The sequence below is a fragment of the Lissotriton helveticus genome, chromosome 5_1, assembly GCF_964261635.1.
Source record: "Lissotriton helveticus chromosome 5_1, aLisHel1.1, whole genome shotgun sequence".
NCBI lineage: Eukaryota > Metazoa > Chordata > Amphibia > Caudata > Salamandridae > Lissotriton > Lissotriton helveticus.
In genome coordinates this window covers 629939623-630011711 of record NC_136065.1, presented here as the reverse complement: position 1 = coordinate 630011711, position 72089 = coordinate 629939623, and positions in this window count along the sequence as shown.

Here is a 72089-nt window from a genome sequence, read left to right as displayed (position 1 = left end):
ATAAAAAGTACAGTAATAAACTGTAACAAAAACAGCTTTAAATCATTGTAAGACCAGCAAGTGGGTGGGATGGGAGGAATAATGTCAGCCTCCGTGTCTTTAATGAAATCCAGATTCTCTAGTCATGGTAATATGAGAATCGCAATTTCATTACAAGAACGGAGGCTATATTATGCATGTTGGTAGCTTTGTAAAACAACATCAAACATATGTTCAATAGGCTTGCAATAATTATGTGCAAAGGTGCTAGCATTTGACCAGTCAGCAGCTTTGAGAATGTCGTCTAACTTACCTCCAGACCTGAGAGATTTACTGGAAATAGAATCTCTAAGGGAGTGAGCTTGAAATTTCTTTAAGTCAATACCTGCTAAACTCATAACAGTCTTAACCCATCTAGCAATAGAGGTCGAGGTTATTCCTTTGTGGGGTTTAACAAAGGATATAAGCAATTGGTTAACATCCGGAGGGCGAAGGGCAAACATTCTGTTATCATACTCTCTGATGCAGTGCAGAACACAAAGTTTTGGACCTAAATCAAAACGTTGTTAATAGATTGAATCAGACATAGTCTTTGTTCTTCTATAAATCTCAAATTTGACTCTGAACATGTTATAAGATCTATTCTTAATCTCCGGGGCTTTGCCATAAGAGACCCTTCTGCATGAAATTAGGCATAGTAGAGTAGCCAGCTTAATGGAAAGTTTTTTTTTTATTGAGGAGAGTATTGACTGGCCAGTTACTGAAAAGATCAAGGATTAGTTTGACATCCCAAAGACTTTCATATTTAGGTTTAGGAGGTCTTCTTAAACAAATGCTTTTCATCTTTCTACAAACAATGACATTTTTACCTTCCGTTTTATCATTGACAAGGACATGACCAGCAGAAATAGCCGATCTATAGCAATTGATAGTTTTATAGCTGAGGCCTTTATCAAATTGTTCAACAAAGAAGTTAACTATGTCAACAATAGGTGCTTCCAAGGAATCCAGGTTCCTGTCCAGGCACCAACGTTCCCAGATTCTCCATATGTTATAGCTGTAGTGAGTGCCTGGGGCCCAAGACTCTCTGAGGAGAGTTGCAGCTGTCACCGAAAATCCTGAGATTTCATTGGATCTCCTGACACTCTCCAGTGAAGAAGGGTTAAACTCCCGTTCTGAATTAGAGGCTGAACTCCTCCGCCTATGTCTGCAAGAAGATTCTCTAGGGTAGGAATTAAGAAGGGGGGGTTGCAAGCTAGTTCTAGAGTGGTGGGGAACCATGCTTGGGATGGCCAAAAGGGAGTTATTAGGACAAGGAAGCACTGATCCTGACTCACTATCTGAAGAACTCTCTGAACCATGGCAAAGGGAGGGAATGCATACACCTTGGCTCCATTCCAAGATTGTAGTAAGGCGTTGACTGCTAGAGCACCCGGGTCGTGCATCCAGCTGAAGTTGTTGTCCAGTTGAAAGGTTAGTCTGCTCAAAAATAGGTCTATCTCTAGAGGGCCCCAGATCTTGTTTAGGGTACTGAACACGGAAACATTCAGTTTCCAGTTGCTGTGATCTAACAGGAATCTTGAGTTCCTGTCTGCAGAGATGTTCGATTTCCCCAAAAGGTATTCAGCTTTGAGAGCGATCTTGTATTCCAGACAGAACATCCAAAGTGTCTTTTCTAGATTCGAGAGGTCTGCCGATTTGGTGCCTCCCAGACGATTTATATAGGCTACCGCAGACATATTGTCCATCTTTAGAATGACTGACCTTCCCTGGAGAGAGTGTTTGAAGCTCATGAGGGTGTAAAGTCCAGCTGTTAGTTCTAAATATTTTATGTGGTTAGATGATTCATCTTGTGACCAGATACCACCAGTGTACTGATTGAGAAGACAAGCTCCCTAGCCATGAAGGCTCTCATCTGATTCTAAAACAAACTCTGGTTTTGAACCAAAGATTGCTTTTTCGTTCCAAGCGTCTAGGTTCTCATGCCACCAGGCTAGTTCCAATTTGGCTTCATGATCCAGACAGATCCAATCTCCGTACCAAAAGCCAGATCTTAGGGCTTTCACCTTTTCCCTTTGGAGGGCCCGATAGTTGAGGGGACCGGGAAAGATGGCTTGGGTGGAGGAGGAGAGGAGACCCAGAAGTCTGGCTAGCTCTCTCAGATATAAGTCTTGCTGTTTCAGGAAGTGTTTTATTTCCTTCCTGATTTTGGTAATCTTTTTGGAAGGTAGTAAAAGGAGACATTAAAATGTGTCTACTGTGAAACTTAGGAACGCCAGAGATCTGGAAGGGGTTAGAATTTATTTTTCTTTGTTTATGATGAATAACTTTCTAGGAGATCCATCTCAGCCTTCAGGTCTTTGGCTAATTGTGAAGGATCATGAGACATTATAAGAATGTCGTCTAAGTAAATGATTACTCAAATGCCCCTTATTCTTAGAGATGAGGCAACAGCTCGTATGACCTTGGTGAAGCACCAAGGGGCAGAGGAGAGTCCAAAGGCGAGAGTCTGAAATTGGTAAAGGTTATTTTTCCAGACAAATTGAAGAAAGGGTTGATGGGATTCGGCCATAAGAATGGTGAAGTAAGCAGCCTTTAGGTCCAGTTTGACTAGCCAGTCTCCCTCTAGAAGTAAATCTCTCAAGAGATGGATGCCCTCCATCTTGAAGTGTCTGTAAACCAAATATTTGTTTAGTTCACTTAAGTTTAGACAGGTCTCTAACCTTTGTCTTTCTTTTTTACAAGAAAGAGTGTGCTTATAAATCTTAAAGTTTCTAATGGGACCTCTATTATGGATCCTTTCTGAAGCATAGAGGAGATCTCCTCCTCTATTATTTTTTGTTGCTCTGGAGAGAGAGGCATGTCTCTCTGGAGTTTGTAAAGGTATGTGAGTACAATCTATCATAAACCCATTGAAAGTGTTTAAGACCCAAGGATCTTGAGTGATCAATCTCCAATTGTGAAGGAAGTATTTGAGCCTGCCACCCACTTTTGGGGGGAAAGAAGGGGAAGGGAGAGGGTAGAGATTACTCACTTACAGGGTTGATTGAGATGAAGGTTTCACAGGATCTAAATCCTCTGATGCGTTGGGCTCTAATTCTCTGGGGGTAGAATTGAGGCACGTTCTACTGCTGAAACCCTCTTCTGGGATCTTGGAAATGGCCTTAGATTGAAAAAGCAGCCGGAAGAGAGGCCCAGTCTGGTGGCCCGCCCAAAAAGGTTAGGATTGAAAACTCTGCGCATATTTTGCTGTGCCTTGTCCAGGGCGGTGAAAGTAGAGACGTATTTCCCCAAGGATTTAATGAGGTCTTCTCCAAAGAGTAAACCTTTTGGGTTTTGTGAGGGTTCTTTATCCGCCATGTCAGTTAGTTTGGGATTTATTTTAGTCAAACTGACCCTTTGTCTTTCTGTATTAATGCTAGCTTTAGCATTACCCAGTAGAATTAATGCTCTCTGGCTCCATCCTTTGATGAGATTGGTGTTGAGAGGGGTGCCATTGATGTGGCTGTCTTCTGCAGAATCTAGGATTCTGGCTAATGGTCCCAGTCTTTTGAGAAGACGGTCTTGGCATCCTTTCAGGGATTTTTCCGTCCCTTTTCTTGGATCACGTCCAAGTTTGAATAAGAATTTAATGAGTTCAGGGTCCAGATTGGGGCTATAGAAGCTTTTATCCTCGATAGACGGTCAAGAGCATTCAGCTCTAAGGATGTTACGAGTGTCCCTTTCTCAGAGGTTTCTCATCCATTTTTTTTATGAATTTTGCGACATGGTCCTGAGAAAACCACTTGGAACTTCTTGGGTGTTTCAGATTTAATGGGGACAACATTTCTTCCCCTAAGGGGTCAAGGATAATGTCCTTAGAGGATGAAGGGAGTTCCTCTTCTGGATTGTAAAATTATTGATCAAGATCAAGGACATACTCATCAGGTGTGTCTGAGGATTTTAGATCACTAGATTTGTTATCTCCCATATTATAAAGAGCATTATGATATTTTATGCGACTAGGGACACCCAGATGTTCTCTGCCGCTAAGGACACCCAGATGTTTCGTGCTACTAAGGACACCCAAATGTTTCGTGCCACTAAGGACACCCAGATAAGTTGTGCCGCTAGGGACACCTTGGAAGTTCGAGGTGCAAGGACTTCCATTAGAAGTTGAGGTGCTAAGACCTCCCTGCATTGATGAGGTGCTTGGACCTCCTATATTGTTCTTATTAATGTTTTTACTTTTCTTAAGTCTTTTACCCCTTAATTCAGTGATCTTGTCAGAGTAGGGGTTTGGAATTTCTGAGATTTCATCCTCATCAGGGAATGGCCTTTTAGAGGACATGATCTGACTTAAGGTCTCAAACATGCAGGACCTCAATTCCTTATGAAAGATTTTTTGCAGGGCTTCGTTGTCTATGTTAGGAGTAGGGGCAGAAGCCTCGTCTGAGTCAGAGTCAGACATGGTATATAGGCAATGTTAACTTATAAAAAGTGGTAAAGCCCTTTAAGGACAGTTAATTAGGGAGGATTTCCCTTAATAATGGTGACAAGATTTATAGATGAAGGAATGTTAAGAGAATAATTCCTCTCCGATTTTAATTAATTAATTTTGTTATAGAATGTTGAAACGGCCAGTTAAATGAGGATTTCTTGCTAAAACCCCCTTTTTTATGAATAAGGTTGTAAAACAATAACTACTTGCGGAGTTAAACGAAGACATTAGGTAAGCTCTTATTGTCATGAAGAAGTAGAACAAGGATGAAATTGAAGAATAATCGTTTAACACAAAAAACAAAATATTAAGGTTTGATTAAACATCTAAAAATCTTTAAACATTCAAACAATAGAAATAGTATATAAGCTGAAAGAAAAGGCAGGTTAATCTGATCAGTCACGCAAGGATGGGACTAAGGAAGGGGGTGTAGGGAGAGCTCCGTAAATTGGAGATAGGTATAGAGGCAGTAGGAAGGAGGGTGGGGTTAAGCCACACACAAAGGAACTTCAAAATAGCGATAAAAATGAATAATGGTAATGAAGGAAAATGAACTTATCTGCTTGGGGCTGTATTTAAAAGAGGAAGATTGTTGATGGCTCGTGCCTTTCATGTGTTGCTATTGTTCTATTCTAGAACCTTTTAAAATTGTGATGTAAGCGGCTGCTTGGACTGCATTAAAGAAATAATGCATAATGTAGCCTCTGTTCTTGTAATGAAATCCACAGCCGCTCCTGCTGGATTCCGACCATGCTTCAACTACAAGCCTCATCCCTCAAACTGGTCCCTAATGAGATAAGCAAGGACTACTCAGTCCCTACTCCTAAGACTCCTTCACCCTCTGTCCTTACATAAATCATTCATCTGAACTATGGACATGGTGCTGAGGTCTATTCCAACTCTGTGTTTTCCATTGACTATATGTGTCACCTGGGAGTGTAAAAAAACTGAACTTATTGTACTACTGGCGCAAATTGGACCTGTCCAATGGCACTCCTATATCCAGGCTACTAAACGTAAGGCTCACCACTTGCTGCCAATTGTCAGAACCCCTTTCTTAGGACTGCAAAGCAAGCAGGGGCTACTGGGCCCAACTGTGGGGGTTGAGGCCTTTTACCCCTGATGTTCCAGGGCCCGACCTACTATGGATCCTGAGCAACTGGGCCAAATACCTTTTCAGCATTTGACTCTATGGAATAGCGTGGTCTGAGCATTCAAAGGCTCCTTTGGGAGAGGAGGATACAGTGAAGTGAACACAGGGTGAACACAGGTTCACAACTCAAAATGTGCTTGGCAGCAACAATAAATGATTGTCCAGCCAAATACTCATTTTTTTCTAAAAAGGAGAAGTATTTTATTTCTACCGTTATTAACACAAAGTAAAAATATGACATTCACAAAGACTCTGCACAGTTGCCCTGAGGCCAGATCTCTAGTGTTTCTTTAGGTGATCCTACAGAGCCCACTCCCTCCTCGGTCCTAGCGATAGTGGTTATTCCCCATTCACTAAAGGCAGCATCCATTCCAAGCCCCACTAGTAGTTCTAGTCTCAAAAGTCCACTCAGACTCTGTTTTAAAGTCAACAGTGTTCCAGCGCCGTAGCGCTAACTAGCAAGCAAGTTCCCCCAGGACTGGCTGGCCCGGAATCAGTCTTACCCGCACCAGCAGGATTGAAGCACCCGGAATTCCTGAGCAGCAGCAGCTGAATCTGGTGATTTCATCGCACATGGCCCAGACGGACTGCACTCAGGGGGCACAGAGTTCTTCACATACAGTTGCACCACCAAAGCAACCGGATGTTCTTTGCAGCTCCTCCTTGCAAGCTAAGTTTCTGATCTGTCGCATAGTGGGAGGTGGCGGGGTGGAGGGGATAATACGACTATCCGAAAGCGGGTCCCTCCCCTTGTTGATGGTGCGGTTACTCCCATTGTGGCCTCACTTCTCTGGCGGGGGATGTCAATGTCACATGTCTTGTTGCCCTTGGTGAGCTCCTCTGGCATATAGGGTCACTGTATCTTCTCTGTGCACAGGCTCTGGCCCATTCGTCACATCTATGTCCTCAGCGGCAGTCCTTCGTAGCATACAGATTCACAGCTCATCAGGGCACAAAGGCTACGGTCCTCAAAGCATGGTGATCTTCTAATGGTGGCCTCTCCTGGTATACAGGACGCCGGCTCCTCACTACGCACAGGATCTGGTCCCATCGCCACACCGATGCACCGGCTCAATTTACGGCAGCCGTCCTCTGGCATACGAAGATTGCTGACTTCGTCATGCACATGGGCAATGTCTCAATTGGTGCAGCAGCCATCTCCTCACACCTCACAAAGGGAGTACACTTGATAGTGCTCCCATTGGACCTTGCTTCCTTCAACTCTCTCCTCTTCCTCACTGGGCACACTGGTCTTTTCAAGCATCTCCTCACCCAGCAGGTAGACTATCAGGCCTTATTCCCCAGTCCTGGTCACAGGCAGAAGTTTAGCAGAGCTTCATCTCTTCACACAGCCCATCTAGCTGCTTGGCAGGATAACATTTCTGGGGTCTGAACCTCCCCTTCTTAAAGTTCATTTTCAAGCACCAAATGTATTTTAGACCCTGAGTCTTTGACGTTTATGTTGGGGGTTTGCTTCTTTTGAAGTGCCCACTCCTCTACCCTCTCTTCCTCTTGAACACAGTCTGTCACAAAAAGAGCTACTCAAAAGCTGATAGCCCCACAATACATTCCCTGGGAGTGACTAGAGTTTACACCTGGATGTCAGCCACAGAGATATATGTATCAAAAGGTTAGCTCAGGGCCTCAGCTCTAATCTTTATTATTCTCTTATCGACCCCCTTCTTCATCCTCAGATATGCCCAGTTCCCTTCCTTGTGACCTCTCGCTGAATCAAAGATCAGCCTTTGAAGTGTACAGGGGAGGCCTAGCTCTCTCTTCCTCTGTGTGTCACACCCAGATTACAGGAATGCAGCAATACACTGGGGGGGATCAATCTACGTCCTCTCCAGATTTCACCATGCAGGCCTAGGTCACCTAAAATGGAACCCAGGGCCCTCCATGCCTCATATCATGCACAGGCACACAAGCACCCTGTGCATGTGTACAACCTACACACACAGCACTACATAGCTTCCTGAACTGTGCCTCACATTGGAACACGTACATCCAGCGCATACATTTAGCATGCAGGTATGGCACAGCACTACATCCTTCATGTATTGTAACACTCACAGGCATACATGCATGCAGCACATGCATTTACCATGCATGCACTGCTCATTACTGCATTATCCCTCTAATGTACCATTCCCAGGCAGACATACACCCAGTGCAGATACTCCACTCACGCACTGATCCGTACTATACACCAAAACAATGTAGGCCAAGGGGGAGTTAAACACACAGAAGCAGAACTTTAACTGAGTGAGCCTGTAGACCTCACACCAGTGACACAGGTTAAAAAGGACCTGTTCACTTTGACTCATCACTACACAGTATGCTGCCACATCCACTGGCTTCACTTCTGGTGAAGGCAGTAACCTTCCACCACTATGAGGGCAGTGCTGTGGTCACTCCTCCTGGACTAACAAGACTGCAGCCCCTAATAGAGGCCTAGGTCATGGCTCAGATGCAAGACCCATATTTGTCTATGACAACAAAATTAAGCATTAGGGATCAAGATATTAGTACAGTTAGGACTATCAGGGGTGCACGTTTGTTACCATGCGGAGGACTTTTCTGTCCCAATCCTTGTTAATGCCTCTTACATATAATCAATGCTTACTTATATCCATGTAAAAATCTTATTTAGTTTAACCATAGTTAGTGAATTAACATTTATAAATATTAATAGTTAAGGTGTGTTCACTTTAAATTAGCCATAGTCACTGTAGGCATCATTTTGAAAGGCCCCATGTTAAATGAAATGTAGTATTTCTGCTTGCTTTGCATAATCTTTATCTCGTTTCAGAAGTCAAGTTTCAACAGTGTGCTCATTAAAACTGTACTGTTATTGTTAGATTTCATGTGAAGGCCATTGAATGTACCTTTTAACGAGCTTAACCAGACTGGTCAACATGTTCCCTTTTTTGCACGATAAGGCCATGAAGCTGAAATATTCCACTGTACGAGTCATGATAGGAGGGCCAACCCTGGGGGGGGGGTTGTGAATATTCAGATTTACTACACTTAACTCCACAGGGGAGAAGGGTCCTAGGGAACATGTTTACTGACCTACATCAGATTCAATCCCCAACACCTACTTACTGTAATAACAAAGGGAATCTGATGGTCAAAGGTGAATAACAGAACTAAGAAAGAGAGAAAGTACTGATCATGTGCCCTCCTACCAGATGTGTTGCATCCAAACAAATAGCCAAAGAACCAGAAAGTCACAGGCATGTAACAACATGCCTATAGACCTAAATACACAGGCCAAATACAGTGCAGTGCAAAACTAGTGAAAAGTTCAAAAGGATACGGAGGCATACCAGAAACTTTATTAGAGTATGCTTCCATGCCTATTAAAAATAATGCAGGAGCGGCTGTCAACAAATCCAAAATCAGCGGCATGTTGTTACATGAGTGTGACTTTCTGGTTCTTTGGCTCTCTGTTTCATACGCTTAGATCACAGAGTCACCTCCTCATTGAACGGGGTCCTGTCACAGGGAAGCTGGAATTCCAAATGATGACACTGGCCACGAAGGGCAGTTGATGGAAATCCAATAGTCCTCTCCCGAGTTTAGAAATTGCCTATTTGTTTGGATGCAACACATCTGGTAGGAGGGCACATGATCAGTACTTTCTCTCTTTCTTAGTTCTGTCATTCACCTTTGACCATCAGATTCCTTTTGTTATTATAATATTTAGATTTGACTAGTTCCTTTTCTGTGGGAACTGTAAGGAGTGTCTACCCTCTTGAATTTCATGTTTTATTTGTGCCTCGTTTGAAGCATCCTACCCCAACCTGGGTACTTGCAAATGATCATGTCACACATGGAGCTTGGTATTACACGTCTTTATTTATCAGCGTATGACCATGAACTGAACATTTTATACCATGAATTATGTGACCCACACCCACTCACCTATGTCACTGTTCTATGGAGTCCATCAGGAATCAAAAGGGTCCCTCATATCTAACTCACAAGACACTATACCTTTGTTAAATAAAAAAGTACCAATGATATATATATATATATATATATTTTTTTTGGTTTTTTTTTGAGGCAATGTGGTCTTGTAACAGGATCGCTCTTCAGCGGGTGCCGGCGTTGGGCCAGACCAATGGCCAGAAAACAATTTTTGATACAAAGGACGCCGCACACTGCAACTTCTGTTCACAGATTTATTTCAGTGCCGGGTCTAACACCAACGCGTTTCAGCCTGACGGCCTTGCTCACGGTAAGTGCAATTACTCTCCTGCAACTGTTTATACTTTTTTTGATTTCTACTACTCCCAAAGACTTCTGGGACATGTAGATCTAAATAACATACAAGAATCCACTTTTGTTAGACAGTGTTCTCATTAACTCGTGAGATACATTTGATAACGATATGTTTTCATTTTATGCATTTTAAGAATCCGCTGCATGTTCACAAAAATATGTATCACAGTGTGCTCATGATTTTACGATCATACCTAGTGTATCGAATCTATGAACTCAAAATAGCACATTTACAAAGTATAGTACTGGTTGGTGTTTATAGTCCTTATCTGACGTTTCTGTGTAAATGTTCTTTTACATGGTATAGTACCCATATAGTTTATACACTTAAAATTTATGCATATATACTTTAGTTTAATGCTGCGTTTTCTTATCTTCATCGAGAGTGCTTGTCATTGGGGCCCCATGACTCAAGTTTTTATTCTAAGTGCACATAAAGTTCTTCATCGAAGTTCATTCCTCTTGGAATTTTGGTCCTTAATCTTATAATGTATCTCGATTCCAGCTGTCGGAGTTTCTTTTTTTGATCTCCCATTCTCTCATGTTCTTCCACAGAGTCAATTGCAAAATAAGTCATTTTTCGCCAATCTCCATTTTGACAAGATAAAAGATGTTTTACTGATATATATTTTATATATATATATATATATATATATATATATATATATATATATATATATATATATATATATATATATATATATATATATATATCTCATTGGTACTTTTATATGTATTCCAAGCGTAAGACTGTTTGCACTAGCACTTTAGGAAAGTTGTGGGACTATCAATATGGAGGGGCTTTTACCGTCAAGGATAATTTTATATAAACTGAGTAACTGCCAATGAGATGTTTTCATATGCACTTGCACTTTTATAAAAATGTAAAGAATTACGAATGTACTCTTTGAAATGGCTACTTTAGCTTATGAAGATAATTGAATGTTGTTACAAGTAACACGTTTCAAAATGGCCTCCTCACCGGACAAAATGGAATGCAATACCTTGTCACCTATGTCCCTCATCGCTTTTCATCACCACTGTTTTGTGTATTTTAACCTGCTCAAAATGGTTGCTAAGCATCGTGAACAAGGGAGCTTGAACTCCCAAAACGCGTAGATGCTACACCTTGTCCTATAAAATAAAGTTAAGACTTTTTTCCTACCTCGGAGTGCCGGATGATTTCCTGCTTGCATGTATTTAGGTGATCTAATATCCAAGATATATATAGAGAGAGAGAGAGAGAGAGAGAGAGAGAGAGAGAGAGAGAGAGAGAGGGAGAGAGAGAGAGAAAATCACTGAAAAGAACATAGGTTTCAGGAGTTATATAGTTAGGAATTAGTTTTTAAAAAAACCTTTGAAATTCACTCAAAAAACTATACGTTTTAGTGGTGTTATAGTTAGCTGGACATTTTACTCATACAAAACCAACGAAATTGCTCCTATATAGTTAGTTGTACTAACTATATTTCGCGCACCCGCAATCCACTGCTGATGATGTCACATATTAGATCATTTATGACATGGTCAGTGACATCACTGATGACATCTCAAATGACATCACTGATGACATCACTGATGACATCATCCAGTGAATGTGGTTTGCTTCGTTATTTAAATATGCATTATATATATAGCAATTTACATTGAAGAATAAGTGGATATATATAAATAAATATTTGGATGGAGGATTTAGTAGCAGTGTAATTGACTGTTTACTTGACCAATTTATAATGTCTCACTAAATATAGTGGATAGTGACTAAACTGTGTGAATATCTGTATCACTTTGTCAGTTGTTGTGTAAACTGATTCTACAGTTGGTTACTAGCTATGTGAAAGTCTATATTAGTTATTGATTAGTTAACTGAGTATTTGTATGGGAGTGTGAAAGTGTGTGTGGTTCGGTGGGGGGTGTGTGACTGTCCAAAGATGTGTGAATAGTTGATTCAGTAGATATATGAAGTTAAAACTACATGTTCTAACAGTTTGGGTGAGGGAATCTCTTTATGGGTGTGGTGAGGAGCAAATATATTTCTCAACGGTACAGGTCCAACAAACTAGAAAAATAAAAGGCAGTGTATGTGTCAGTTGTTGTATATAAATAAGTATACATAAGACACTATGATTGTGTGAGTGACTGTATGGATAACTGTATACTTGTAATAATGATTTTATAATTCACTAAGTATGACTTACTATCTAAATGAATAGAAGAAGTGGTGTTTGTATAAGTGTGTTGCTAAGTAAATATGTAAGTATAATCCATTGTTTGCATAAGTGAGTAGGATGACTTCATATGTGAATAGGATGCATGCTGTTGTTTAATGTCGATATAGATGTATAAGTATTTTTGATAGTGGTCTATTGTTCATTGACAGCATGTATGAGTGAATCCATAGGTAAGTGATTAGATGTGTGTATACATCTATGAATCACTGAGTGGATTTTTAGATACTTGTATTGCTGTGACAATGGGTTTAAATATGATACTCTGTATTTTACAAACAATGATGAAAAATTGTAATAGTGTATGAAAAGGTGTATGTGATTGTCACGTGGATGATGTCATCAGTGATGTCATCAGTGATGTCATTTGAGATGTCATCAGTGATGTCACTGACCATGTCATGAATGATCTAATATGTGACATCATCAGCAGTGGATTGCCGGTGCACGAAATATAGTTAGTACAACTAACTATATAGGAGCATTTTCATTGGTTTTGTATGAGTAAAATGTCCAGCTAACTATAACACCACTAAAACTTATAGTTTTTTGAGTGAATTTCAAAGCTTTTTTAAAAACTAATTCCTAGCTATATAACTCCTGAAACCTATGGTTTTTTCAGTGATTTTCAAAGGTTTTTTTAAATGCTAATTCCTAACTATATAAGGCCTGAAACCTATGCTTTTTTCAGTGAATTTCAAAGGTTTTTTAAATGCTGATTCCTAACTATATAAGGCCTGAAACCTATGTTTTTTTCAGTGAATTTCAAAGGTTTTTTAAATGCTAATTCCTAACTATATAAGGCCTGAAACCTATGGTTTTTTCAGTGAATTTCAAAGGTTTTTTAAATGCTAATTCCTAACTATATAAGGGCTGAAACCTATATTTTTTTCAGTGTTTTTTTTTTAAAAATTGATTGGTTAACTGGCTTATTAAGTGTATCTTAGTGAATACATATATTAGCGAGTAATGTTTAAATATTTAAATATATGCATGAGTGATGTAATATGTGCCGTCATCAGCAGTGCATTGCAGACGTGCAAGTTATAGTGAGTCCAACTAACTATAACGTGGGAATTTCAATGGTTTTATGCGAGTAAAATTTCCAGCTAACTATAACTGGTGTGAAACCTATGGTTTTTTCAGTGAATTTCAAAGGTTTTTTAAATGCTAATTCCTAACTCTAACTGGTGTGTAACCCATGGTTTTTTCAGTGAATATATATATATATATAAAAAAAATTCTATGGCAAAATGAAACCCCTCATTTTGTTCCTTTTCAAATTAAATGTATTAAGTGTTACCACTTTATTCCAATCAAGATGACTTCAGGTGTGCCATACTTTTGTCATAAGTAAGACTGTTAGCGTTCTAGTTGTTCTTTAGAACACTCTGGGACATTCTGTCATTGGGCTATAGTTGGGCTACATCTGGCTGATATTTGGGCTACATTTGGGCTCTTTTGTCTCTGGTGGCCATCTTGGGAGACTGCATATCAGAATTTTTTTAATGAAATATAAGAGGATTTGAGAAGTCACTCAAAATGTGCCCTAATTTTTCTTTCTTCAGCACTAATCATAGTTTCTATGGCAAAATGAACCCCCTCATTTTGTTCCTTTGCAAATTAAATGTTTTAAGTGTTAACACTTTATTCCAATCAAGATGACTTCAGGTGTGCCATACTTTTGTCATACGTAAGACTGTTAGCGCTCTAGTTGTTCTTTAGAACACTCTGGGACATTCTGTCATTGGGCTATAGTTGGGCTACATCTGGCTGATATTTGGGCTACATTTGTTTTTTTTTTGTCTCTGGTGGCCATCTTTGGGCTACATTTGGCTACATTGGGCTACATTGGGCTACATTTGGGCTCTAACATATATATAGCCCAATGTAGCCCAATATATATTTTTTCAAAGTTAATTTTCGTAAAAACCACTGGAGCACATATCTTGAGACATAGCAAAGGCACATCGGGCTACCAGTCCCTACAATTTTGCCAAGTTTGGTGGAAAACCATTCAGCCGTTCGGGCTAAAAGTGAGTCCAACCGCCCTATGGAAATTAACATGGTGAAAACATGTTTTGGGACCCCCCTTTTATCTCGGCCCCCACTTCACGAATCCCCCCCAAACTTTCAGGGAAGGAGCGGAGAGCCACAAGGCAAAGTTAAGGAAGTTTTCAGGAAGATTCCTCAACCGGCGCCAAAGTTATTCCCAATAGAATGTTGCTATTTCCCTACGGAAAACAATCCTAACTATATATATATATATATATACATATATATATATATATATTACCTACTGGCGGTCGCCAGTAGGTATATATAGTTAGGATTTTTTCCCTATGGGATTTTTGAAAATTCTATGTCTAATAACTTTGGCGTTTGTGGACGGAATTGGCTGAAATTTTCAGGAAAATGGCACATTTTGTTTCTGAGCAGCCCTTGAAAATTTGGGGGGGGTTCGTCAAGGGGGGGCCGAGAAAAAAGGGGGGTCCCAAAACGTGTTTTTAACATTGAGTTTTCCATAGGGCGGTTGGCCTCACTTTTAGCCCGAAGGGCTGAATGGATTTGCACGAAACTTGGCAAAATTGTAGGGACTGGTAGCCCGATGTGCCTTTTGTAGGTCTCAATATATGTGCTTCAGTGGATTTTGAGAAATTAACGTTCAAAAAAAGATATATATCTGTAACAGCGGACCGGGCAGCGCTCCAGTTCGCGTACTTTTCGCGCAACGGAGCTTTGTGAAGCGAAGCTGATTGGTTCTCCGGCGTCTGTAAACATTCCAAACAGTCCGTAGCGGCCGCCATCTTGTCTCTCGGTAGGATCGAGAGACAAGAGGAGGCCAAAGCGAAGGGGCAAATGTCCATAAGGGGGCATAGTAGATTCTCGCTGACCCCCCTAGGTTTGATGTGGAGGTTTTAAAAGGGCCCCGCGGGGCAAAAAAAAAAAATAATAATAATAATCGAACGGCTGAATGGATTTGCACGAAACTTGGCAAAATTGTAGGGACTGGTAGCCCGATGTGCCTTTGCTAGGTCTCAATATATGTGCTCCAGTGGATTTTGAGAAATTAACGTTCAAAAAAAGATATATATCTGTAACAGCGCTCCGCTTCGGAGCTTTGCGAAGCTGATTGGTTCTTCGGCGTCTGTAAACATTCCAAACAGTCCGTAGCGGCGGCCATCTTGTCTCTCGGTAGGATCGAGAGACAAGAGGAGGCCAAAGCGAAGGGGCAAATGACCATAAGGGGGCATAGTAGATCGTCCCTGACCCCCTAGGTTTGATGTGGAGGCTTTAAAAGGGTCTCGCAGGGCAAAAAAAAAATATATCGTTTTTTTAGTTTTTTCGCGTGGAGTGCGCCCGGTTCGCGAACCGGGAAGCGTTCTGGGGAGCGTACTTTCTTGAAAATTAGTGAAAAAAGTTAGAGTAAAATAATAATTGTGAGTGATCAGATGTAGGGTAGCTCTGAGAAGAGCTTTTGGGTTTATGGTACATTTAGGTACTTATAAGTAGGTACCAATGCACAGTCTTAAATTCAGAGTGAAAATTCTGTTGCCCTCATCTGAGAAGTGAACTCCATCTCCTCTGTAGATATCTTGCATGTAGTAACGCAAGTTATTGTTGTACAGGGAGCCCATTCCATGGTCTCTCATGTAAGCTGAAACAGATTTGTTTACATGCTTCCTCGATTTCTCAATTTGTGGACAAAATTGGTTCGACCACCTCCATTTTTGTCTTTGGCATATATTTGAATATACCAAGGCAGTCTGAGGAAAAAGTGCCATCAATTGCTCAAAGGTGTCCTTTAAAAGCATTTCCAGACCTACCCCAGTCAAAGTGCCCAAATCATTACCTCCACAGTGCACAATTAACAGGTCAGGTTTTGGCAAATGCATAAAGGTTTTCACCAATGGTATCAATTGGTGACATTTTAATCCTCTGTGGCCAAACCACTTAATTTCCACATCTTGTAAATTGAGGTTAGGTAAATTCCTGTTTTCAGCGTACCTCTGAGCCCAATAGATGTAACTATGTCCAACAATCCAGACAGAAAACATGGCGAGAGAAGGTTCTCCTGCAGTCAGATGAAGTGTGGCAATGAAATGGCAGTTGAAAAAATGAGAGTGTAAAATGAAAAAAACTGAGGAGTTTCTGTGTTAATGAAGCAGTAAGAGTGATTGGTGGATTTTGATTGCTGAAAACAGAAAGTTAGGGTGCATGGATGAGTTCGTTGAAAGATGTATTTTGAGTGGTGAAGAAAAAATCATTAAATGAAAGATTGCACTGGATATGCAGGTGCACTGAGAGTTCAGAGTTCAATTGCAACATTGTTGTGTGAACTTGGAAACACCAGAGGTCTTGCAAGAGGTGGTTGCTATGCAGAAAAAGCAGAGAGGGGGCAGAGGGGGGAAGGGTTTTGATTTGAAAAAAAGTGAGGGAAGAGTTTTGATTGGGTGACATGAGAGATATGTGTGAAGAATTACAGCATTTCTGTGCTTTTGATAGCTGCAGACTCTGGAGTGCATACCTTTTGCTCTGCTGAAGACAAATTGGTGTGTTTCTGAGACTGTTTTGAAACTCAAAGTATTTGCTAAGGTGAGAAAAGATTTCTTTAATTTAGATAGAAAATAGTGTGCTTTAAGGAGAAAATTATGAAGAAAGTTGTGTTTTTCAAATGTTGCTTTGTCTCAAGTGTTTTACAAATAGATTTTGTTTCTTTGAGAAATTGTAATTGGAGAAAATGTGAAGTATTAGTACTGACAGGGTTTTTATGTGCATAGGAGCTGTGGAGTGTTTTCAAATTATGACTTGTAAATCGTTTTTGAGAAAAAGCAATGGTTTTAATATTGATGACAAGGACATAATGGTGTCTGCTTCTTTATAAGGTAATTGAGAGTCTCTGATGTTATTTTTCCCATTTCAATGTACGAAGTTTGTCTGTGGAGCAAATTGCTTGTAAATATGCTCCTACCTGTGCATGGCAAATTTAGATTTTGAATGTTTGCGTTACATAGGCATGTTAAAGGTGACTGAAACATGCTGCAAAGGCAATCAAAAAACGCTTTTATGTGTCTTAAGGACATTTTAAGTCATTTCCCCATGTGCAGTGTTTTCAAATTATGAGTTGAAAATCGTTTTTGAGGTAAAGGAATGTTTTCAAAATTTATGTGCGCCATATGCCCCCAAATTTCTTTTTCAGGGGTGCAGCAGGATGTTCTTGAGACACCCCTGCACCCTCGGAAAAATTCGTAATTTGCGATGAGGTAATTGCTAATCGCAAATTGCACCTTCATTCCTATGGGCCTCCTGCTGCATGGAAATGAATGGGTAATTTGTAATTAGCAAATAGCTCATCGCAAACTAGGAATGGTAAAGAATCGCTATTTATTCCTTAAAGTTCGCTATTTAGGAAATGCAAAAAACTTTGATGATACATATGGCGGTTCATCTCTAACAAGATAAGAAGCATAGGGATAGATCTATGATGACTGGCGCATCACCAGGGATGTGTTAGTCATTCTGTGCCGCTGTTCCGTCACCTATGGTGTGCTGCATTTACAATGCGGCGCATCATGGGGCAAAAACAGCACAGATGCGTGACGTATCTGTGCCGTAAAGGTGGCGCATTGCTGGAGTTGTATCGCAAGTGTGATGAAGCTCCAGCAAGGCTCAGGGGTGCCCCTGTCGCAGGGTTTCTGTTCTCACACAGAACTGTGGACAGAGGATTGGAACCTCGCCGAATTAGGGTGCCCCAAAACTCACCTTAGTAATCAAAAACCCCTTAGCAAGCTAGGTACAGTGTCACATTGGATATAACAAACTCTCAATGTTTAGACAATCCAGAATATGAACTTATAGTACCTCAGGATACGTGGAACTCATGAACAGTCGGTCGTTATATATTTCTTAGAAACCAGAACATGGAGTTAAGAAGAACACATGTGTATTTGAAATGTTTATTTACTAATGCCGTCTTCTCAGGCGTAGTATCTTAGATAATAGAAGTACACATATTATCAGTAGCAAAATTACCAGCATAGTTACTAGTACATAAAAAGCGAATGATGACAGTATGTTAACATGCTGTAAATGAATAAGAGTTAGCAACACTTATAAGCAGCCGCGGGCCGTGGAGGGAGTTACGGTGGGGCAGGGAGGCGGGGAGGGGGAGGGGCAGGGTGGAGAGGGCTCCACCCTGCCCCTCCCCCTCCCCGCCTCCCTGCCTCACTGTATCTCCCTCCACGGCCCGCGGCTGCTTATATCTGACCCTCCCTAATACACATATTATATTATTTGCTAAGAAGGTCTCTTTGTGTTGGTTTAGGGCGTGCCCATACTTTAGTGTCTTAGATTTGAAGGAATCACATCAGCATACACCAGCTCTCTCTTCATGTGAACCGCATCAAGTTTTGTGTATGTGTGTTCGGCAAAGCAATATAAAACCCGCCTCATGCCCAGAATTGGCAGAAGCTGCACTTATGTTATGAGTATGAAGTCGTGGAGATCAGACCTCATAACAATTCTGTATCGTGTTGTTCTTGAAACTTCAGCAGTCGCTGTACAGATATAGTTTAACAAGCAAAGCAGATAGTAGAGCAATAACATATTATTCTCATGTAAACCACGATGAACTACTAGGTTGAAAGCTAAAGCAACAACTAAGTGTCGTGTGCAGAAGTTGCAAAAAAGGAAAAATGGCGTTTAAACCGGTAATGAGCCCATGCTAACTTAACACGGTGTAAAGATATCCAGGATCTAGATGACACCTCCCCATGATCCGGAAACGAACTGAATAAGATAATAGAAGTGGCATCTCATGAGAGCAGATTGCAACTTTATATGTGGACGGTCCGCAAGGTAAAACATTAAAAACTAGGAAAATTTAATGCTAAAGAAAAATAAAACAGCCAACTACTTTATCGAGGCTTAAGCCAATAGGCAAGCTAAATAATAAAAACTTGACAAATAAGTCAATGAATTGTCAATGAAATGCTAGTACTCAGCATATCAAACATGAAAAAGGTCTATGACATAACTGTGTATGCAAAATAAGCTGCAACAGCCTCCAATAGGAAGTCACCGTCTTCATCCGAAAAGAGTTCAGCCATCCAATTTAAAAGCGGAAAAGAACATACGTGCTCTCCCAGCACCGGATCCTCTATCACCATCAGAGGACAGCTCGGTGGGTTTTCAAGAAAGCTCTGTTCCAAGAAAGACTGTGTTGCCGCCAGTAAATTCCAGGGACCAATTAGTCCATGCATCAATGCCACAGCCATAATCCTTTCGCCAGGACAAACCAACTCGTGAGTAATGATAGGAGTCATCAGCTGATTAAAGTCGACGTCAGGAGAAACCGGTCCGCAGAGACACAAATCAATGGCCCAATCGAAATCACAGGTCAGGCAGTGAAATACAGGCTGGACACAGGTGAAGTAGGAGAATCGAAAAGATAATCCATATGCCGTGCTTAATATCGCCAACGGCATTGTGCCATAATATTCAAGCATGCGATTGCGGAACAGCGTCAGCAGCTGCAGGGCGGGAGCTTGCACAGGAGGGACATCCATATTTAAAAATGTAAAAAAGCACAAGAGCGTCCGCTGGTAAGGCAAGTAAAAATGGGAATCCACCAAGCACAGTGGAAAAAATAGAATGAAAGAAAGCAGGGATGACTCCAAAGATTTTCTCAAATGAAGTCACGAGACCACTGGTAACAACTTTAAAAAAGTGCGCCAGGCCCTTTGTGGAGGACGCGTTAAAGATAGTCCGAACCATCTTGCTGAAATGGAAAGGCAAATCTGTATTTAAAAGGGTCTGCACCTCTGTACGGGTGTTCGCTATGTGAAGCACGAAAGTTTCACGGGCCGAACTCAAGGCCACCTCTCTCTGAGACAAAAGAGCTCTTATTCTTGCCATGCCGTTGAAATCTGCTCCCAAGGTTGGTATTTGTGGCCAGATTGAAAACTCCCTATGTTCATGTGTGGGAGGAAATAGAACATTTCTGCAGCAAATAACCCGTTCACTTACTGTTACGATAAAAGGAATACTTTTAATTAACCCAGAACAATCTTCATTATTGAGCATCAAATAACTACCATTTTCCAACAACTTGAACGTGGGGATGATAGCAGGAACTGGCGTGCCTTGCAACACGCAAGCCATATTTGGTCGGTGTTTGTTGCATGAACCGTGTAACTGTATGTGCCTACACATTAGTGAATGATCTGGCGTCTCAGTGCATTCCTCTCCATTCAGATAAACTTCTTGATCATCTTTGAAACATCTGTATGTGTATGGAAGCGACCAGACCTCATGAAGAAAACCACTACCTAAAGGTGCATAACGACCTATTGGTATATATTTCATACAATTTGAAAACTTATATAAAGCAAAAGGCAGCGTTATTAAACCGTGGATAAGGCACGTTGCCAAAGCAGCCAACCTTTTGGATTTATACTGGAAATGTTAAAGGAAGAATTATGGAGTAGGGCCTGTAAATCTTTAATGGACAACCGAGTAAAATTACTCCAACCATTATATTCCTCTAACTCCGGGATAGTAGGGGTGTTTAATTTTTTAGAAGTAGCCAATCCAAAGCATTTGGTCTGGGAAATTGTTTCATTCACAAACAACATATGATTTGGGATGAGATATGCACGGTGCAAAGCCTCAGTGCCTTTTACCTGCCAGGTTCGTGAACCCCAAACTGATGTAGATCCTGGATATCTTTACACTGTGTTAAGTTAGCATGGGCTCATTATTGGTTTAAACGCCATTTTTCCTTTTTTGCAACTTCTGCACACGACACTTAGTTGTTGCTTTAGCTTTCAGCCTACCTGCGTCAAGATCTATGCCTGCTTCAAGCAGGCGCAGGGTTTTGATGCAGCTTTGTCCTATCTGATTGTAAATGCGGCAGACTGTGGGTGGTAGAGCAGCGGTGCACGTTAACTGGTGCATCTCTGGGGATGTGCTAGTTAATATAAATCTGCCCCTTTCCATACATACTGAGCATGTCATGAATGATGTAATATGTGACATCATCAGCAGTGGATTACGGGTAATAGTATCTCTAGTTTACTCCCCTATAGCTGTCTTTCTTTTAACATAACTGTCTGTTTCCTTCCCTTATACTTACTGTTTTTTTGGTTCGCTTCCGGTTCGCGTACCGGCGAGCGAACTGGGAAGCGAACTAAGAGAAATAGAGGTTGGCACAGTTCCAAATATTGTACCAATTTTTTAATACCGGGGAGGTAGTTCTGAAAAGAACTTTTTTTTTATTGTTTTTGTTGTTTTATATATATTTTTTTTTTTTTATGAACATTTTTTTACTTTTTTTGAATTTTTCTGAACAGTTTTATATTTTTTTTGGTTTTTTTTTGGAGGGGGCAACGAAAACGATTCATTGTAAAGGGCTCAACAGGAGCAACAAAAAAAAAAAAAAGAATTTATTGTTTGGGGCGTTTCGGACAAACATGAGCATGATTGTCAATAGCTCTGTTGATCAGAGTGATGCTACTTTCTCCGTAGCAAATGAATCCACTGCAATGTACGCAGACTTGTTTTACTTCACGAAATCTCGTTTGTATATTTGGCACCATCTCCCTGCCCTCTGGTCCCGTTACTTCCGGTACAACAGATCTTCTGGCCATAATAGGGAGATTATCTAGGTCGTTACGAAACTGTGCAGCACTGTAGTTGTTAGGATGCCACCTAGTCATATGGCGATGCATTGTGTAGTTTCCGAAACTGTATTTTTTGTCGGTCCCTCTGGACAGTCTATCTTGACATATAAGGCAAGTTACGTATCTTGCATTTACTTTTTTCTGACCTTTGGGAATTTAAAAAAATTGCCAAATGAAGTTTTCTTTCCGGTGAGACGTCCTGGGCTCCTCAGGCAAAAAGTGCCTCTCTTCGTGCTCTTCGTCCTGTTCCTCTTCTTCCTCTTCTTGCTGAATTATAACTTCAGCAGGTGGTCCACTCTTCCTTGGATGTGGTGGAGGTGGTGGGGAAGCACCAGCTGAAGCTACTAAAGAAGCCATTGCTCACTGGTAACAAAGGGTCTTTCTCTCACAATGATGAAAGTCAGAGTGAGGAAAGAAGGAGGGATTTTCATCATTTGGGAAAAACAATAGTTCTCAACCAATGAAAAGTGTTCATTTTAGATTATATGACCTAGTCTTACATCATTAGGAAACCAAAAGTGAAATGAACCAATGAAAAGTGTTATTACCAAGTCACATGACCTGCTGTGTTTACGTTACGCGCTTTGCAGGGCCTCCCAGTTTGCTTCCAGAAACCTGCGCTTTGCGCCTCGCTTCGCGTACCAGTTCGCTAACGTAGCACGTCATATGACGTATCACGCGACAACGCGAAACGTCATGTGGACGGGAGGCGTCACGATGTTGTTTTCTAACGCGGCAGTTGCGGTAAAGAAACGTTTACCGGCTCGCGGTCTATTTCGCGGCATCAAGGTCAGCTAACGGGAAGTTTCCCGATTCGCGAAGCGGGAACGAAGAAAAAAAAATATTTTAAAAAAAATTATTAATAAACATATAAAATATATTTTTGGATTTAAAGAAGAATACATTTTACAGCTACAGATATTAGCTGTTAAAAAACCAATGAAATTCACTGAAAAAACCATAGGTTATAGACCATATATAGTTAGGAATTAGCATTTAGAAAACCTTATTTTACTCACACAAAACCATTGAAATTCCAAAATTGCAATTTTCCATAGGGCGGTTGGCCTCACTTTTAGCCCGAAGGGCTGAATGGATTTGCACGAAACTTGGCAAAATTGTAGGGACTGGTAGCCCGATGTGCCTTTTGTAGGTCTCAATATATGTGCTTCAGTGGATTTTGAGAAATTAACGTTCAAAAAAAGATATATATCTGTAACAGCGGACCGGGCAGCTCTCCAGTTCGCGTACTTTTCGTGCAACGGAGCTTTGTGAAGCGAAGCTGATTGGTTCTCCGGCGTCTGTAAACATTCCAAACAGTCCGTAGCGGCCGCCATCTTGTCTCTCGGTAGGATCGAGAGACAAGAGGAGGCCAAAGCGAAGGGGCAAATGACCATAAGGGGGCATAGTAGATTCTCGCTGACCCCCCTAGGTTTGATGTAAAGGTTTTAAAAGGGCCCCGCGGGGCAAAAAAAAAAAATAATAATAATAATCGAACGGCTGAATGGATTTGCACGAAACTTGGCAAAATTGTAGGGACTGGTAGCCCGATGTGCCTTTGCTAGGTCTCAATATATGTGCTCCAGTGGATTTTGAGAAATTAACGTTCAAAAAAAGATATATATCTGTAACAGCGCTCCGCTTCGGAGCTTTGCGAAGCTGATTGGTTCTTCGGCGTCTGTAAACATTCCAAACAGTCCGTAGCGGCCGCCATCTTGTCTCTCGGTAGGATCGAGAGACAAGAGGAGGCCAAAGCGAAGGGGCAAATGACCATAAGGGGGCATAGTAGATCGTCCCTGACCCCCTAGGTTTGATGTGGAGGCTTTAAAAGGGTCTCGCAGGGCAAAAAAAAAATATATTGTTTTTTTTAGTTTTTTTGCGTGGAGTGCGCCCGGTTCGCGAACCGGGAAGCGTTCTGGGGAGCGTACTTTCTTGAAAATTAGTGAAAAAAGTTAGAGTAAAATAATAATTGTGAGTGATCAGATGTAGGGTAGCTCTGAGAAGAGCTTTTGGGTTTATGGTACATTTAGGTACTTATAAGTAGGTACCAATGCACAGTCTTAAATTCAGAGTGAAAATTCTGTTGCCCTCATCTGAGAAGTGAACTCCATCTCCTCTGTAGATATCTTGCATGTAGTAACGCAAGTTATTGTTGTACAGGGAGCCCATTCCATGGTCTCTCATGTAAGCTGAAACAGATTTGTTTACATGCTTCCTCGATTTCTCAATTTGTGGACAAAATTGGTTCGACCACCTCCATTTTTGTCTTTGGCATATATTTGAATATACCAAGGCAGTCTGAGGAAAAAGTGCCATCAATTGCTCAAAGGTGTCCTTTAAAAGCATTTCCAGACCTACCCCAGTCAAAGTGCCCAAATCATTACCTCCACAGTGCACAATTAACAGGTCAGGTTTTGGCAAATGCATAAAGGTTTTCACCAATGGTATCAATTGGTGACATTTTAATCCTCTGTGGCCAAACCACTTAATTTCCACATCTTGTAAATTGAGGTTAGGTAAATTCCTGTTTTCAGCGTACCTCTGAGCCCAATAGATGTAACTATGTCCAACAATCCAGACAGAAAACATGGCGAGAGAAGGTTCTCCTGCAGTCAGATGAAGTGTGGCAATGAAATGGCAGTTGAAAAAATGAGAGTGTAAAATGAAAAAAACTGAGGAGTTTCTGTGTTAATGAAGCAGTAAGAGTGATTGGTGGATTTTGATTGCTGAAAACAGAAAGTTAGGGTGCATGGATGAGTTCGTTTAAAGATGTATTTTGAGTGGCGAAGAAAAAATCATTAAATGAAAGATTGCACTGGATATGCAGGTGCACCGAGAGTTCAGAGTTCAATTGCAACATTGTTGTGTGAACTTGGAAACACCAGAGGTCTTGCAAGAGGTGGTTGCTATGCAGAAAAAGCAGAGAGGGGGCAGAGGGGGGAAGGGTTTTGATTTGAAAAAAAGTGAGGGAAGAGTTTTGATTGGGTGACATGAGAGATATGTGTGAAGAATTACAGCATTTCTGTGCTTTTGATAGCTGCAGACTCTGGAGTGCATACCTTTTGCTCTGCTGAAGACAAATTGGTGTGTTTCTGAGACTGTTTTGAAACTCAAAGTATTTGCTAAGGTGAGAAAAGATTTCTTTAATTTAGATAGAAAATAGTGTGCTTTAAGGAGAAAATTATGAAGAAAGTTGTGTTTTTCAAATGTTGCTTTGTCTCAAGTGTTTTACAAATAGATTTTGTTTCTTTGAGAAATTGTAATTGGAGAAAATGTGAAGTATTAGTACTGACAGGGTTTTTATGTGCATAGGAGCTGTGGAGTGTTTTCAAATTATGACTTGTAAATCGTTTTTGAGAAAAAGCAATGGTTTTAATATTGATGACAAGGACATAATGGTGTCTGCTTCTTTATAAGGTAATTGAGAGTCTCTGATGTTATTTTTCCCATTTCAATGTAAGAAGTTTGTCTGTGGAGCAAATTGCTTGTAAATATGCTCCCACCTGTGCATGGCAAATTTAGATTTTGAATGTTTGCGTTACATAGGCATGTTAAAGGTGACTGAAACATGCTGCAAAGGCAATCAAAAAACGCTTTTATGTGTCTTAAGGACATTTTAAGTCATTTCCCCATGTGCAGTGTTTTCAAATTATGAGTTGAAAATCGTTTTTGAGGTAAAGGAATGTTTTCAAAATTTATGTGCGCCATATGCCCCCAAATTTCTTTTTCAGGGGTGCAGCAGGGTGTTCTTGAGACACCCATGCACCCTCGGAAAAATTCGTAATTTGCGATGAGGTAATTGCTAATCGCAAATTGCACCTTCATTCCTATGGGCCTCCTGCTGCATGGAAATGAATGGGTAATTTGTAATTAGCAAATAGCTCATCGCAAACCAGGAATGGTAAAGAATCGCTATTTATTCCTTAAAGTTCGCTATTTAGGAAATGCAAAAAACTTTGATGATACATATGGCGGTTCATCTCTAACAAGATAAGAAGCATAGGGATAGATTTATGATGACTGGCGCATCACCAGGGATGTGTTAGTCATTCTGTGCCGCTGTTCCGTCACCTATGGTGTGCTGCATTTACAATGCGGCGCATCATGGGGCAAAAACAGCACAGATGCGTGACGTATCTGTGCCGTAAAGGTGGCGCATTGCTGGAGTTGTATCGCAAGTGTGATGAAGCTCCAGCAAGGCTCAGGGGTGCCCCTGTCGCAGGGTTTCTGTTCTCACACAGAACTGTGGACAGAGGATTGGAACCTCGCCGAATTAGGGTGCCCCAAAACTCACCTTAGTAATCAAAAACCCCTTAGCAAGCTAGGTACAGTGTTACATTGGATATAACAAACTCTCAATGTTTAGACAATCCAGAATATGAACTTATAGTACCTCAGGATACGTGGAACTCATGAACAGTCGGTCGTTATATATTTCTTAGAAACCAGAACATGGAGTTAAGAAGAACACATGTGTATTTGAAATGTTTATTTACTAATGCCGTCTTCTCAGGCGTAGTATCTTAGATAATAGAAGTACACATATTATCAGTAGCAAAATTACCAGCATAGTTACTAGTACATAAAAAGCGAATGGTGACAGTATGTTAACATGCTGTAAATGAATAAGAGTTAGCAACACTTATAAGCAGCCGCGGGCCGTGGAGGGAGTTACGGTGGGGCAGGGAGGCGGGGAGGGGGAGGGGCAGGGTGGAGAGGGCTCCACCCTGCCCCTCCCCCTCCCCGCCTCCCTGCCTCACCGTAACTCCCTCCACGGCCCGCGGCTGCTTATATCTGACCCTCCCTAATACACATATTATATTATTTGCTAAGAAGGTCTCTTTGTGTTGGTTTAGGGCGTGCCCATACTTTAGTGTCTTAGATTTGAAGGAATCACATCAGCATACACCAGCTCTCTCTTCATGTGAACCGCATCAAGTGTTGTGTATGTGTGTTCGGCAAAGCAATATAAAACCCGCCTCATGCCCAGAATTGGCAGAAGCTGCACTTATGTTATGAGTATGAAGTCGTGGAGATCAGACCTCATAACAATTCTGTATCGTGTTGTTCTTGAAACTTCAGCAGTCGCTGTACAGATATAGTTTAACAAGCAAAGCAGATAGTAGAGCAATAACATATTATTCTCATGTAAACCACGATGAACTACTAGGTTGAAAGCTAAAGCAACAACTAAGTGTCGTGTGCAGAAGTTGCAAAAAAGGAAAAATGGCGTTTAAACCGGTAATGAGCCCATGCTAACTTAACACGGTGTAAAGATATCCAGGATCTAGATGACACCTCCCCATGATCCGGAAACGAACTGAATAAGATAATAGAAGTGGCATCTCATGAGAGCAGATTGCAACTTTATATGTGGACGGTCCGCAAGGTAAAACATTAAAAACTAGGAAAATTTAATGCTAAAGAAAAATAAAACAGCCAACTACTTTATCGAGGCTTAAGCCAATAGGCAAGCTAAATAATAAAAACTTGACAAATAAGTCAATGAATTGTCAATGAAATGCTAGTACTCAGCATATCAAACATAAAAAAGGTCTATGACATAACTGTGTATGCAAAATAAGCTGCAACAGCCTCCAATAGGAAGTCACCGTCTTCATCCGAAAAGAGTTCAGCCATCCAATTTAAAAGCGGAAAAGAACATACGTGCTCTCCCAGCACCGGATCCTCTATCACCATCAGAGGACAGCTCGGTGGGTTTTCAAGAAAGCTCTGTTCCAAGAAAGACTGTGTTGCCGCCAGTAAATTCCAGGGACCAATTAGTCCATGCATCAATGCCACAGCCATAATCCTTTCGCCAGGACAAACCAACTCGTGAGTAATGATAGGAGTCATCAGCTGATTAAAGTCGACGTCAGGAGAAACCGGTCCGCAGAGACACAAATCAATGGCCCAATCGAAATCACAGGTCAGGCAGTGAAATACAGGCTGGACACAGGTGAAGTAGGAGAATCGAAAAGATAATCCATATGCCGTGCTTAATATCGCCAACGGCATTGTGCCATAATATTCAAGCATGCGATTGCGGAACAGCGTCAGCAGCTGCAGGGCGGGAGCTTGCACAGGAGGGACATCCATATTTAAAAATGTAAAAAAGCACAAGAGCGTCCGCTGGTAATGCAAGTAAAAATGGTAATCCACCAAGCACAGTGGAAAAAATAGAATGAAAGAAAGCAGGGATGACTCCAAAGATTTTCTCAAATGAAGTCACGAGACCACTGGTAACAACTTTAAAAAAGTGCGCCAGGCCCTTTGTGGAGGACGCGTTAAAGATAGTCCGAACCATCTTGCTGAAATGGAAAGGCAAATCTGTATTTAAAAGGGTCTGCACCTCTGTACGTGTGTTCGCTATGTGAAGCACGAAAGTTTCACGGGCCGAACTCAAGGCCACCTCTCTCTGAGACAAAAGAGCTCTTATTCTTGCCATGCCGTTGAAATCTGCTCCCAAGGTTGGTATTTGTGGCCAGATTGAAAACTCCCTATGTTCATGTGTGGGAGGAAATAGAACATTTCTGCAGCAAATAACCCGTTCACTTACTGTTACGATAAAAGGAATACTTTTAATTAACCCAGAACAATCTTCATTATTGAGCATCAAATAACTACCATTTTCCAACAACTTGAACGTGGGGATGATAGCAGGAACTGGCGTGCCTTGCAACACGCAAGCCATATTTGGTCGGTGTTTGTTGCATGAACCGTGTAACTGTATGTGCCTACACATTAGTGAATGATCTGGCGTCTCAGTGCATTCCTCTCCATTCAGATAAACTTCTTGATCATCTTTGAAACATCTGTATGTGTATGGAAGCGACCAGACCACTACCTAAAGGTGCATAACGACCTATTGGTATATATTTCATACAATTTGAAAACTTATATAAAGCAAAAGGCAGCGTTATTAAACCGTGGATAAGGCACGTTGCCAAAGCAGCCAACCTTTTGGATTTATACTGGAAATGTTAAAGGAAGAATTATGGAGTAGGGCCTGTAAATCTTTAATGGACAACCGAGTAAAATTACTCCAACCATTATATTCCTCTAACTCCGGGATAGTAGGGGTGTTTAATTTTTTAGAAGTAGCCAATCCAAAGCATTTGGTCTGGGAAATTGTTTCATTCACAAACAACATATGATTTGGGATGAGATATGCACGGTGCAAAGCCTCAGTGCCTTTTACCTGCCAGGTTCGTGAACCCCAAACTGATGTAGATCCTGGATATCTTTACACTGTGTTAAGTTAGCATGGGCTCATTATTGGTTTAAACGCCATTTTTCCTTTTTTGCAACTTCTGCACACGACACTTAGTTGTTGCTTTAGCTTTCAGCCTACCTGCGTCAAGATCTATGCCTGCTTCAAGCAGGCGCAGGGTTTTGATGCAGCTTTGTCCTATCTGATTGTAAATTCGGCAGACTGTGGGTGGTAGAGCAGCGGTGCACGTTAACTGGTGCATCTCTGGGGATGTGCTAGTTAATATAAATCTGCCCCTTTCCATACATACTGAGCATGTCATGAATTATGTAATATGTGACATCATCAGCAGTGGATTACGGGTAATAGTATCTCTAGTTTACTCCCCTATAGCTGTCTTTCTTTTAACATAACTGTCTGTTTCCTTCCCTTATACTTACTGTTTTTTTGGTTCGCTTCCGGTTCGCGTACCGGCGAGCGAACTGGGAAGCGAACTAAGAGAAATAGAGGTTGGCACAGTTCCAAATATTGTACCAATTTTTTAATACCGGGGAGGTAGTTCTGAAAAGAACTTTTTTTTTATCGTTTTTGTTGTTTTATATTTTTTTTATTATTTTTCTGAACATTTTTTTACTTTTTTGAATTTTTCTGAACAGTTTTATATTTTTTTTGTTTTTTTTTTGGATGGGGCAACGAAAACGATTCATTGTAAAGGGCTCAACAGGAGCAACAAAAAAAAAAAAATTATTGTTTGGGGCGTTTCGGACAAACATGAGCATGATTGTCAATAGCTCTGTTGATCAGAGTGATGCTACTTTCTCCGTAGCAAATGAATCCACTGCAATGTACGCAGACTTGTTTTACTTCACGAAATCTCGTTTGTATATTTGGCACCATCTCCCTGCCCTCTGGTCCCGTTACTTCCGGTACAACAGATCTTCTGGCCATAATAGGGAGATTATCTAGGTCGTTACGAAACTGTGCAGCACTGTAGTTGTTAGGATGCCACCTAGTCATATGGCGATGCATTGTGTAGTTTCCGAAACTGTATTTTTTGTCGGTCCCTCTGGACAGTCTATCTTGACATATAAGGCAAGTTACGTATCTTGCATTTACTTTTTTCTGACCTTTGGGAATTTAAAAAAATTGCCAAATGAAGTTTTCTTTCCGGTGAGACGTCCTGGGCTCCTCAGGCAAAAAGTGCCTCTCTTCGTGCTCTTCGTCCTGTTCCTCTTCTTCCTCTTCTTGCTGAATTATAACTTCAGCAGGTGGTCCACTCTTCCTTGGATGTGGTGGAGGTGGTGGGGAAGCACCAGCTGAAGCTACTAAAGAAGCCATTGCTCACTGGTAACAAAGGGTCTTTCTCTCACAATGATGAAAGCCAGAGTGAGGAAAGAAGGAGGGATTTTCATCATTTGGGAAAAACAATAGTTCTCAACCAATGAAAAGTGTTCATTTTAGATTATATGACCTAGTCTTACATCATTAGGAAACCAAAAGTGAAATGAACCAATGAAAAGTGTTATTACCAAGTCACATGACCTGCTGTGTTTACGTTACGCGCTTTGCAGGGCCTCCCAGTTTGCTTCCAGAAACCTGCGCTTTGCGCCTCGCTTCGCGTACCAGTTCGCTAACGTAGCACGTCATATGACGTATCACGCGACAACGCGAAACGTCATGTGGACGGGAGGCGTCACGATGTTGTTTTCTAACGCGGCAGTTGCGGTAAAGAAACGTTTACCGGCTCGCGGTCTATTTCGCGGCATCAAGGTCAGCTAACGGGAAGTTTCCCGATTCGCGAAGCGGGAACGAAGAAAAAAAAATATTGAAAAAAAAATTATTAATAAACATATAAAATATATTTTTGGATTTAAAGAAGAATACATTTTACAGCTACAGATATTAGCTGTTAAAAAACCAATGAAATTCACTGAAAAAACCATAGGTTATAGACCATATATAGTTAGGAATTAGCATTTAGAAAACCTTATTTTACTCACACAAAACCATTAAAATTCCATATATAGTTAGTTGCACTAACTATATATCGCGCACCCGCAATCCACTGCTGATGATGTCACATATTACATCATTCATGACATGGTCAGTGACATCACTGATGACATCACTGATGACATCTCAAATGACATCACTGATGATATCTCATTTGACATCAATGGTCCCATCAATGATGATATCATTAATGTGACAATACAATGCATCTCCTCACACTTTAATATAACCTCTGTTACACCCAGTGTTAAATACAGAGTATAATTTTTGAAACCATTGACACACCAATACTAGTTACTACCTACGCACTCACTGATTCCTACGTCTACACACACATTCACTCATTCACCCATACAATCATTCATACATACAATCACTCATCTTTACAACACTACCATATGCACTCATACACCTATACAGACACTCACACTCTGCCACTCATCCATGGAGTTACTCACACACCTAGTCAGTCCTGTAAAGAATCAATCACACTTCCATTTTCTAATCTACACAGTTAAACATAGAGTACCTTACATTTTCAAACATATACTAACACATACTTACTCTCTTATAGAATCACTGATACAAGTACACATTGATCTGCACAGAGTCACACACCTCCCAGCCAGCCATACACACACTCAGTCTCCCATACAAATACTTGTGCAACCAATCAATAACCCATATAGCTACTTATATAGCTACTGATCAACACATGCAGCAGCTTGCACAACAACAGACATACTGATGCACACTTTCAGACAGTTTAGTCACTAACCCGTGCATTTAGTAAGACGCATTTAATCACTCACTCATACAGTCAATCACGCACCTACTAAAACCTTCATTCAGACACTTATACATCCACTCATTCTTCAATATGTAAAACATATTTAAACTTTACAGAAACACATAATCACTGGATGTTGTCATCAGTGATGTCATTTGAGATGTCATCAGTGATGTCATCAGTGATGTCATCAGTGATGTCACTGACCATGTCATGAATGATGTAATATGTGACATCATCAGCAGTGGATTGCGGGTGCGCGATATATAGTTAGTGCAACTAACTATATATGGAATTTCAATGGTTTTGTGTGAGTAAAATAAGGTTTTCTAAATGCTAATTCCTAACTATATATGGTCTATAACCTATGGTTTTTTCAGTGAATATATATATATATGTATATATATATATATATATATATATATATATATATATATATATATATATATATATATATATATTACCTACTGGCGATAGCCAGTAGGTATATATAGTTAGGATTTTTTCTCTATGGGATTTTTGAAAATTCTATGTAGAATAACTTTGGCGTTTGAGGACGGAATTGGCTGAAATTTTCAGGAAAATGGAACATTTTGTTTCTGAGCAGCCCCTGACAATTTGGGGGGGTTTCGTCAAGGGGGGGTCGAGAAAAAATGGGGGTCCCAAAACGCGTTTTTCCCATGCAATTTTCCATAGGGCGGTTGGCCTCACTTTTAGCTCGAACGGCTGAATGGATTTCCACGAAACTTGGCAAAATTGTAGGGACTGGTAGCCCGATGTGCCTTTGCTAGGTCTCAATATATGTGTTCCAGTGGATTTTGAGAAATTAACGTTCAAAAAAATATATATATCTGTAAGCGCGCTCCGGGCAGCGCCCCGGTTCGCGTACCTGACGCGTAACGGAACTTCGCGAAGCGAAGCTGATTGGCTCTCTGGTGTCTGTCAACATTCTAAACAGTCCGGAGCGGCCGCCATCTTGTCTCTCGGTAGGATCGAGAGACAAGATGCGGTGAAAAACGAAGGGGGAAATGAAGGAAAGGGGGCAAGGTAGACCCCTCCTGACCCCCTAGGATTGATGAGGGGGATATTAAAGTGCCCCGCGGGGCAAAACATTTTTTTTGCGATTTTTCACCATAGAGGCGCGTCCCGGTACGCGAACCGGGCAGCTAACTGGCAGCGTAACGGGAGTGCGCCATCTTGTGTTTTTGGAGCGTCCGGTTCGCGTACCGGGTAGCGTCCCGGTAAGCGTAACAAGAGAAACAGTAAAAAAATAAAAATAATGGAATAGATTATCAAGAAAACTTTGAAAAATTGTAGGGACTGTTTGTTTGATGGGCCTTTGCAAGGCCTCAAGATATGTGCACGTGTGGATTTTGTCTAATTAAGGTTAGGGACTGGTAGCCGATGTGCCTTTGCTAGGTCTCAATATATGTGTTCCAGGTGATTTTGAGAAATTAACGTTCAAAAAAATATATATATCTGTAAGCGCGCTCCGGGCAGCGCCCCGGTTCGCGTACCTGACGCGTAACGGAACTTCGCGAAGCGAAGCTGATTGGCTCTCCGGTGTCTGTCAACATTCTAAACAGTCCGGAGCGGCCGCCATCTTGTCCCTCGGTAGGATCGAGAGACAAGATGTGGTGAAAAACGAAGGGGGGAATGAAGGAAAGGGGGCATGGTAGACCCCTCCTGACCCCCTAGGATTGATGAGGGGGATATTAAAGTGCCCCGCGGGGCAAAAAAAAAAAAAAAAAAAATGTTTGCGATTTTTCGCCGTAGAGGCGCGTCCCGGTACGCGAACCGGGAAGCTAACCGGCAGCGTAACGGGAGTCCGCCATCTTGTGTTTTTGGAGCGTCCGGTTCGCGTACCGGGTAGCGTCCCGGTAAGCGTAACAAGAGAAACAGTAAAAAAAAATTAAGGGAATAGATTTCCAGCAAACTTTGAAAAATTGTAGGGACTGTTTGTTTGATGTGCCTTTGCAAGGCCTCAAGATATGTGCACGTGTGGATTTTGTCTAATTAAGGTTAAAAAAAAGATATATATCTGTAAGCGTGCTCCGGCGCGCTTACGTTACGGGTTTTGTTTGCGCTGCAGAGCCAATACGTCACGGTTATGCGACGCGTCATGAGGCGTCTCACGTGGCTACGTGATACGTCACGTAATAAAGAATATATTTTACAGATATAGATATTAGCTTTTAAAAAACCAATGAAATTCACTGAAAAAACCATAGGTTATAGACCATATATAGTTAGGAATTTGCATTTACAAAACCTTGAAAATTCACTGAAAAAAACATAGGTTAGAGACCATATATAGTTAGCTGGACATTTTATTGACATAAAACCAATGAAATCCATATATAGTTAGTTGCACTAACTATATATCGCGCACCCGCAATCCACTGCTGATGATGTCACATATTACATCATTCATGACATGGTCAGTGACATCACTGATGACATCACTGATGACATCTCAAATGACATCACTGATGACATCACTGATGACATCTCAAATGACATCACTGATGACATCACTGATGACATCTCATTTGACATTACTGATCACATCACTGATGACATCATTCATGTGATAATACGATGAACCTCTTCAGACTCTAATATAACCTTAGATACACTCAGTGTAAACAGACACTCACAGACTGTCACTCATCCATGAAGTTACACACACACCTAGTCAGTCATGCAAAGAATCAATCACACCTCCATTTTCTCAACTATACAGTTATACACACCTTACTTATTCAAACACATACTAACACATATTTACTCTCTTATACAATCCCGGATACAAGTTCACAATGATCCATACAGCCACTCACACATTCACTGGCTCTTATGCACAGTTATTTATATATGTCAACTCTCACATGTACTGTGTTTTACATATGTACTTACTTTGACATGTAGCACTGAGATATCCATTCACTCACCAATACACTCATGCACACAGTCAACCGCCCATACAGCTGTTTCCACATGCACTTTTGAACCCATACATCTAGTGAATCAACTGCTCACACATCTATGCACAGAGTCATACACCTCCCAGCCACCCACACAGACACTCAGTCTCCCATACAAATACTTGGGCAACCAATCAATAACCCATATAGTTACTCATATAGCTACTGATCAACACATGCAGCAGTTTACAGAACAACAGATATAATGATGCACAAATTAAGACAGTTTAGTCACTAACCCATGCACTCAGTGAGACACATTTAATCACTCATTCATACAGTCAGTCATGCACCTACTAAATCCTTCTTCCAGACACTTATAAATCCACTCATTCTTCAATATGTAAGACATATTTTAACTTTACAGAAACATACAGTCACTGGATGTTGTCATCAGTGATGTCATCAGTGATGTCATTTGAGATGTCATCAGTGATGTCATCAGTGATGTCATTTGAGATGTCATCAGTGATGTCATCAGTGATGTCACTGACCATGTCATGAATGATGTAATATGTGACATCATCAGCAGTGGATTGCGGGTGCGCGATATATAGTTAGTGCAACTAACTATATATGGAATTTCATTGGTTTTATGTCAATAAAATGTCCAGCTAACTATATATGGTCTCTAACCTATGGTTTTTTCAGTGAATTTTCAAGGTTTTGTAAATGCAAATTCCTAACTATATATGGTCTATAACCTATGGTTTTTTCAGTGAATATATATATATATATATATATATATATATATATATATATATATATATTACCTACTGGCGGTCGCCAGTAGGTATATATAGTTAGGATTTTTTCTCTATGGGATTTTTGAAAATTCTATGTCTAATAACTTTAATAACTTTGCCGTTTGTGGACGGAATTGGCTGAAATTTTCAGGAAAATGGCACATTTTGTTTCTGAGCAGCCTTTGAAAATTTGGGGGGGGTTCGTCAAGGGGGGGCTGAGAAAAAAGGGGGGTCCCAAAACGCGTTTTTCCCATGTTAATTTCCATAGGGCGGTTGGCCTCACTTTTAGCCCGAACGGCTGAATGGATTTGCACGAAACTTGGCAAAATTGTAGGGACTGGTAGCCCGATGTGCCTTTTGTAGGTCTCAATATATGTGCTCCAGTGGATTTTGAGAAATTAACGTTTAAAAAAAGATATATATCTGTAAGCGCGGACCGGGCAGCGGCCTAGGACGCGTACTTTTCGCGCAACGGAGCTTTGTGAAGCGAAGCTGATTGGTTCTCCGGCGTCTGTCAACATTCCAAACAGTCCGTAGTGGCCGCAAACAGTCCGTAGTGGCCGCCATCTTGTCTCTCGGTAGGATCGAGAGACAAGAGGAGGCCAAAGCGAAGGGGCAAATGACCATAAGGGGGAATAGTAGATCCTCGCTGACCCCCTAGGTTTGATGTGGAGGTTTTAAAAGGGCCCCGCGGGGCAAAAAAAAAAAATTATAATAATAATCTTACGGCTGAATGGATTTGCACGAAACTTGGCAAAATTGTAGGGACTGGTAGCCCGATGTGCCTTTGCTAGGTCTCAATATATGTGCTTCAGTGGATTTTCAGAAATTAACGTTCAAAAAAAGATATATATCTGTAACAGCGCACCGCTTCGCGTACTTTTCGCGTTACGGAGCTTTGCGAAGCGAAGCTGATTGGCTCTCCGGTGTCTGTAAACATTCCAAACAGTCCGTAGCGGCCGCCATCTTGTCTCTCGGTAGGATCGAGAGACAAGAGGAGGCCAAAGCGAAGGGGCAAATGACCATAAGGGGGCATAGTAGATCCTCGCTGATCCCCTAGGTTTGATGTGGAGGTTTTAAAAGGGCCCCGCGGGGCAAAAAAAATAAATAATAATAATAATCGAACGGCTGAATGGATTTGCACGAAACTTGGTAAAATATTAGGGACTGGTAGCCCGATGTGCCTTTGCTAGGTCTCAATATATGTGCTTCAGTGCATTTTGAGAAATTAACGTTCAAAAACAAGATATATATCTGTAACAGCGCTCCGCTTCGCGGAGATAAAATTATATCTGTATTACCTAGCTGTTGCTAACACCAGTTAGCGACGGCTAGTAGGAGATAGCGACCATCTTGGGCCCCACTTTGCATGTGAGTGATATTTATCACTAATGACATGCAAAGTGGGCATGCCAAGATGTTAGCGACTGGAAACAGTCGCTAACATCGCTATCTCCTATTATCAACTTTTGGAAATATTCGAGATAAGCGCGAATATCTCCAAAAAGTAACAGCTGCCCTGAGCAGTTCTTAGCCATGTTATCCTATGGGAGGTGGATAACATGGCTAAGAGGATTAGCTCGGTAATGCATGAATATCGCTGAGTTTTCAGCGATATTAATGCATTGCGGTCGGTTTTTATCGTATTTGCGATAAACTTTGATAATAGCAAGGTTTATCTGCGATAATTTCTGACGGTAAAAAAATCTTTGCAATGCATCGTTAGGGATAAATATCGCTTAACTTTGGTAATATGCCCCAACGTCTGTTAACGTTCGATTCGAAGGAAATCAGGAAGTGTTGAAAAACATTGTCTGCGCCATCTTGTCTTTTTTCAAATGCCACACTTTTGTCGTGCACGGCAGCCATTTTAGATGCCTTGACCAGACCCACTCTGTGCACGCTGTCGATCCTTAGCATGGCTCCCCACCCTCGCAAGCATCTCCCCCAGGCAGTGGTCACCCCCGCTCTCTGTCTTATGCATGGGTAATAAACCTCCCCCCATCTGCGCTGCTCTTTCCTGAGAATCACACCCTGTGCCCGCCCGACACCTCCCTTTCGCCCTATTCACTACTGCACCCTCTGACACTCCTTTTCCTCTGTGTCCGATTGTCCAGGCTGGTCCTAGGGTATCAGCTAGCCCTGCAGATGTAGTTTATGGCCACAGCTGTAAAGATTCACCCCTCTTCAAAGGAGTTATAGTAGATCAAGGCCCACACTCGATGAGATCCGTCACAGCAGAAGCGTTGCTATTATCTGAAAACCATCCTGTATTGTGATTGGGGAGGGGACCGAGCGTGAAGCGGAAGATTCCAGGGATGACTCTTTGTACATCAAAGTTTTTACAATTATGTGTCACATTAAAAATATATAGCACTCCGACAAAGTAGTAAGATTATAAAACTTTAATAATTTATAAATATATACAAGAAAACAAAAATAGTAATAACATATAAACATTTTTAGGGAAAAACAACGAAGTAGCGGTCGGCTGTGCGAATAGTCCCAACGCAGCACAACGTCCAGATTTCCGGCGTGGGGCGGGTCATCAGTAGCAAACTGTTGTGCGAATAGTTCCAAGGCAGCAGAACGCGCTGAAATCTAGATGACACGAAAGTGATGTCTAGTAAGTTGCCACCCAGCAAATAACGGCGTGGGGCGTCGCGGGGGGTGGGTCTTCAGTAGCAAACTGTTGTGCGAATAGTTCCAAGGCAGCAGAACGATGGCACCAAGGTGATGTCCAGTAAGTTGCCGCACTGGTTTTGGTATCCTACAATGCTGCTCCGAATAACGGCGTGGGGCGCCCCGGGGGAGGCGGCGTGAACGGGCCTCTCCAGGTGGAGTGTCATCTGTTGTAGTGGGGCGCCCCTTTACCGTTTCAGTTGCCATTCCGTCCGTTTTTGGTCCACTGTGTCAAAAGCCGCAATTCAGCTGAGTTGCGCCCACTCTTGCGGTGCAGCGATAGGCGGCTGTCACAGGACTCTCAAAATGGCGGCAGGCTCTTTCCTTTTTGGGCCTGGTCCACTGAAATGGCCCTGGGACACCTTGGAAATCGGACGCTTGTCTGCTAGGTCTTGGACCCCATTCTCGAAAGCGTCCCCTCCGCCTTGAGAATTCATCAAAAGTTTTGGGGGCCCCGACTCCTGCAGGCTTCTGGTGGGGAGCGGCTGCCATGATTGCTCGCGGAATGACTACGACGGAGCTACGAGATGGTGGTGCTCTCATGCTGACGCCAGCTTCAGTCTGAAACATCCAGAAACAAGGTGGGGCTTTCATCGTTTGGAAAAAAAAAAAGTTTTCATCCAATGAAAAGTGTTGTTTTTAGGTCATATGATCAAGCCTTCCATCATTAGGAAACCAAAAGTAAAATGAACCAATGAAAAGTTTTATAAACAAGTCACATGACCTGTTATGCGGCATAGGGTATAAAATGCGGAGAAAATACGTTGGCACGTGAGGCGGCGTCAGTAGCGGACCGATGTGCGAATAGGCCGAAGGTTACACAGCGCGCCAAGATCCGGATGGCACCGAGGTGGTGTCCAGCAAGTTGCAGCACTGGTGTGGCCATCCTACAATGTTGAAAGTCGGCGTGGGGCGCCCCGTTGGCCTGTGAGTTTGCGTCAGTAGCGGACCGATGTGCGAATAGGCCGAAGGCAGCACAACGCGCCAAGATCCGGATGGCACCGAGGTGGTGTCTAGTAAGTTGCCGCACTGGTGTGGCCATCCTACAATGCTGAAAGTCGGCGTGGGGCGCCCTGTTGGCCTGTGAGATGGTGTCAGTAGCGGACTGATGTGCGAATGGGGCCAAAGGCAGCGCAACAATATTTTCTGACTGACACCACAAGGCGCTGAGATGCCAAGATCCGGATGGCACCGAGGTGATGTCTAAGTTGCGGACTGATGTGCGAATGGGGCCAAAGGTAGCGTAACAATATTTTCTGTATGGAAGATACCACTAGGCGTTGAGATGCCAAGATTCGGATGGCACCGAGGTGATGTCTAGCAAGTTGCTGCACTGGTGTGGTCATCCTACAATGCTGAAACTCGGCGTGGGTCGCCCCATTAGCCTGTGAGATGGCGTCAGTAGCGGACCGATGTGCGAATAGGCCGAAGGCAGCACAACGCGCCAAGATCCGGATGTCACAGTGGTGGTTTCATAGTTGAGAGGCACTTCATCTGCAGTGGGGCGCCGAGATCCGGATGGCACCGAGGTGATGTCTAGCAAGTTGCTGTACTGGTGTGGTCATCCTACAATGCTGAAAGTCGGCGTGGGGCGCCCCATTAGCCTGTGAGATGGCGTCAGTAGCGGACTGATGTGCGAATGGGGCCAAAGGCAGCACAACGCGCCAAGATCCGGATGGCACCGAGGTGGTGTCCAGCAACTTGCCGCACTGGTGTGGCCATCCTACAATGCTGCGCCGAAAGTCGGCGTGGGGCGCCCCGTTGGCCTGTGAGTTCGCGTCAGTCAGTGGGGGCTGTTTGAGGATCTGACTGCATTGGAAAGCAATGTGATGCTGTGCGTCGCCCCCAAGATGGAGGTTCCTCGGCTGCAGTGGGGCGCCCCTTGGTGTTTCACTCGCTATGCAGCTGAGTTGCGTGCGCACTTGTGGCGAATAGGCCGAAGGCAGCACAACGCGCCGAGATCTGGATGGCACCGAGGTGGTGTCCAGCAATTTGCCGCACTGGTGTGGCCATCCTACAATGCTGCGCCGAAAGTCGGCGTGGGGTGCCCCGTTGGCCTGTGAGGTGGCGTCAGTAGCGGACCGATGTGTGAATAGGCCGGAACCAGCACAAGGCGCCAAGATCCGGATGGCACCGAGGTGGTGTCATAGTTGAGAGTTCTGAGCAGCGCTTGTAACACTGTCTGAAGCTTATTTGCACCTGCTGCAGCTTCACTATTGCCCTGGTGTGGCCTAAGATCGCCCATGACATAGGCGGCCACCTCCCGGGGTCCGGCGGAACTTTTTTCCTTTGCCTTTGTGCATCTTGTCCCACAATCCGTTTGACCTGAAGACACGACCAGGTCCCTGAATGTGTGCAGGGGGACGCTATTGATTGAATCAAAATGGCGGCTTCACACAACGCTGACTCAAGCGTTGCTGCTGATGCTATACAGAGAAAAACTGGTTTTCAGTTTGTACATTCTTCAGGATTTTTCCATCCAAGGCTGGTTGAGAGTTTGTATAACAATGGCTTCAGATTTTCAACATACTACTCTTCAACATTCTTCCTAAATGTAACAATGTGAGACTCACTAGGAGAACGGTGTAGTGAGGGCCACAAACGGCTGTTTGTCTTTCCTTTCAAAATGCTGCCAACAATATTTTCGGAATGGAAGACAACACAAGGCGCTGAGATTCGGTTGGCACCGAGGTGGTGTCCAGCAAGTTGCCGCACTGGTGTGGCCATCCTACAATGCTGCGCCGAAAGTCGGCGTGGGGTGCCCGAAGGGGGGGGGGGAGGCGGCGCAAACGAGCCTCTCCCGCTTCTCCATGTGGAGGCAGTTCATCTGCAGTGGGGCGCCGAGATCCGGATGGCACCGAGGTGGTGTCTAGCAAGTTGCCGCACTGGTGTGGCCATCCTACAATGCTGCGCCGAAAGACGGCGTGGGGTGCCCGAAGGAAGTGTCCTTATCCAGGGCATTATCGCTGTATCATGTCCTCCACTAAAATGGCCCTGGGACACATTAGAACTCGGACGCTCGATTTTTTTTTCCTTTCCTGTACATGCAAAAAAAGGTAAATGCCCGGTACGTTACACGCTTCATCTGCCACGATGAACTCTCCAGAGGAACCGAAAAAAAATATAGTTGTGGTAACTATACCATGCATCGTCATATGGAGAGGTGGCACCAATTAATTATAGTGCTGCATAAAAGAGAGATTTGGAGGAGAACCCCTGACCTGCTAGTACATTCATCAAAGAAGTGGCACTGAGAGCTTCAGAGGCAAGGGAAACGGTCCCAAATTTTTAGAAGAACTTTGGAAAGATTAAAATGACATGTTTAGATTGTGGCAAATTAATTTCATGTGGACAGATGAGTGTTACTCTAATAAATACAGCATATGAACATCATCATAGTCGATGGTTGGTAGAGACATTTTGACTATATCCTGGACCTGCCCGTCCTCGCCCAAAATGGCGCCGGAATAAATGGGACTCGTAACTCCTTGTTGTGTACTGGTTGCAGAACCTTGAAATCACGAGATACGTATGCAGTTTTGAAGCACATGGCGGGCGGGGACGAGAATTGATTGAATATTTCGACATCCCTATTGATATTAAGTTCTGATGTGTTATTGATTACTGTACTGTTGAAAGTTCGAATTAACGTCACCCATGGTACTTGCCCGCAAATGTATATCTAGATAATTTTATTGTAACTGGCCCTGTCGTATTTTAATTATAAAATGTACGTCCACCGATTCCGTAACTGTTAGACACCTTAGTTCTTGCAACCTAATGGCCCGCCCGTTACGTTCCTCTACAGTGTAAATGTCTACTCATCACATACGATTACAGTTTGCTCCGTGGCCGGCCCACGTGGTTATAGGCTCGTATTTGTATAATGAAATTTTCACAATAAAGGTTTTTAAAAGAAAACATGGTAGTAGTATATACATTGGTAAAGTTTGTAATAATAGTCACTGTTTTAGAATCATTAAAAGGCAAGTGAAATAAAGCAGACCAATTACATGAAGGGTAAAAGGTATAATACGAAGGAACGCAGTAAAGATAAATGGTCAAGGGCTGTTGTGTTTTCTATTCCTGCAACATAAAGTGATCGATAAGAATCTCATATTCAGGCGTATCGGCGACTAAGACAGCAGGTCGACCCTCTTTTGCTCAACGGCTCCATCATGGGACGAAGAAACGCTCTTTTTCTCGAAAAAAGAATATATTTTACTTGCAGGACAGTTGTAAAATTTCCGGGAAAGTACATTAGTCTGGAACATTATAACATATATTTAAGAAAAAATAATGTTCGGAAGTAATGAAAAGCGTAATTTTTAGGTCATATGACCAAGCCTTTCATCATTACAATAAGAAAAGTAAAATGAACCAATGAAAAGTTTTATTAACAAGTCACATGACTTGTTATGCTTACGTTACGCGCTGCGCGCCCCGGATGACTTCCGGATGCGCTAACGCGGCGCGTCATATGACGCATTACGCGACAACGCAGGTCCAGAATATAGTCAAAATGTCTCCACCAACCAGCGGTCGGAACACAACCCCTTTCAGCAGGCTAAATAGTTCTGTTAAATGACAACAGAAGGGACAGGCAACAAGAACCATCAGTCAAAGAGGGGAGGGCTAGTTCTTCTCTACCGGGTTACATTGGGGCGCTACCGGAACTGATCGAATTGGTAGTCTACAGTGTTTCTGGATGTTTCAGACTGAAGCTGGGGTTAGCATGAGAGCAGCATCATTTCGTAGCTCCGTCGTGGCCATTCCGCAACCAATCATGGCAGCCGCTCTTTATCGTTATTTTGGGCGGGGTGGGTGGCGGAGCCGAGCTGTTTTGCAGCCATCATTGTGTGGAGTTCAGTTCATCTCACTAGTTTTGTATTTGTCATGAGGGGTTGTTCCTAATGTTTCTATTTTAGCGAGGTCAAAAAGAGATCCCATTAGTGGCCTACTGATTTTGCTCGATTCCTTTTCTTTTTTTTACACGATTTTTCGTTATCTGCAAAGACTAAACAGAGTATTGCGACTCTGTGTTTGTTTGTAAATAGAGAATGAACCAAAGAGAACTAATTCTAAAACAGTAAATACTTGGATAACAATCAATCAAATGGAGAGAGAAGCAGGCACGACGGATTACAACGGGGGCAAAGGCCTGCGTTAACTACCTTTCACTATCTGCAAAGAGAGAGTACTCCTAATAGAAATGAGGGGGGGGGGCACCATTCAAAGCAGATCAGTGTGCATAAACACGAAAATGTTTTCACTTACCACGTACTTGACATTCGACAGCTTATGATATTTGCTATTAAAAAACCATTGAAATTCACTGAAAAAACCATAGGTTATAGACCATATATAGTTAGGAATTAGCATTTACAAAACCTTGAAAATTCACTGAAAAAACCATAGGTTATAGACCATATATAGTTAGGAATTAGCATTTAAAAAACCTTATTTTACTCACACAAAACCATTGAAATTCCATATATAGTTAGTTGCACTAACTATATATTGCGCACCCGCAATCCACTGCTGATCATGTCACATATTACATCATTCATGACATGGTCAGTGACATCACTGATGACATCACTGATGACATCTCAAATGACATCACTGATGACATCACTGATGACATCTCATTTGACATCAATGACCACATCACTGATGATATTATTCATGTGACAATACAATGCATCTCTTCACATTTTAATATAACCTCTGTTTCACCCAGTGTTAAAAACAGAGTATAATTTTTGAAACCATTGACACACCAATACTAGTTACTACATACGTACTCACTGATTCCTACGTCTACACACACATTCACTCATTCACCCATACAATCATTCATACATACAATCACTCATGTTTACAACACAATCATATGCACTCATACACCTATACAGACACTCACACTCTGCCACTCATCCATGGAGTTACTCACACACCTAGTCAGTCCTGTAAAGAATCAATCACACTTCCATTTTCTACTCTATACAGTTAAACATAGAGCACCTTACGTTTTCAACCATATACTAACACATACTTACTCTCTTATACAATCATTGATACAAGTACACATTGATCTGTACAGAGTCACACACCTCCCATCCAGCCACACACACACTCAGTCTCCCATGCAAATACTTGGGCAATCAATCAATAACCCATATAGTTACTCATATAGCTACTGATCAACACATGCAGCAGTTTACAGAACAACAGACATAATGATGCACAAATTAAGACAGTTTAGTCACTAACCCATGCACTCAGTGAGACACATTTAATCACTCACTCATACATTCAGTCATGCACCTACTAAATCCTTCGTCCAGACACTTATACATCCACTCATTCTTCAATATGTAAGACATATTTTAACTTTACAGAAACATAGTCACTGGATGTTGTCATCAGTGATGTCATCAGTGATGTCATTTGAGATGTCATCAGTGATGTCATCAGTGATGTCACTGACCATGTCATGAATGATGTAATATGTGACATGATCAGCAGTGGATTGCGGGTGCGCAATATATAGTTAGTGCAACTAACTATATATGGAATTTCAATGGTTTTGTGTGAGTAAAATAAGGTTTTTTAAATGCTAATTCCTAACTATATATGGTCTATAACCTATGGTTTTTTCAGTGAATATATATATATATATATATATATATATATATATATATATTCACTGAAAAAACCATAGGTTATAGACCATATATAGTTAGGAATTAGCATTTACAAAACCTTGAAAATTCACTGAAAAAACCATAGGTTATAGACCATATATAGTTAGGAATTAGCATTTAAAAAACCTTATTTTACTCACACAAAACCATTGAAATTCCATATATAGTTAGTTGCACTAACTATATATCGCGCACCCGCAATCCACTGCTGATGATGTCACATATTACATCATTCATGACATGGTCAGTGACATCACTGATGACATCACTGATGACAACATCCAGTGATTATGTGTTTCTGTAAAGTTTAAATATGTTTTACATATTGAAGAATGAGTGGATGTATAAGTGTCTGAATGAAGGTTTTAGTAGGTGCGTGATTGACTGTATGAGTGAGTGATTAAATGCGTCTTACTGAATGCACGGGTTAGTGACTAAACTGTCTGAAAGTGTGCATCAGTATCTCTGTTGTTGTGCAAGCTGCTGCATGTGTTGATCAGTAGCTATATAAGTAGCTATATGGGTTATTGATTGGTTGCACAAGTATTTGTATGGGAGACTGAGTGTGTGTATGGCTGGCTGGGAGGTGTGTGACTCTGTGCAGATCAATGTGTACTTGTATCAGTGATTCTATAAGAGAGTAACTATGTGTTAGTATATGTTTCAAAAATGTAAGGTGTTCTGTGTTTAACTGTATAGATGAGAAAATGGAAGTGTGATTGATTCTTTTCAGGACTGACTAGGTGTGTGAGTAACTCCATGAATGAGTGGCAGAGTGTGAGTGTCTGTATAAGTGTATGAGTGCATATGATAGTGTTGTAAAGATGAGTGATTGTATGTATGAATGATTGTATAAGTGAATGTGTGTGTAGACATAGGAATCAGTGAGTGCGTATGTAGTAACTAGTATTGGTGTGTCAATGGTTTCAAAAATGATACTCTCTATTTAACACTGGGTGTAACGGAGGTTATATTACAGTGTGAGGAGATGCATTGTATTATCACATGAATGATATCATCAGTGATGTGATCATTGATGTCAAGTGTGATGTCATCAGTGATGTCATTTAAGATGTCATCAGTGATGTCATCAGTGATGTCACTGACCATGTCATGAATGATGTAATATGTGACATCATCAGCAGTGGATTGCGGGTGCGCGATATATAGTTAGTGCAACTAACTATATATGGAATTTCAATGGTTTTGTGTGAGTAAAATAAGGTTTTTTAAATGCTAATTCCTAACTATATATGGTCTATAACCTATGGTTTTTTCAGTGAATATATATATATATATATATACTTTACAACTCTTCAATGAGTAGTTTTGGTGCTCAAATCAATCACCCAGATCTGGTCATGTGAGGATGAGAAGATATCAGAGTAGGGTCCATGACAGGCATTGGTGACAGAGACATCTCTACAGTCATTAGGCTCTCTGGACTCTCAGGTGAATATTTCTCACTCCTGACATTTGGAGTAGGTGAAGGTGAGCCAGGTGCTTGAAATGCAAAGAATCTCATGTAATAGACTTTCCAGGACGGTGAGCAGTCACAATGTGTCCTTTACTGGTCACAACCCTTAGTGAGTCAGCATCAAGGGGAGCATCAGACTTGCGTTTCTGTTTCTGCCTTACGATCACTTGGTCTCCTCTGCTGAACACATTGCTCCACACTTAGCGGAGTCTGTCCTAATAGGTCTTCGTGTGACGTTTGTGAGAAAAGTCAGTACTGCAAAGTTTATCAATTTTAATAGATCTCTAATTAGTCCATTGTGGCACTGTGGTGGCTTTGCCTCTCCCAAACATTAAAGTGGCAGGGCTTTCAAATGTGGCAGAATGCAGAGTGAACCTGTAGCTTTGAAGTGTAGATTGAAGAACTGATTTGAGTTCAAGCTTTTCCAGCGCAGAGCACTAAATGGTCTTCTTGAGGGTACTCATAAATCTCTCGACCACATCATCTGCCTGTGGTGAGAGAGGGGTGCTTTTCTGATGCTTGATACTGAAATGTGTGAGAAAGTCACTAAATTCCTGACTGTTGAAAGGAGGGTCATTATCACATTTCAAAATTGAAGGAACACTCCGTTGCACAAATACTTTCTAGTCTTTCAATGACTCTGTCATGAGTCGTTGACATCTCTTCCACCAGAGGACAACAGAAATATTCATCAACAATTACTAATAGACAGTGTCCGTTGTCAAGGCTCTAAAGAAATCAATGGCAATCTTCTCACATGCATGCTTTGGGAGATAAGACATATTCAATGGATGTGGGGGGGTTAAGATGACAAAGAGTTGCATAAACGACAGCCCTTTAACTCTTTTTCAACTCTTTCATCAAGATGGGGAAACCACACTCTGTCTCGTAAAGCTCTTTTAGTAGCAACAACCCCACGGTGTCCCTCATGGGCCAATTCAATACCTTGTTGTCTCAGACTCTCAGGTATCACAATTCTCAAACCTCATAAGTTTATGCCTTCTGGAGTAGCTGAAAGTTCCTTTTACACATTTTTTAATTTCTGGTATACAAGTTCATCATGAAGTGGTCATTGAGGATTGGCAAATCCTTGTCAGTACTCATGGCAGCAATGGTCTGTTCTACCAATATGGCAGTATCAGGGGTACTAGATTTCACAATGAAGTTAACATAGGCATTAGTCACTTTAGAAGTAGTGCCATAACACTATTGGCACATACTAGAAGAAGTCAGCAGGGTTTTAATATTTTCCGGGGCGATGCAGAATCATATAATCATACTCCTGTAATCGCAATCCCCACCTCTTAATGCGAGGAGGCATCTTGGCTTTAGGATTGCCAAAAATGGTGTTTAGTGCTTGGTGGTCAGTGAAAACTGCAAAATGATTTTCATACAGGAACACATGAAAATGTTCACAAGCCCACACTACAGCTAGGCTTTCTTTTTGGGGTTGTGAATTAGCATGTTCTGTTGTTGACAAACTTCGGCTAGCATAAGTCAAAATGTGTCTTGGGCCATTGGGATGTCCAGTGTTCTGGGCAGGATGGCACCCAATCCCAATGGGCTTGCATCAACAACAACCCTCTCCTTAAAAATTCAGATCAAAGTACGCCATTTCAGTTGCGTTCTCAATTGCATGCTTGCTTTTCTTGAAACTTTGTTCACATTCACTTGACCTTTTAAATGCAACATTTCGTTTTAAGTTTCTCGTGGGGGCACTTATAGTGGCAAAATCAAGAATATACATGGAACAATAACTGGCCATATCAAGGAAGTATCACAACATCGTTACATCCTGAGGAAAAGTAGATGACAATAGATGATGTTCTGATCTGAAGTCATTCCCTCATCAGAAAAGACATGGCCAAAGAACTTGAGTTTGGTTTGATGAAACTTACATTTTGCCACAATTAAAGTGAGTCCGGCATCAGCAAGTATACAACACACTTCTGTCAGAGCTTTATCATGTTCCTTTTGTGTGGCCCCAAAAACGAGTATGTTATCACTGTAATTGAAAGAATTTGTGACTAGTTGTATTATGTAAAGAATGACCCCCTGAAACAGTATGGCAGCTGATAACACTCCGAAACTTAGCCTTTTATATTTAAACAAATCAATATGAATTGAAAAGGTAGCAATGTACCTACAGTTCTCTTCTAGTTTGAACTGGTGATACCCTTTGTTCAAATCAAGGTGGCTGCACAATCATGTCAGCAGTGTGCGGACCTGGATGCCGTTCCCGTTACAACACCTTGTTTGCTTGGCGCATATCAACGCAGATGTGCACATCTCCTCCACTGTCCTTTTTTGGTACTACCACTATGCATGATACAAACCGCGTTGGACCAGTGGATCGCTCAATGATGTCATGATTTAATAAGGTATCAAGTTCTTTCACAATAGCCTCTTGTAAATGGAATGTAATTCAAAGATGTGGTTGAGCAACATGATAACCATGCCCATTTATGTGAAGTTGAACTTTCATCGTCTTAAGCCTTCTAATGCATGAAAAAAAGATGGAAACTGATTCACTACCTCATGATAGGTATAGCCATTGTAGTTCACAGAAATCAGTCCCATGTCAGGAGCAGTACTGAAGCTGAGTAAATATGAGCTCGATGAATTGCCGAGCAAGACATGAATTGGTAATTGTACTTTACATTTTTATGCTTCACAGTGGCTATGAATGAACCTTCACTTTGCATTAGTGATGAATAAGCCCATGTATACAATTTTGTTTTAGAAGGAGTGAAACGGGACACTGGATACAGTTCATTATACTCCTCCACCAGCATAATGTTTATCAATACTCCACTGTCTATGATAGAAGGTATGGAGCACCCATTCACTTTCAGTGTGATTTTGGCCCAGTGTCCAAATGAATGTCACACTTTAACTTCCTGGCCTAATTTTGACTGGCCTTCTTCCTTGCAAGAAGCTAACCCCACATGTGCACGTCACCCGGCAGTCAACATTGACATCGCACACCCATCTACCTCCATGTCGTACGACAATGATAGCGGCTAACTTTTAGGTGAAGAATTTGACAACAATGCACATCGTTCAGTTTCTACGTGCCTCAACTGATGTTGCTGCTAGGCCTTGTGGACGTGCGTAGAACGTCGCGTCTGGAGTTTTCTTGCATCCGTTTTGTTTTCTCAATGTGACACACTTAATCTTGCCTCCATTTTGTTTTCTCGATGTGACAAACTTGATCTTTCTCTCGCTTTGCAGACTGTTACAAAATGGTTCTCTTTCCTGCAGCCTTTGCCTACCTGACCAATGGTGGGAGATATCACGTTATGGCGGAAGATGTTACGTTATGGCCGACTTACTTTTCACACTCAGCGCTGATATTTCATTTTGGGCCGTTCCGGCCTCCATGTCAACTGCCTGTCTATCAGATCTCTCCTCTGCTCTGGCAGCCATGAGTACTCGCTTCAAGTTGAGTGTATCAGCATTTGTCGCCTAAATGAATCGGAAAGGCAACCATCTATTACTCTGAGACGCTAAGCCTCTTCATCGTTAAAACCCATTGAACTAGCAATGCTTTATGAGTGAATCAAGCTTTTCTAAAAACTCATACATCATTAACCCAGCTGTCTTCCTTTCTTGACTGAAAATGTACCTTTTATTGTCGACATTCAGCATTGGATTGAACTTGGTGTTTAACGCTTCTTTGATTTGATGGTTTGTCGCTTCATCACCTTGTGGTATTTTCTTATTTACTTCATTTACTCCGTCGCCTGCCAAATTCTTCACTTATTTAGTTTTCTTTTTGTCATGTGCTTCTTTTAGCACATCAATCAATAACTTTGATCCAGGCAGCCATCTGTCACCAATGTTTTGCCTTTTGGCAGTGTCAAAGGGAATCTGTGGTTTAAGGAATGCAGTAGCATCATAATCTCTGGAACTTTCTGCTACCGAGAGTGGAGCTTGCTTCTGCAGCATCTAATGCCCACCTGTACTTGTACTTGTTCTTCACCGTTCTCACCTCTTAGCATTGTTTCAGGTTTCTACTGCCTATAGCGTTTCTTTACGTTCACCTGCTTCTGCTCACAGCGTTGTCTTGTACCTGCTGTCACAGCTTGCTGCACTTTCTGTACCTGGTTGTCACAGCCTTTAGTGTTTCTTGCTGTTAGAAATGTCTCTGCTTTTAGAGCTTTCTCGCACTCAGCTAGCATAGCCTCTAGCGCTTCACTGTACCTGGTTGTCTTCTCCCTTTAGCGTTATCATACTTTATGAATGACAATTCAGTGTTGTGTTGTGGCGCAGTACCTCTTGTCTCAACTTCATCATCAATTTTCTAGCTGACGACAAACACACTTTCTCTAAGACCTTCCCTTTTTTCACAGGCCTGGCACTGGCTGCATTGTCGGTTTGACTCCACATTTGCCAACGATTTTTACTTTGACTGAGGCACACATGGCACGGACAAGCAGTTTGCAAAACCACTGCAAACTCTCCAGGAGAGCAATCTTGGTTCTTCGGGTCATGGGTTTACATAATCCCCTATCTGGTTGTCAGTTGTAGCATCCTTTGATCACACCACACACAGAACTCGGTATTACACGTCTTTATTCATAAGCATCTAACTGTGAACTGAACATTCTATATCATGAATTCTGTGACCTACACACACTATTCTACGGAGTCCATCAGGAACCAAAAGGGACCTGTCATCTCTAAATCACAAGACACTACATTGTTGAATTAGACAGATTTGCTCCTGTCCACTTATGAAGGCATAGACTCATATGCCTCTCAAGTACCCATGCATATCCTATCCCTGCCCAATGAGTTAATCTCGCAAGCAAACACATATTGTCCTTCGTTTTATTGGAAAGATCATTTGGTTCTGCCTTAGAGGCTTCTTTTTGCTGACATCTGCTGCTTAAACATCCGCAAATTCACTTAAAAAACCTCAGGTTAGTACCACGAAGTTTCCATTTAGGGGAACTGATTCTTTCATGATTTGCCTACAATAATCCTCAATTACTTTGGCTTTGTATTTGCTGCTCTGACTTTCTCACATTACATTGATTTATGCCGTAACTACATGATTACTAATTTATGACTAATTTGACTGATTTGCATTTTTGATTTTCTATTTGTTAATAAATGTTCATGGTTTTCAAATCTACTAGTCTTTGTCATTCTTCTGGGGCAAATGTGCTTCACACATATATGCCAACAGACCTGATTAAGACAGGAGACTCATACTTTTTTAACCCCCAAAGTGCTTTATTTTAGCTGTTACCTCTGTAATCTCCTCCTTTTCAATGTAAGTCAATGGGGAAAATAAATTCCTCCAATGTTTTCTTCCAAACCTCCCATGTTCAGCTCTGCCAAGTACAACACATAAGGGGTTAGATAATGCATTTTAGTGTAGGTGTGCGCATCAGTGCGCATCAGCGCTCTTAAATGCATTAGTTACGCTTTTAAGACACTGTGGGGATAATAAACTCTTTAAGGAAAGAAGCCTGGGCAAGCTTTGGCACTTGTGTGGTGCTGCCCTGACTGCCCAATGAAATTGTTAGATTTTTAGCCTGCTGGCCTGGGCCCACTTGTTGCTATGGTGACTGAGACTCATCAGCCTTGATGATGATACATTGTTTCTGGGAGGGAAAAAATGAATCTCTTCTCTGGCAGCCTCTCATCCTAGGAGACAGGTGTAGCTCTGGCAGCATTCAATGAGAGAGGGTGTGGGCTTGACATAAACAACACCAAGTAACGGGCCCCAGCTCATAATGATCTGTCGCTGTTGGTTGTTTTTCGGGCTCTCTGTTGAAAGTCACTGGTCAAGTCTGCCGCTGAGTTTGTCAACTGTCGGGGCACCTGATGTAGCAAGGTGGAAAAAAACATTTTTGTATACCCCTTGTAAAATTAACTTTCCATAACAATAATAAGTGCTAAATATGTGGTTTTGAAATTAATCAACATAGAACAGAATGCACACACACAAATACACGTGGGATAATAATTTGCATGAAATTGCCAAGCATAATTTACTAATTTGTCATATATTGTATCATAAAGGGTACGCATTTGTCGTAATCTAATTGAAAATTGCATGAATTGGCTTTTTGTCTGTTTATTTGTGGCATAAATCATGAAGATTGGTAAGTAAAAACACGCATATGTGTTACTTAAAGCTAGGTAAATACTAACTGGGATATTATTAGACGGGGAGGTAAACAGAAAGGCTTTATTTCGTAAATTTGCGTTTATTTGTGTTTGTTTCTGTAATAGTTCCTACATTGAGGCCTGTGTGAGCAAAACAAAATGGAAGCTGACTGTAATTCCGAGGTGGAGGTCTAAGTACGCATGCGCCACCTGGAAGCGCGAGCTGCCTGTGCCTGAGCAGTATGGGTCAAGGACAGCGTGGCCTGCCACATGGAGTACATGCTAAGTTTGTTGAAGTCAGCAAGTTAACTTATGGGAATGGGACACCGAATAACAATTTAAAGGACACTTCGAAGGAAGTAAAAATTTGAACAATAGCACCACTATTTTTCTAGTCATAAGGATGACTTTGCATAAATGGAACAGTAAAGCGATGAGGTGATGCTCATCCAACTCTAAATTGACCAATCACGGACATTCTAGGAAATAAGATAGTGAAAAGGGTATAAAAGAGGACATTTGGGACTTTGAAGAGAGCTTGCTTTTTGACCTAATCTTTGCACCACGAGACGTCAGTCTGCGCAATTTTTCTTATGGTGCAGGGACTTTGAACATTTTCTGAACTTCAACTTTTGAATAGGTGCGAAGTCCTATGAGAAGGGAACATCGAGAGAGATAGATAGGTGTTTCTTTGGGAACTATTTTGTTTTTGTGCTGATGTCTGCGTCTCTACATTTGGGTAATATACCTTCAACTTATTTTCCTAAACTGTCATGCTTATAAATAAATGTTTTGAATTTAACTTTTCTTTCAGGATTATTAATGCATAACTGAATTATTTCCTTCAAGTAAAAACGTGGAGATCATGCTAGGAGATTTAATCTCTAAATAAAAATTAAATAAATGGACAATTAAGCAGGTCTTATTGTCCTTTAGTTAACTTTTACTAGCTGATCCATCAAAAATTAATAGTGGGCTGTTTTACATTTTTCCTTTAGAAAAACCATGGTATTAAAAATAAAACTGCAGTTGTAAATAATGTATACATTTTAAGTTTAGGCACTCCGCTATAGCACCGCGGCTCTCCTTTTAGTCTACAGTGAATCCTCGGAGCAGAATAAATGTGTGAGTGAATGAAAGGTAAGAGTTATGGGCCCAGTTGTGAGAAAATAATAAAAAGCTCCATGGGTTAAGGTGATCGTTTATGAAGAATTTTTGGAGCCGCGCTGCACCAGTAATACTTGGTAGCAGAGCATAGGTTGCTATAGGTTGACTAGGATATATGATGTGTAGAGTAGAATATATAGAATGTTGATGTACAGAACTTTTGGACTAACATCTGTTGAGTTCGTATTACGTTATATGTAGTCTGAAAAAGGCTTCCGGAAAGTGTGGGAAGCTGGTCACTCTGTCTGCAGGCAGAGGAAGTGTGGCAAGTGAAGTCGCACATCACATAGTTTGTTTCAAAGTGGTGACATCGTCGTATGTTACAAGTTTAGGGACCTTTAAGTGTAAAAGTGGTGAATGTATAGCGAGGGCACCCTGTGAAATCTTGGGTCTGAGTACAGGGATCATTGCGTATTCTGTCTTAAAACTCTACCTCGAGAGAGTAATAAAGTTTAACCTAAGCTTGAGAGAAGAGTAAAGTAGAGAGAAGTGCTACTCTATCAACAAAAGTAAAAATTCTGTGGTAGGGAAGAGGTAAGCGCTGTCTACTGGAAATACAGAATTCTTGTGTGATTGAAGAACTATCCTTTTGGTTTTAGCAAAACAGATCAATGGAGTTGTTTTATGTAGTTACTAACTGATTTTGCTGTATAAAAGTGTAAATACAGTGTGCCGATAACATTTTGTAAAGGAGGGGTCAGTCGAAGCTGCAGAAACCGGAGCAGGGCTGAAATCAAAGGTATTGCGCTGGGATTGGTCCCCGTAACCAAGACAGCGTAAGGGGTGATTGGTGCATCAGTAACAGCAACAAAATAATTGGTTGAGCACTAATGAAACGTACCTTGTTCTAATTGGTGCGTTAGTGTGAACCGCGCTGTGATAGGCTGGTGTTACGAGGCAGTTTACGGAAGAGTGAGCGATCTTTTGAAAAGACAGGAGGTTAATAACAAAATTGAATTTTATTACGGAATGGAGAAAGAGAAATCTTCATTGTTTCAAAAATTGAAAAATGTATTCAAAAAGGATAAATTAATTGAAACTGGAGAGGGAAAAATAATTCCTACGCCGAAAACGCCTGCATCATACATGATGACAAAATATGGCTACCATACATGTATATGGTTAGAAAATTGGGCAAGGTATACCAGAAATGATGGTGCATTAGCTTTCCCAGAAGAAGGATCTTTCAGTCTTACGGTGTTAAGAAACTTGAGAGACAAGATGATGAAGCTTGAACCAAGACCCAGACCAACTCAATTTGAAGCCTTAGCTGAGTGGGAAGATGAAATGCATGATTTATAGCAAGAAAGGTTTGGAGACTACATAGGACCAAGAAATAGAGGTCGTGGATTTTGGAGAGCAACGCATGAGACTAGAATGCGAAGGTGGAGAAATGCTAACATGTGTGTAGGAATGTATCCAGTTAGATTGGTAGATGAGGAAAAAGGGTGAAAATGAACAGAAAAATGGAATGATATAGAAACAGGAAAAAGGAGTTATGAGGATTGTGGGTCCGAGGATGCAGTGTTGGAGGAGATCCTAGATAGGAGACCACCGCCATACCAAGCAAATTCTATGGGTACAACTTCAAGTGCCTCACAGTTAGAGGATAGACTAGCAGAAACTCCAAAACGATTCCCAAACTTCAGAGGTCTCCCGGAGAGAGTAGAAATGAGATATGATTTGGATGTTCCATTATTCAGAACTAGATATACTGGGACGCCTAAACACAGGAATGGAATGGAGAGAATTGGAAATAGAGTAGAACAACAAGAGTACTTCTGAATATATACGTTCAACAAATGAATTAACTGAAAAGATAAAGGAGATTACTAAAAATATAGAAGCTGTAACTGTTCCAGTAACAATAGGTCCTGTAATCCCAGTGTTTGAAAACCAGAAGATAAAAGAGCCATCTTTAACTATTCCTTTAAATCAGAGTTTACAAAAAGTAAAAGAAAAGGTTTACCCGAATTTGTCAGAAATTAAACGTATCAACCAAATGACACCGCCAGATTTGACTTTTAATCAGAGTCTCCAGTATAAATTTCCAACAGGAGCGGAGTCTGGTTCTATAACTCCTGAGGAAAGTGTAGAGAAAATCGATTTAACACAAACTCCAGTAGGGCCAACAGAGCAGGAATTAAGTGATTGGATTAAAACCTTAAAACTGAAAGAAACGGAACCAACATTGTTAGATGTAGCAAAGGCTAAAAGTTGATATGGAGGAACTAATAATTGGAACAATTGGTACAGAGAGATTGACAAATTATCAGGATGATGAGATCACATTCATGTGTAAGAGTATTACGTGGAAAACCAAAAGCATGCATGATCGGTTTGAAAGCTTAGCGGGTGAATTGGATTTGGATTTTACAAAATACAAAATATTGCGGAAACCTTATAGAGAGGATTTTACTGACAAGGATATAGAAAACATGAATACAGCAGGGAGAATTACTCAAATAAAGAATTAATTGTGTTATTGTGAAAATGGGGAGATATTGATAAATGGAAAATGATTTGGACAAAGAAAAGAGAGGAAAGCAGTGACAAATCCACATTAGTGTTTCCAGTAAGAGAAAAGGAAGAAGTGGTAAAAGAATTTCCTATGAGAGAAATACCTGGAGGAGGATATGTGCATGTACCTTGGAGTAGACAAGATATTTTATCATTCACAAATGATTTTCCCAGATTGATAGAGAAGCCAGTAGAGTGGTATAGGCAAGTAGGTCCATTTGTGAAAGTTTCAAAAGTTTTATGGGAAGACTTAGATGGGTTATTTGACATAGTAGTACCAGCTGATCTGTGGTCAGAGTGTAAGATTACGGTGAATTGGCCAAAAGAAGAATATCCACGAGATAAAGTGACTGGTGCTCCTGGACCTGAAGTAATGCGAAAATATGAGCAAGTGATAGTGTTTCTGAAAAATAAAATTCCACCAAAAGAAACAGATTGGGTAAAAATAGACAGGACAATACAAGAAGCCAAAGAGTCAGTTGAGGCATTTTATGAAAGACTGTTATATATATATCTCTCTCATTGGTACTTTTATATGTATTCCAAGCGTAAGAATGTTTGCACTAGCACTTTAGGAAAGTTGTGGGACTATCAAGATGGAGGGGCTTTTACTGTCAAGGATAATTTTATATAAACTGAGTAACTGCCAATGAGATGTTTTCATATGCACTTGCACTTTTATGAAAATGTAAAGAATTACTAATGTACTCTTTGAAATGGCTACTTTAGCTTATGAAGATAATTGAATGTTGTTACAAGTAACACGTTTCAAAATGGCCTCCTCACCGGACAAAATGGAATGCAATACCTTGTCTCCTATGTCCCTCATCGCTTTTTATCACCACTGTTTTGTGTATTTTAACCTGGTCAAAATGGTTGCTAAGCATCGTGAACAAGGGAGCTTGAACTCCCAAAACGCGTAGATGCTATACCTTGTCCTATAAAATAAAGTGAAGACTTTTTTCCTACCTCGGAGTGCCGGATGATTTCCTGCTTGCATGTATTTGGATGATCTAATATCCAATATATATATATATATATATATATATATATATATATATATATATATATATATATATATATATTCACTCAAAAAACTATAAGTTTTAGTGGTGTTATAGTTAGCTGGACATTTTACTCATACAAAACCAATGAAATTGCTCCTATATAGTTAGTTGTACTAACTATATTTCGCGCACCCGCAATCCACTGCTGATAATGTCACATATTAGATCATTCATGACATGGTCAGTGACATCACTGATGACATCTCAAATGACATCACTGATGACATCATCCAGTGAATGTGGTTTGCTTCGTTATTTAAATATGCATTATATATATAGCAATTTACATTGAAGAATGAGTGGATATATATAAATAAATATTTGGATGGAGGATTTAGTAGCAGTGTAATTGACTGTTTACTTGACCAATTTATAATGTCTCACTAAATATAGTGGATAGTGACTAAACTGTGTGAATATCTGTATCACTTTGTCAGTTGTTGTGTAAACTGATTCTACAGTTGGTTACTAGCTATGTGAAAGTCTATATTAGTTATTGATTAGTTAACTGAGTATTTGTATGGGAGTGTGAAAGTGTGTGTGGTTCGGTGGGGGGGTGTGACTGTCCAAAGATGTGTGAATAGTTGATTCAGGAGATATATGAAGTTAAAACTACATGTTCTAACAGTTTGGGTGAGGGAATCTCTTTATGGGTGTGGTGATGAGCAAATATATTTCTCAAAGGTACAGGTCCAACAAACTAGAAAAATAAAAGGCAGTGTATGTGTCAGTTGTTGTATATAAATAAGTATACATAAGACACAATGATTGTGTGAGTGACTGTATGGATAACTGTATACTTGCAATAATGATTTTATAATTCACTAAGTATGACTTACTATCTAAATGAATAGAAGAAGTGGTGTTTGTATAAGTGTTTTGCTAAGTAAATATGTAAGTATGATCCATTGTTTGCATAAGTGAGTAGGATGACTTCATATGTGAATAGGATGCGTGCTGTTGTTTAATGTCGATATAGATGTATAAGTACTTTTGATAGTGTTCTATTGTTCATTGACAGCATGTATGAGTGAATCCATAGGTAAGTGATTAGATGTGTGTATACATCTATGAATCACTGAGTGGATTTTTAGATACTTGTATTGCTGTGACAATGGGTTTAACTATGATACTCTGTATTTTACAAACAGTGATGAAAAATTGTAATAGTGTATGAAAAGGTGTATGTGATTGTCACGTGGATGATGTCATCAGTGATGTCATCAGTGATGTCATTTGAGATGTCATCAGTGATGTCACTGACCATGTCATGAATGATCTAATATGTGACATCATCAGCAGTGGATTGCGGGTGCGCGAAATATAGTTAGTACAACTAACTATATAGGAGCAATTTCATTGGTTTTGTATGAGTAAAATGTCCAGCTAACTATAACACCACTAAAACTTATAGTTTTTTGAGTGAACTTCAAAGGTTTTTTAAAAACGAATTCCTAACTATATAACTCCTGAAACCTATGGTTTTTTCAGTGAATTTCAAAGGTTTTTTTAAATGCTAATTCCTAACTATATAAGGCCTGAAACCTATGGTTTTTTCAGTGAATTTCAAAGGTTTTTTAAATGCTGATTCCTAACTATATAAGGCCTGAAACCTATGGTTTATTCAGTGAATGTCAAAGGGTTTTTAAATGCTAATTCCTAACTATATAATGCCGGAAACCTATGTTTTTTTCAGTGAATTTCAAAGGTTTTTTAAATGCTAATTCCTAACTATATAAGGCCTGAAACCTATGGTTTTTTCAGTGTTTTAAAAAAAAAAATTGATTGGTTAACTTGCTTATTAAGTGTATCTTAGTGAATATATATATTAGCGAGTAATGTTTAAATATTTAAACATATGCATGAGTGATGTAATATGTGACATCATCAGCAGTGCATTACAGACGTGCAAGTTATAGTGAGTCCAACTAACTATAACGTGGGAATTTCAATGGTTTTATGCGAGTAAAATTTCCAGCTAACTATAACTGGTGTGAAACCTATGGTTTTTTCAGTGAATTTCAAAGGTTTTTTAAATGCTAAATCCTAACTATAACTGGTGTGTAACCTATGGTTTTTTCAGTGAATATATATATATATATAATTTCTATGGCAAAATGAAACCCCTCATTTTGTTCCTTTTCAAATTAAATGTATTAAGTGTTACCACTTTATTCCAATCAAGATGACTTCAGGTGTGCCATACTTTTGTCATAAGTAAGACTGTTAGCGTTCTAGTTGTTCTATAGAACACTCTGGGACATTCTGTCATTGGGCTATAGTTGGACTACATCTGGCTGATATTTGGGCTACATTTGGGCTCTTTTGTCTCTGGTGGCCATCTTGGGAGACTGCATATCAGAATTGTTTTAATGAAATATAAGAGGATTTGAGAAGTCACTCAAAATGTGCCCTAATTTTTCTTTCTTCAGCACTAATCATAATTTCTATGGCAAAATGAACCCCCTCATTTTGTTCCTTTGCAAATTAAATGTTTTAAGTGTTAACACTTTTTTCAAATCAAGATGACTTCAGGTGTGCCATACTTTTGTCATAAGTAAGACTGTTAGCGCTCTAGTTGTTCTTTAGAACACTCTGGGACATGCTGTCATTGAGCTATAGTTGGGCTACATCTGGCTGATATTTGGGCTACATTTTTTTTTTTTGTCTCTGGTGGCCATCTTTGGGCTGCATTGGGCTACATTGGGCTACATTGGGCTACATTTGGGCTCTAACATATATATAGCCCATTGTAGCCCAATATATATTTTTTCAAAGTAAATTTTCGTAAAAACCACTGGAGCACATATCTTGAGACATAGCAAAGGCACATCGGGCTACCAGTCCCTACAATTTTGCCAAGTTTGGTGGAAAACCATTCAGCCTTTCGGGCTAAAAGTGAGTCCAACCGCCCTATGGAAATTAACATGGGGAAAACACTTTTTGGGACCCCCCTTTTATCTCGGCCTTTTAAACCTCTGCGCCACATTATACTCAAAAATGTAAAAGCCATTAATTTTCCCCAAAATCGTTTTTCATATCACATTTAAGAAACACAGCACAGGTTCTATGTACAAGCATTCCATGTCACTACTGAAACTTCACAATTTTACAAAATACAATTCCTCTATGCAGTAAAAACTTTTTACCAAGCATTTTCAAAAAACATGACACAAAGCAACATTAAAAAACCACAATTTGCTTCCAAATCTTCTCCATAGAGTATACAAGTCTCTATCTATATTCAATGAATCATTACTCACCTTTACAAATGCTTTGGGAGATTGAGAACAGTGTCAGACACACACACCAATATTTCTTTAGCAGAGCAAAAGGTATGTACTCCAGGCACTGCAACCATGAATGGCTCAGAAAACCTCTAATTCTACACACATATTCCTCATGGTAACCAATCAAAACTCTTCCCTCTCTATTTTTAAACCATCACCCTTCCCCCCCTCAGCCCTTTCTACCTGTTACCATAGCAACTCCCTCCTCACTGAGTTCTCAGGTTTAAAAGTTTATTCTACAATGTTGCAAATGAACTTAGCAAGGATGTTTGACCTCTCAATACACCAGCTTATCCGTTGCAATGTTTCTTTAAATGACTTTTTCTTAACCATTCAAATTGCTTCTTTCACAAAACAGAACCATGCACCCTAACTTTCAGTTTTCAACTATCTGAATCCACCAATCATTGCTTCTGATTCAAGAGCACTCAAACTCCACAGTTTTTTTTTGCAAACTCCTACTGTTCCAACTGCCATTTCATTCCCACACTTCATTTGACTGCACCAGAACCTCCTCTTACCATGTATATTGTCTGGATTATTGGGCATAGCTACATCCACTGGGCTCAAAGGTATGCAGCTACCAGAAATTTTCACAACCTTGATTTACCAAATGTGGACATCAAATGGATTGGCCAGAGAGGATTGAGATGTCATCAATTGATACCATTGGTGAAAACCTTTTTGCATCTGCCACAGCCTCACCTCATAATTCTGCACTGTGGTGGAAATGACTTAGGCACTTTGACTGGGGTAGGTCTGGAAATGCTTTTAAAGGACACCTTTGAGCAATTGATGGCACTTTTTCCTCAAACTGCCTTGGTATTTTCCAATATATGCCAAAGACAGAAATGGAAGTGGTCCAACCAATTTTGTCCACAATTTGAGAAAGCACGGAAACATGTGAATAAATCTGTTTCTGCTTACATGAGAGACTATGGAATGGGTTCAATATACAACAATAACTTGCGTTACAACATGAAAGATATTTACAGAGGAGATGGTGTGCACTTCTCAGATGAGGGGAATGGAATATTCCTCCTGAATTTAAGACTGTGCATTGGAACCTACTTGTAGGTACCTAAATAAGCCACAGAACCCAAAAGCTCTTTTCAGGGCTACCCTACCTCTGATCACTCCAAATGATTATTTTACTCTAACTTTTTTCACTGTTTTTCACCAAAGTACGCTCCCCGGTACGCTCCCCGGTACGCATACCGGGCGCTCCCCCCCGCGAAAAATAATTTTATTTTTTGTTTTTTTGCCTATATGGGCCTCCTAAGCCCCCCTCAGAAAACCTAGGGGGTCAGGGGGTGTCTACCGGGCCCCCTTTTCCCTTTTACCCATTCCCAACGTTGTTTGTCCTCCATCTTGTGTCTCAAATCTACCGAAACACAAGATGGAGGACTCCCGTTGCGCTGCCGGTACGCGTACCGGGGCGCGCACCGGGAAGCGCTCCCAAAAGGTTTTTAAAAGTTAATTTACATAAAAACCACTGGAGACACTTTCACCAAATATAGAATAGGCCCTACTACATACCAGTCCCTACCATTTTCCCAAATTTGGTGGAATTCCATTGAGCCATTTGAGCTGTAGCACTGTCTAAATATCCTGAGGTAAATTGCATGACAAAAACACATATGAAGTGTTAGAATTTACAACCAATTAAAATGTTACTTTCATTTTCTAATTTTTTTCCTGACATTTGATTGGTTATGTACATGAATAAAAATGAAAAATGAGAGGGAAACACGGCCATTTTGACTACAACTACCTGAGGTACATCTTGAAAGGATTTTCGCTTTTTTTCTTCTTCACCTCTCTGTAAAGTAAGTTGTTAATTTGTATGGGGCAGTTTAAGTTAATTTGTAAAAACGTTTTCTGATAGTTATTTACTGTCCCTCTGTTACAGTTATAGATTGAGATAGGCTCCTCTGTTATATTTATGGATTGACTTAGGCTTCTCTGCTATAATTATGAATTTACTTACGCTTCTTCACAGGCACTTTTTTATATTTCTACTTCCTGCCTGATACCATACACTGCCCAAAGTTAACTTCACTGTTAAAAAATCAGAACTACCTGTCTGAACTTAAACCCAACAGTGCCCTAACTCTACTGATATAGTTATTTTGTATGCAATTTACAGCAAGAAAATGGAAGGGGAGCAAGAAAACATCAATGTTTCTTTCGAGATTAGAAATGAGGAGATTCTTAATGAAGATTTTGTTCACGAGGATTTTATGGATGAGTCTTTGGATGAACAATTTATTGACTGTTTACAAGATATTGAAACATGCATTTTTGAGGAGATTCCAGATGATCTAATGCTGGAAGTTTTATTAAACTATGAAAATTCTAACCAATACATTTTTATTTAATAATTAAAAATTGTTTGAGACATTATTAATTTTTATATCTAATTCATGAAGTACTACCAAAATGATTATGTTTATATTATAGTATAAAGTGAAACTTACAGTATACTGTGCAATTTTAAAACATCATAAGGGAGCAGGGTAGACTACCCATGATCCCCTAGGTCTTCTCAGGGAGTGCTTAAAGGATCTGTTTCTGCTCTCGTGACAGACTATGGTATGGATTCCATATACCACAATAACTTCTGTAACAACATGCAAGATATCTACAGAAAAAAAGGTGTACATTGAATTTAAGACTCTGCAATGCTACCTACATGTTGGTACTTAAATCACCCACACAACACAACAACTATATTCAAAGCTACCCTACCTCTAAGCACTTTAAATTATTATTTTACTGTTTCTCTGGGTTTTCCCCTTGGTACGTTCCTTTTTTTTTTTGCCCCGCGGAGGACCTTTTATGGCCCCCACATCAAACCTAGGGGGCAGGGGGGGGTCTACCCTGCCCCCTTATGGTCATTTCCCCCTTTGTTTTTGCCACCTCTTGTGTCTCGATCCTACCGAGACACAAGATGGCGGCCGCTCCGGACTGTTTGGAATGTTGACAGACACCCGAGAGCCAATCAGCTTTCCGCGCGCGAAATAGTGTCTGCATGCTTAAAGAAATAAATGTGACCCTTTCACAATGATGTTACCTGTGTTAACTCAGAGTAGGAAGCACATTGAGTTTCTTTGCTGTTGGTTTGTGTCATGTTTTTTGATAATGGTTGGTATCAACATTTGCAAGATAGAGGAATTGTATTCTGTGAAATAGTGAGGTTTCAGTAGAGAAATTGAATGCTTGTATATAGGACCTGCGCTCTGTTTCTAAAATGTTATTTAAAAAACGATTTTGGGGCAAATCAATGGCTTTTAGATTTTTGAGAAGGAATAAATAGTGTCTGCATGATTAAATAAATATATTTGAACCTTTCACAATGATGTCACCTGTGTTACCTCAGATTAGGAAGCACATTGACCTTCTTTCCTGTTGGTTTGTGTCATGTTTTTTGATAATGCTTGGTATCAACATTTGCAAGATAGAGGATTTGTATTCTGTGAAATAGTGAGGTTTCAGTAGAAAAATTGAATGCTTGTATATAGGACCTGCGCTCTGTTTCTAAAATGTTATTTAAAAAACGATTTTGGGGCAAATCAATGGCTTTTAGATTTTTGAGAAGGAATAAATAGTGTCTGCATGATTAAATAAATATATTTGAACCTTTCACAATGATGTCACCTGTGTTACCTCAGATTAGGAAGCACATTGAGTTTCTTTGCTGTTGGTTTGTGTCATGTTTTTTGATAATGCTTGGTATCAACATTTGCAAGATAGAGGATTTGTATTTTGTGAAATAGTGAGGTTTCAGTAGTGAAATTGAATGCTTGTACATAGGACCTGTGCTGTGTTTCTTAAATGTGATGTGAAAAACAATTTTGGGGGAAATGAATGGCTTTTACATTTTTGAGAAGGAATAAATAGTGTCTGCATTATTAAAGAAATAAATCTGAACCTTTTACAATGATGTCACCTGTGTTACCTCATACTAGGAAGCACATTGAGCTTCTTTGCTGTTGGTTTGTGTCATGTTTTTTGATAATGCTTGGTATCAACATTTGCAAGATAGAGGATTTGTATTTTGTGAAATAGTGAGGTTTCAGTAGTGAAATTAAATGCTTGTACATAGGACCTGTGCTGTGTTTCTTAAATGTGATGTGAAAAACGATTTTGGGGAAAATGAATGGCTTTTACATTTTTGAGAAGGAATAAATAGTGTCTGCATGATTAAAGAAATACATTTGAACCTTTTACAATAATGTCACCTGTGTTACCTCATACTAGGAAGCACATTGAGCTTCTTTGCTGTTGGTTTGTGTCATGTTTTTTGATAATGCTTGGTATCAACATTTGCAAGATAGAAGATTTGTATTTTGTGAAATAGTGAGGTTTCAGTAGTGAAATTGAATGCTTGTACATAGGACCTGCGCTCTGTTTCTAAAATGTTATTTAAAAAACGATTTTGAGGAAAATCAATGGCTTTTAGATTTTTGAGAATGAATAAATAGTGTCTGCATGATTAAATACATATATTTGAATCTTTCACAATGATGTCACCTGTGTTACCTCAGATTAGGAAGTAGATTGTGCAGATGAGGTGAGGCATGTCCAGAGGTACAGAGAAGGTGAGGCCTGTGTTCAAGACTGTAGTGGGAGAGAGGCCTTTCCTGGGTAGCATAGGTGGTGAGGCCTGTGTCTAAGCGTGCAGTGGACTAGACGTCATGAAGCCTATCCTCCACTGCACTCTTAGACACAGGCCTCACCTCCTTTGTACCCCTAGACAGACCTCTCTTCCACTACACTCTTCAATACAGACCTCACCTCCTCTGCTCCCCTGGACAATCCTCACCTCATCTGCAACCCTGAATAGACCTCAACTCATCTGCATCCTTAGACAGGCCTCAGCTTATCTACACCCCTGGACACGCCTCATCTCATCTGCACCCAGTTACTATCAATTATACCCAATACATTGAGGCCTGTCCAGAGGACACAGATGAGGTAAGGCTTGTCCATGGGTCAGAGGAGGTCAGTCCTCTCCACTGCACTCATGGACACTGAATGCTTGTACATAGGACCTGCGCTCTGTGTCTAAAATGTTATTTAAAAAACGATTTTGAGGAAATCAATGGCTTTTAGATTTTTGAGAAGGAATAAATAGTGTCTGCATGATTAAATAAATATATGTGAACCTTTCACAATGATGTCACCTGTGTTACCTCAGATTAGGAAGTAGATTGTGCAGATGAGGTGAGGCATGTCCAGAGGTACAGAGGAGGTGAGGCCTGTGTTCAAGACTGTAGTGGGAGAGAGGCCTTTCCTGGGGAGCATAGGTGGTGAGGCCTGTGTCTAAGAGTGCAGTGGGCTAGACTTCATGAAGCCTATCCCCCACTGCACTCTTAGACACAGGCCTCACCTCCTTTGTACCCCTAGACAGACCTCTCTTCCACTACACTCTTCAATACAGACCTCACCTCCTCTGCACCCCTGGACAATCCTCACCTCATCTGCAACCCTGAATAGACCTCAACTCATCTGCATCCTTAGACAGGCCTCAGCGTATCTACACCCCTGGACACGCCTCATCTCATCTGCACCCAGTTACTATCAATTATACCCAATACATTGAGGCCTGTCCAGAGGACACAGATGAGGTAAGGCTTGTCCAAGGGTCAGAGGAGATCAGTCCTCTCCACTGCACTCATGGACACAGGCCTCACCTCCTTTGCACCCCTGGACAGGCCTCACCTCATCTGCACAATCTGCTTACTAATCTGAGGAAACACATAGGTAACATGATTGTGAAATGTGCTAATATATTTTTTAATCATGCAGATACTATCTAATCCTTGTCAATAATGTAAAACCAATTTATGTGCCTGAAATCTTTTTTTAAATAACATTTACAAAACAGAGCATAGGTCATATGTATAAGCATTTGATTACACTACTGAAACCTCACTCATTTAGAAAATACAATTCCTTTATAACCTAACATTTCTTTACCAAGGATTATTAACAATGTATTAGTCTCTATTATATTCTCTTCCTGACTTACTCTATTTTTCCACCTGTCACCTTCTAACACCCTCTCTCTAACTTATTCTTTTTTACATCCTGACTCTGTGTTACACTCTGTTACACTCTTTCTTTGACTTACATTCTCTTACACCCTGTCTCTAATTTATTCCCTCTCTCTCTTTTTTACAGCAATTTGTAAGTCATACTTTCTCTTACATCCTCTTCCTGATTTACTAGTGTTTATATATCGTTTGCTTATTGTCATTGCTTTGTTGTTTGGTAATACTGGTCTATAATGTGTTATTTTTTTCTTTACCACAGATTGAAATCAAGATTTCAATAGTAAGGAAATATGCCGTCAAGGCAGAGGAGAAGAAAAGATGCCAAGCGGAAAAAATATAAAACAGCAACGGAATTACAGTACTCCTCTTCAACAAATACTTCAAAAAACAGGAAAAAAGCTCCTGGTAAGACAACTAAGTCTTTCTTACGGAACATATGTAGATTAAACAAAAAATGTTGGTCAGAATGTGGATAAAGAGAGGGAGAGAGCAAATTTGAAAAGGAAGGAGAGGCCCCCCAAAAATGTTACTACTGGAGCAGGAGAGAATAATATGTATAGGAATAGAAGGCAAAACCAATTTAGGGACATTCGTAAACGAATGTTTCACAATAGGGTGGTTTTAAATTTGTTAAAAAATATTAAAAAAGGTAAACAGAGAGCTGCTTTTTATAAGAAAAAGAAAAGTGTACAGAAGATTGTTGATCAGGCTTTTGAACTTAAGAAAAGATTATTTATTTTAATAATCAATAGAATTAGGACACTTAACAAGACAATTGATGTTTTCAAATCAAACAGTAGATGCAAAAGAGTAATTAATCGGACTCATTTTTGTAAAGTTTTTTCTGAAGAATGGATGCATAGTTCAAGTTGTGAGCCATTTTTTAATGAGGAGAGTTACTTCCAGGAGAATGATTTAGTGCATGCAGTTGACACCAGTGGTCGAGCATATGAGGTGAAAGACGGTTGTCCGATTGAAAAAGAGAAACTTGTGCCTAGAGAAGCAGAAGAGGTGTTAACTGATGAAGTTTTAGGGAGACGTACTAAGGGTCCAGTGTACACTTGGAAGTGTAGTAGTATTTGTAGTGTGCGACAGGATTCAATCAATTTGTTTCGTAATTTCTTACGTACATATAGTAAGAAAAGTCTAAAACAGAAAATGAAGATGTTGCAAGACTTAGATCCTTGCAGAGTGAGAGAAAACACAGGTTTGCAAGGGCATTCACTGGCTTGTCTTTCTAGAAAAGTCTGTCAGAGTGTTTTTCATCATTTTAGGATGTTAGCAGTGCATCATAACAAAATGAGGAAATTAGTGAGAAGGTTGTATTATGCAAAAAGTCCAGCACTTAAGCTTAAACAATTAAACAGTGCTCTTTTGCATGGAACTGAATTAGATGTGAAGAAGATTTGTGAAGAAATTGAGATTTGTTATTTTGGTGAAAAAGAGGACAGTGTAGAAATTGACACAGAGGTAATGTGGAAGACAATGTACAGATTTCAAGTACAGAAAAGTTTGACCAGGAAATTACCAGGTTTAAGGTGAAATCAAGTAAAAGGCCTAATTTTACTTGTGTGTGTTGTCGACGAACTCATTATAAGCATCAAACTAGATTAGTTGATTTATACGTAAAAAGTGAAAAGATAAATAATTATGAGTGGAAGGATTTTGCAACTTATTTGTGGGTGGAGAATTCTTTTGATTTGAGTTCTGATCAGCGTATTTGTAAATATTGTTATAATAAATTAAATCAAAACAGAATGCCTGCTAGAGCTGTTCATAATAATCTTGAGTTGGTAGACATTCCTCCTGAATTGATGGATTTAACTACATATGAGTCTATTTTGATTCAATGTGTCCATCCTTTTCAGGCAATTGTTCGCATGGAGCCTAAGATAGGGAAATTGTCTCATTCAGATTTACAGAGAGGATTAAAGGGAAGAGTTGTTTATTTGCCTCTAGATTTCAAGAAAAATATTGATACAATTGGTGTAGAGAAAGTGGAAGAGGAAACACTGGTTATTCTAGTTAATGGTGTTCCGACAAAGAGTAAGAAAATCTGGCAAGATTTAGTGGATGTTAGGAAAGTCAAAAAGGCAACATTGTATTTGGTCAAAAACAATGAGTACTACAAACATGTATGTGTTGGAGCAGAGGAAACAGTTGCAGAAGAAGACAGTGTTTGTTCAGCCGGCCAAATTGAAAAAGTTGATGTGTCTAGAAGTGAAGAAATATATGAACATTATACTGTTCATCCTTTGCATTCCAAAGAAGTAACGGGGAATGCAATTGACTTGTTTCAAATGAAAGCAGCAAAAGGAAATCCCATTAGTGTATGGGAAGAAAGTTTGGAAGCTTGTTGTTTTCCACAGTTATTTCCAACAGGTCAAGGTGGACGATATGACGATCGACCACTTCAAATTCCTGTATCTGAATACCGGACTTTAAGATTATATGCTGAAGATCCAAGTTTTCGTCAATGCATTCCTTATTTGTTTCAACTACTGTATGAAAGTGACTTGTCTGGGCTTTCTTATGCAGTGAACCATATACTGAAAAGTGGACCACATCTGCAAAATGTTTCGGCGAGGGACTTCATGGAGAAAGTCAATCTGCAAGACAGTATTTTGGAATCTCAGCTAATCAATCTCATGGCATGTCAACGTGGAACAAACGAGTATTGGTTCCGTCTTCATGGAGAGTTGAAATGTATGCTAAGAAACTTAGGAACTCCTACATGGTTCCTCACTCTTAGCTGTGCTGAGTATGCATGGGACGACTTACTTCAATTTCTACAAAAGGCAAACGCAAACCTACAAAATATAGAATTCAAAACTCCTGGAGAACTGTGTTCTTTGGATCCAGTGAATGTATGTAGATATTTCAATCATAGATTTGAAGCTATGATGTCTTTTATTACCAACAAAAAAAATCCTCCCCTTGGAGAGGTTTTGGATTTCTTTTGGAGAAAGGAGTATCAAGCGAGAGGTGCTCCTCACATACATATGTTTTTGTGGATTAAAGATGCACCCAAATTTGGAACAGATTCGGATGAGACAGTGATGAGCTTCATTGAAGAGTATTCAACATGTGCTGTTCCGAAAACTACCGAAGAAAACAGTTTAAGGCAACAAGTTTTACGCTTTCAATCCCATCGTTGTGGAAAGTACTGTCGTCGAAAATTCAGAAACAAGGACAAGTTCTACACAAAATGTCGTTTCGGGTTTCCACGACCAGTGATTTCTAAAGGAAGAGTAAATAATTTGATGTCTTCTCTGCGACATACTGTGACGAGGAAATCACCAAAAAATACATACAATTTAAAAAGAAACGAAGAGTCCAAGTACATCAACGACTACAACCCAGTGATTTTGTCCATGTGGAATGCTAACATGGATATTCAGTTAGTTGCTGACAACTCTATTGCTGTGGCTCGATATGTGACGTCTTACATCACAAAAAAAGAAAAGACAGAACTGAAGGAAATGTGGGAGGACATTTCACATGAAAAGAATATAAGTAAAAAATTATACAGTTTCAGTCTGAAGATGTTGTCGCATTGAGAAATTGGAGCATATGAATGTTCTGATTGGTTATCATCAGCAAGTCTCTACGCCAAGTCTAGAACAATTATTTGGGCAAGTCTAGGTCTTGCTACAACACAAAACCGAGTTTTGAAATCTGTACAAGAAATTGAGTATTTGGCAGAGAAAGAACCAAACAGTACAGATATTTTGAAGACAAACATGTTGGATACATACTATCCAAATAGAAGTAGTCATCTTGAGAACAGTTGTTTGTATGAAGTTCTGCAAAACTATATTTATAAGAGGAACATCAGAGAAGATATCAATAATGGAATATATGCTGTCATTGGGTGTGAAGGATGTCTAGTGAAGCAGAGAAAAGGCCATTTGATTAATCATCGAAAAATGAGTTGCGAAAATCCAGAGAAAAGGGAATTTTACTATTTAGCTCTTTTGCAACTCTTTAAGCCATGGCGTACAGAAGAGGAACTACTTGGAGATTTTCTCTGTTACGAAGATTCTTTTAATGCAACCAAGGATACCATAGAATGTCCTGTTTTTCCAAATTATCTGCAAATGTTGAACGAAGAAATAGAGCAAGAAGCCACAATTGCTGTAGAGATTGCTAGAGACAGTTCTCAAGACAGTCAGAGTTCTGCTTCATTGAGTCAGGATCCACTTGGAGGACCAATTATTCAAAATGAAGCTGCCACTGCCATGGATGAGGTGGAAAAAGCTATGGAACAAGCACAAGATGATGTAGTTAACTTAGAAGATTTGGTGAAACAACTAAACCTTGAGCAGAAACAGATATATGACAAAGTCACAGAACAGATAGAACATGGAGTCAGTCATGAGAAAAAAGAGTGCTCATGTACATCATTTAAGCCTGTCCGACTGTACGTGAGTGGAGAAGCGGGAACTGGAAAAAGTTTTCTTAGTAAAGCAATTGCAACTTATCTGCAGAAAAGGACTGAATCACCGCTGTCTTGTGTTGTTACTGCTCCAACTGAGCTGGCAGCTCATAACATTAAAGTGATTACTTTATATCGTTTACTGATGCTACCAGTCGAGCATGATAACAAATTGCAATACCACAAGCTATCTGGAGATGCGTGTTCCGAAGTTTCCAGAGTCCTGAAGAAAATGAAACTTCTTATCATTGATGAAGTAAGCATGGTCTCAAATCTAATGCTTGCTTTTGTGCATTTGAGAATGCAAGAAGTTCTTAGAACAGAGTATGATGTGTTATTTGGAGAGAAACACATTATTGTTTTGGGAGATTTACTGCAGTTGACTCCAGTGAAAGGACAACCAGTGTTTAAAATGGTCACGCATGAAGATACCAGGAAGTGCCTAGGAAGCATTGGAAACGTTATTATATGGTTAAATTTCAAATATGCAGAACTACTTCAAAATATGCGACAGGCAAAGGATGAAGATTATAAAAATATTCTACAAGATGTAAGAATCGGAAAAGTAAGTGAGCATGGGAAAGAAGCTTTACATGCACGATTAATTTCAAATTTGTATCCAAATGAAAACATTCTTCCAGAGAATATTTTTAAGAAAATTAACGAGAACAAATCTGGGATATGTTTGATGCCAACTCTGAAAGAATGTTCCATCTTCAACAACAAAATGTTAAAGTTAGAAAATGAAGACATTGTGAAACTGGAAGCTATAGATAAAATAGAGCATATGGGAGCAACAATTATTTTGTCAGAAAATTTGAAATCAAAATTGGATTCATTAGAGAAGACTATATCTAAAACTGCTGGTTTTGAAAAGACTCTGAATGTGTGTTTAAATTGTTGTATCATTTTGAGAAGGAATTTAAATGTTGAAAGAGGTCTGGTAAATGGAGCAATGGGTCATGTTGTTGATTTTGTGAATTACAAA